This window comes from Diabrotica virgifera, chromosome 6 (assembly GCF_917563875.1).
Source record: "Diabrotica virgifera virgifera chromosome 6, PGI_DIABVI_V3a".
Classification (NCBI taxonomy): Eukaryota; Metazoa; Arthropoda; class Insecta; order Coleoptera; family Chrysomelidae; genus Diabrotica; species Diabrotica virgifera.
The window spans coordinates 150,657,839-150,729,927 of record NC_065448.1 but is presented as its reverse complement, the minus strand read 5'-3'; the positions used below and the strand labels follow the sequence as shown (position 1 = coordinate 150,729,927).

The 72,089-nt window shown below is 34.3% G+C and overlaps 1 protein-coding gene across 1 annotated transcript; it reads left to right on the top strand.

The window, feature by feature from the left end:
* The first annotated feature begins 37,811 nt into the window (after nt 1-37,811).
* Nucleotides 37,812-39,749, top strand: LOC126886216 (uncharacterized). Its single transcript, XM_050653079.1, has one exon. It carries the CDS (start codon nt 37,812-37,814, stop codon nt 39,747-39,749), a length of 1,938 nt encoding a protein of 645 aa, XP_050509036.1.
* Nucleotides 39,750-72,089: the final 32,340 nt, after the last annotated feature.

Sequence of the window (72,089 nt, the reverse complement as noted above, 5' to 3'; positions counted from 1 at the left end):
TCCCTCATATATTTTTATTTTTTTTTTTAAGTGAAAACTTCTTTAGGGACTTTGTACGATTTTTGGATAAGGGAAAAAGCATTGAATTCGCGACCGTCATCGCGACCGTCATTGCGACCGTCATCGCTTATGACCCGTTATCATCGGCGCTTATGGCCGCTTATTTCCCGCACGGCGTGCGTGAAAGTAAATTTTTCCGCACGGCGTGCGGGAAAGTAAAATACCTTGTAATATGGCATTATAATATATTATAACACATGCAATAAACTAATATTTAGATATTATTTACTAATTTATTTCAAATTTATCTTATTGTCTTCATGTTTTAATGAAATTAGCGCGATTATTTCATTCATAGGAGATTCTGACCAATAGAAAGCTACAGAAATAAAAATAGTATAGTAAGATATTTGATCACGTGTTTAATTCTGTCCAATCAGATTAAAATTATACTGAGAATTATCTACTGTAGAAAATTACCCATAGAATTTTTTTAAGTAGATTGTTTCTGTTTAATGGCAACCAGTTTCCTAGTTTTGACAACTGTCACATTTAAGAAAATATCCATAATATACGTATTAAAAAATAATCTTACGAATACGACAGTAAGAATAAATAAGAAAATAATGCTTTATTTTTACTCAAATTTGTTGTCATTGGGCAATAGCCACTCGAGCCCTGCGGGCTCTCGTGTCTATTGCCAGACAACAAATTTTCGAAAAACTGTCGCATTATTTTCAATTTATTCTCACTCTCTTGTGATATTATACCCGATTATTTTTTGATGATTTTAACTTCCAATCGTATAGTAAGACATTTGATCACATGTTTAATTCTGTCCAATCAGATTAAAATTATACAGAGAATTATCTACTGTAGAAAATTACCGATAGAATTATTTTAAGTAATAGATTGTTTCTGTTTAATGACAACCTAGTCCATGTGATGAGACCGCTCCCGTCTGGAAAAATTTCTGATTCGGTTTCTTTGTGGATTCCTATTTAAAAATGTCCCCTTTAAACAAATCTGAAGGGTGCCGGCCGGAATTTTTGGGCAGAAATTGTTTAAACAATTTTTTTAAACAAATACAAATTCTCACGTTTTTTGCTCCGGAACATATATTTTTAAGTTTTGTGGGTCATTCTAAACAAGACAGGTATCTTGTAAATTTTCTCAAAAATTGATAGTTTTCGAGTTATAGGCGATTTAAAATCTGAAAAATGCGAAAATACGGATGTTCGAGGCTTAAAAACTCATATTTAAATTAATATTTTTGAGGTTGCCAGATACCTAAATTGAAGATTAAACATTCAGCTTCAAGATTCTGAATAGTGATCGCGTCTAACCTTAATTTAAACCGTTGTTTTGTAATTGTTAAATTATGCATGTTCATCCGATTTTTTTAAGGGTGCTGTGATTGTGTATGTGATTTTTGAAATAGAGCGTGTCGCACCGGCAAAAAATCGGATAAACACGCATATTTAACAATTAAAAAACAACGGTATAATTATTTTAACAATTAAAAATTTATTTTTAATTGTTCACGCGTATTTAATACACACGTTTAATACACGCGTATTTAACAATTAAAAAACAACGGTATAAGTTAAGCTTCGACGCGATCACTCTTCAGAATCTTGAAGTTGAATGTTTAATCTTCAATTTAAGTATCTGGCACCCTCAAAAATACTAATTCAAATATGAGTTTTTAAGCCTCGAAAATACGTATTTTCGCATTTTTCAGATTTTAAATCACCTATAACTCGAAAACTGTCAATTTTTGAGAAAAATTACAAGATACCTTTCGTGTTTAGAATGATCCATAAAATCTAAAAATATATGTTTCAGACCAAAAAACGTGATCTTTTGTATTTGTTTAAAAAAAATTTAAAACAATTTCTGCCCAAAAATTCCGCCCGGCACCCTTCGGATTTGTTTAAAGGGGACATTTTTGAATAGAAATCCACAAAGAAACCGAATCAGAAATTTTTTCATACGGGAGCGGTCTCACCACATGGACTAACCAGTTTCCTAGTTTTGACAACTGTCACATTTAAGAAAATATCAATAATATATGTATCAAAAAATAATCTTACGAATATCACACGACAGTAAGAACAAATACGAAAAGAATGCTTCATTTTTACTCAAATTTGTTGTCATTGGGCAATAGCCACTCGAGCCCTGCGGGCTCTCGTGTTTATTGCCAGACAACAAATTTTCGAAAAACTGTCATATTATTTTCAATTTATTCTCATTCTTTTGTGATATTATACCCGATAATGTTTGATAATTTCCCGTCGTCAAGTATATTACGTCAGATGCCCATCGGTGCTATGAAAAAATACATTCAGTGACATTAATGACAATTAATGTTTTAAAATCTATAAAAGTGATGACTTTCAACCGTCAAATATTTATAACAACTGTATGTTTAATTGTACTAATTTGTACTTACATAAATAAATTACAATAAAATTTCGGTTTTGAACAGTATCATTCATGAAATAATCGCAACAAGTTGCACTCGATCTCTAAAATTAATATAGAATTTTAGAGCTCTTGTGCAATTATTACTGATAATTCGATAAAATAAAATTATTTTGACATATTAAAAGTCAGATCAGTAGAAAATTACAATGGTTTTGAATCGTCGTCATGGAAACCAATATCGTCGTCGTGGTAACCCATTATATTGAAATTTTTGTTTTGACAACCTTGTCAAAAATTAATTTGTGTATTTTCACTTCTAAATAAAAATTGATATAACTCTATGTTTTGTGGCTTTTTCCAAGCGTACGGCCCTAGAAAAAATATTGTTCCTAACTCATGCGGAAAGTGTCTTCCCCGCACTCGACTGCTTGCCCGAACTCCGCTATCGCGTCGCGGTCGTTCGGGTCAACGGCAGTCTCGTGCGTGAAAGTATCACTTTCCGCACTAGTTAGGAAAATAACTATTCCGATCCGTTTTCTTTTATCAATTCATTTGATATTCCGCTGGGGCGTTCTGATTTTTTATTCTTTAGAGTTTTGATCATTCTCTTTACCTTAGGCTTAATTCCATTTCATTGTATATAGATTTATTTCCGATTCTTTGAATTGCGAGCGGTTTTCGGTTAGCAATGTTTTATAGTATCTTGTCATTCGTCTTCTTTTATTTGACCGATCTTGATTTTCTCTGTCTTATTTCTTTAAAGCGACTTAAGATACGCCATGACTCTGAATTTCTCGTTCCTCCTATTAGTATAGTATATAGTTGATCCAAAAGATGGCATAACCCAGACATCCAAAGTGAAAGTTATCCTTCAACACCAAATTGTTCTATATGGTCCACACAATGTCCAGAAAAAAGTCACACCATTTTGAGCGTCGGGTTTGGGGGGAGAGGGGGGAGAAATCGGTAAATTTGTAGTTTTTTAAGTTTTTCGCCAATATTTATAAAACTATGCGGTTTAGCATGAACAATCCTCTATACAAAATTGTTCTACATTAAATTTGAAATAAAAAAAGGCCCTATGCATAATCTTTCTAAAATGAATGGTTCCAAAGTTACGGAGGTAGTATAGTATAACTGGTCCAAAAAAAGGCCTAACCCAAACATCCAAAGTAAAAGTTTTCCTCCAACACCAAAATGTTCTATATGGTCCACATATTGTTCAGTAAAAAGTTACACCATTTTGAGCGTCCGGTTTGGGAGGGAGATGGGAGAGAAGCCGGTAAATTAGTAGTATTTTTACGTTTTTCGTCAATATTTCTAAAGCTATGCTTTAGCGTTAACAATGTTACATACAAAAATGTTCTACATGAAATTTAAAACAAAAAATGTTCTACACATAATTGTTATAAAATCAACGGTTCCAGAGTTACGAAGGGGAAAATTCGAGGTTTTCGATACTTTTTATATTTTTTGGGCAATATTTAAAATACATATAACTATACCAAAAACCCAGACATCCAAAGTGAAAGTTATCCTCCAACACCAAATTGTTCTTTATGGTCCATATAATGTTCAGAAAAAGTCACACCATTTTGAGCGTCGGGTTTGGGGGGGGGGATAGAGGGGCGGGAAATCGGTAAATATATAAAGTATCAAAAACCTCCACTTTTCACCCTCTGTAACTCTGGAACCGTTGACTTTATAACAATTATGTATAGAACCTTTTTTGTTTTAAATTTTATGTAGAACATTCTTCTATAGAACGTTCCTTACGCTAAAGCATATTTTTAGAAATATTGACGAAAAACTTAAAAAAACTACTAATTTACCGACTTCTCCCCCATTTCCCCCCCAAATCAGACGCTCAAAATGGTGTAACTTTTTACTGAACAATATGTGGACCATATAGAACAATTTGGTGTTGAAGGAAAACTTTTACTTTGGATATCTGGGTTAGGCCTTTTTTGGACCAATTATACTATACTACCTCCGTAACTTTGGAACCGTTCATTTTAGAAGGGTTATGCATGGGCCTTTTTTATTTCAAATTTAATGTAGAACAATTTTGTGTAGAGGGTTGTTCATGCTAAACCGCTTAGTTTTAGAAATATTGACGAGAAACCTTAAAAACTACGAATTTGCAGATTTCTCCCCCTCTCTTCCCCAAACCCGACGCTCAAAATGGTGTGACTTTTTTCTGAACATTATGTGGACCATATAGAACAATTTGGTGTTGGAGGATAACTTTCACTTTGGATGTCTTGGTTTGGGTCTAACTATACCATACTATATGTGCTGTTCTATCGCTGTGCATGTTTTTTCCACATCTTTAATTTTTCTTCATTTGCCACTTTTCTTTTGACTTCTTTATTTTTTCCATGTATAGTTCCAAGTCCTCATAGATTTTTGTATTCAGGTATTTTATATGGAGTTATTTGTTCTCTTTATGCATTTCAGTGTGTCCTCGTTTAATTTCGTATTTTGGTGGAAGTATTTTTGGTCCTATTTTCTAAGATCTTCTAGGGCTCCTCTTCTCATCATGCAGATTTTTATTTGTTCGCCCGTTTGATCTAGTATCACCATCCTTAGCTTTCGTTCGACAGCTCATTTGTCATTCTATTGGTATTAATAACGGAGGAGTTATATTCGCGGACGAACAGCAGACAGTCATGAAACCGGAAGTATATTTGTTCTCGTCTTGCTAAGACGCGTCAAATAATATATCGCTTGTACTATTTCGGTGCCTTTAAAACACTACTTTCGGTTGCATTTCTAAAACCGGAAGACCTAGGTGAAATCTCTCACTTTTAGTACCATCCTTGGGTAATAAGCTTTCATTCGACACCTCATTTGTCATTCTACCTGGTATAATGACGGCGAAGTTTACGGACAGACGGACGGACGAACGTGGATAATTATACGTTTTCACATTTTTTTAAACTTGGTAAAAACAAAATTAATCCTAGAACTTTCCGATACGTAGAAGTAAAGAATACATACATTTATTCAGAGTTGTTTTGTAACTTACTTCCTGCATCTAAGTTTTAATTGAATTCGTGATCGCTTGAGATATGATAATGTACGCCAACATTATGCTGATCAAAGAATTTTGCTAAATAGCACCGAATAAATGAGATGATCGGACCAGAAGCCTCTAAAACATTTAAGTTTTTGTATCCTACTATTGAAGGGTTCTTGTTTGATCCTTTGTATTTTTTATTAAGGTATGCATGACTGTTATAAATAAGAGAGAACTTAGTCCATATCCTTGTTTAATTCCCTTATCCCATTTAAATTTGCCTGATTATTCCCCATTAATTTGTACTTGGCCTTCTACTTCCATATAATATACAGATTTTATGACGTTTATCATCTTTATCTAAGACTGATACATAATATATGTATTATACTTGTGGTGTTTGCAATATAATGCCATATAATAATCCCTTAGGGATTAATAATGCGAGATTAACAGCTAATAATCCCTCTGGCACAACAATCACAAAATTCACCACGGAAACAAAATAATCAACCTCAAAAAGTGTCACTGTCAAACGAATAGTATATTTGACAGTTTGTGTTGAGATGGACGAAAATGAAGAATCTTTTAATTGTACACCACCAGAAATTGTAGAACTAGCTACAGCAACAGCATCTACCTTAATACCTGAAACATCGAAATCCATTTATAATAAAACGTACGCAACCTTCAACGAATGGCGTGTTCGAAACAACGCGAAATCATTTTCCGAAAATGTTCTGCTGGCCTATTTCGCTGAATTAAGTGCAAAATATAAACCGTCTTCATTATGGTCATTCTATTCAATGATTAAATCTATGTTGAGAGTAAACCATGACGTTGATCTGGACTACAGCAGATACTATCGCTAAAGAGATAAACAGTAATGTACCATTTTCTTGTTCTACAGCAATCGAGATCCCAAATATTTGTATTAAAAACTCTACTAAAGTTAATGATGATTCTCAACCAATTCAGTTTATTAATTGTACTATTACTAATTTTAATGTTTTTAACAAATAAAGTTGTTCATTAAAAATCTTAAATTAATTAATTTGTCGTAGATAAAGTAGAGTATACTACTCGCAATAATGGCTCTCATTCCCTCGGAATGTTACTCCCTCGCCGCTAACGCGGCTCGGTTCGTAAATAATCCTCGGGAATATTAGCCATCATTATTGACTCGTGGTATAATCTACTATTTTGGTATATTCTCAGATTCACAGTCTCCTCACCTATATACATCTTCTATTTAATACTGTAACAAACAGTATTATTATTTTATCTTAGCTAAATGGAAAAGCGCTGGAAGAGGTGTTTAAGAAGTTGAAATGAAAAAAAAAACAGGAATTAACGTCAATGGACAATTCTTGAATCACCTTCATTACGATGACATTGTCCTGATAGCTGAAGACAAAACTGAGCTCAAGAAAATGCTCAAAGAGCTAGATAGAAGAGCGAGAAATATACGGTTAATAACGAACTTTCAGAGAAAACAAAAACAATGACTAATACTAATGAAAACTGTACACTGTAACTATTCAAAATGAAGAAATCCAACAAGTGCAAGAGTATATTATACAGAGAGGATCTAAATTATGGATTAAATTCATTTTCTCTAAAATGGACGACTTTGGAGAAAAATCCTGAAACAGGTCGATTTTTATTTTTAAATTACAATTGTTTGGCATATATTTCATGCTAGTGACGTCATCCATCTGAGCGTGATGACATATTAAATGATTTTTTTAAATCGGAATAGGGGTGGTGTGGCACCTTATTTGAAAGGGTTTTCAATTCTCTATTCAGTAGTATAAACGATAATATCATTTTGGGTGACCAAAAAAATAATTTTTGAAATAAATTAATTGACGCAATCGTGGCTGCGCAACCTGAGAGAGTGGTACGGATGTACATCAAATGAACTTTTTAGAGCAGCCGTCTCTAAAATACGAATAGCTATGATGATTGCCGACATCCGCCGCGGAGATGGCACTTAAAGAAGAAGAATTGACGCAAAAAGAAGGATGTATTTAATTTATTTAACTCAAAATACATTGTACCTACGGCTGTCAGTAAATAGAAAAAAATGTTTATTTCACAAATAAACATTTCTTTTCGCTTAAATTAAATCACAAACAGCCTCCCACCTACCTCTTGGCAGTTTGAACATTTAATTAAAGCGAAAAGGAATGTTTATTTGCCAAATAAACATTTTTTGTTCTAATTTATGACGGCGATAGAATGTATTTTGAGTTAAATAAATTGCACATACAATTCTTTTTGAAAAAAAGAAGAATACATTATTCTTTTTTCGTCAATTAATTTAATTAAAAAATTATTATTTTGGTCACCTCGTATAAATAATGCTATTAAGGTTTATAATACTGTATAGATAATTGAACACCCTTTCAAGTGAGGTGCCACACGATCCCTATTCCCATTAAAAAAAATCGTCGATTGCGTCACCACGCTTATGTGGATGACGTCACTAGTATGAAATATATGCCAAAAAATTGTAATTTGAAAATAAAAATCGACCTGTTTCGGAATTTTTCTCTAAAGTAGTCCATTTTAGAGAAAATTAATTTATTCCATAATTTAGATCCTCTCTGTATATCTGGCTCAAGTGTTTAGGCCTAACAAGGAGAACCAAACATCGGAGGTGATCAAAAGAATCAGATTGGTATGGGTAGCGTTTGGAAAGCTCAGCTGAATTTAAAAAAAAAACCCGCAATACCTAAAAACAAAAGTCTACCACCAATGTGTAGTCCCTGTATTGACATATGGAGAGCAAACATGGACACTGACAAGAAATAACATGGATAAAGTATTAAGGTCACAAAGGGCCATGGAAAGAAAAATGCTACAAGTAAATCTGAAGGATAAGAAAAGAAACGAATCGATAAGAAAAATCACTAAAGTCAAAGACGTAAATGAAAAAATACCAGATCTGAAATGGAAATTCGCTGGGCACAATGCAAGGTAAAAGAACGACCGATGGAATAACCAAATACTACACTGGAGACCCTGAGAATACCGAAGAGGAAGAGGAGGACATCAAATGAGATGGATCGACGACATCAAAAAACACGCTGGTTCCAAATGGATGAGTATAGCCCACAAAAGAGAATCCTGGAGAGAAAAGGGCAGGCCTATATTTAAGAATGGACGAAATAGGCTATAGATAGATAGAAATGGAAAAGCAAGAAGAAATAATAATATATTAGTTTTATTATATTAAAAGAAATAATCCTAGACCTTTCCGATATATAGAACTAAACAATACATTCATTTATTCCGTGTTGTTTTGTAACTTACTTCCTGCATCTAATTTTTAATTGAATTCGTGATCGCTTAAGATATGATAATGTACGCCAACATTATGCCGATCAAAGAATTTTGCTAAATAGCACCGAATAAATGAGATGATCGGACTAGAATCGTCTAATTAAAAACCTAAAAAGTAGGTCTCTGTATAAATAAATAAAACGCGCCGACCAAAATAACAGCCCATTCAGCGTTTAACTACGGCCACTCTTACTTTTTCCATCCACAGTCGTGCATTTCGGTATTGTTAAACTTTGCACGGTAGAGTGGAGACCCATGCTCTACTTACCACGTTATGTAAAAGCGGTAATTGAGAGAATTTAGCGTTTAACATCACTGTGACTAGATGATTATGCAACTCCTAGACAGCAAAAAATCACCGCGGTTTGTTTGGATTGGTCAGGCACACATTTTGGTAAACGTAATGGTCTTATTAGATTTTTGACCGAACGAAATCGATTAAGTCTGGAAAAGAATTTGCTTATTTCTTTGCCGATTTGGGTCACCACCACAATGTTTTATTTAATAATGTAACTTGTAGTTACTTTTTTGGACTATTTGTCTTAACGGAATGTCTATATTTGCTTAAGATTATTATTATACAGTATATTATTTTTAATTTTTTTTTTCAAAATTGTCATAACCATACAGCCCATACAAAAAATTATACCTCAGTTTGCTCGAAATAACGTTAACAAACAGATGCAGAACGATGTTTCTTCTTCATATTGTTATGTACTTCCAGAACTGTAAGTAGTGCCAACAGTTCCTCTTCTTTATCACTACGTTAACGATGAACAATATCTACGTAAACTGCATTTTGAAATCATAGTTCAACTCAAAGTATTCTGTGACTCAAAAGTTTGTCTTATTTCAACATATTTTCCTTTGTTTTCTAAAATAGTATATCCCAATATCGCAATGATGTTCTTTGGACTCGAAAGTTGAAAATCAGTCTAAAAAGATTGAATGGCTGTAAATTTGGTTTTGTCTACTGTGAACACGTTCTCATTTTTGAATATTATTTGATTTTTATATAAATATTCAAACATAACTATTCTTACGACAGTTCCGCAATTTATTACATGTCGAAATATATACTTCAAGAAAAAGAAGAAGTATTAAAAATTTAGAATGTTCGAGATGTCATCGAAATAACGCGAAATGTCTCGTTAGGTTTAGAACGTCAGAAAATGCATAAAAAACAGGAAATTGCCCCTTCAAGTAGCAGTAGTAATTACTACTAATACATATTATCGGCATTGTTTATATAGTAATAGTTGGTCAGCCCAATAGGTAAATTTGTTTGATTCGAATTGAGACAGAATCGTTATGGGAGATTTTAACACAAAAATCGGAAAGAAAATGAAAGATTCAGAAAACAAAATAGGAAACTACAGACTTGGATCAAGGAATATTAGGGGTGAAAGACTTCTAGAATATTTGGAACAACAAAACCTTCATGCAATAAATACATACTTTAATAAGAAGCCAAACCGAAAATGGACATGGGTCCAAATGGGATGACAAAAAATTAAATACACTACTTCCTCCGCCAAAATAAACAAATCTTCGAAGACGTAACTGCACTTAATAAATTCTCAACTGGCAGCGACCACCATATACTACGAGCCAAAATAGAAATAAGCAAACTAGAGACGCAGAAAGCTAGAAGAAAACCAACGGCTATTGACCATAGCAGAATAAGATAAAACTCAGAAGAATATAGACATACTTTAAGGGAAAACTATAAACAACAAGTAGCAAAGGAAGAGTCAGAAATTAATAAGATTAATGAAGAAATGAAAGAAAAACTCTTGGAAGCGGGAATGAAAACTGCCAAAAAACAAAGAACAAAAGAAAATAGATTAAGTAGCGGGACAGTTAAATTAATGGAAAGTAGATGAAAACTAATAAGCGAAAACAAAAGAAACAAAGTAGAATATGTAGAACTAAACAAACTTATTAGGAGAAAAACCAGAGAAGATCTAAGAAAACACACTGAAAATGAAATCGAGAAAGTAATTGAGAAAAAGAAGGGCCTAAAATGCTTACGACCAAAGGACCCCGCAGAAGCCTTATGGGAAATGGCTCTCTGTCAAATGCTCTGAAATTTTGGGTTCTGGTAGTTCTTGATGTGTAGAACAAAAGACTCAATGGGCACGTAGCTCCAAAAAATCATAGTTTTAAGATATAAGCCTCTGAAGTTATAGGCAAACTGAGGACGTTTGAGTTGGAATAAATTAATTTTTTGACAATGGGCGACTCTGGAGATAAATTACAAATCAGGTCGGTTTTTGATTTTTAAATTATAATTTTTTGGCATATTCATATTAGTGAAGTCATCCATCTGGGCGTGGTGACGTCATCCATCATAGGAATCGTGCCATAGCTCATTTGAAAGGTTATTCACTTCTCTATTCAATAATATAAACATTAACATAATTATTTATACAGGGTGCCCAAAAAATTTTTTTAATTAAATTAATTGAGACAAAAAGAAGAATGTATATAATTTATTTAATTCGAAATACATTTTACTGTTGTTCGAAAACAGGAAAAAATGTTTATTTGATAAATAAATATTGTTTTTCGCTTAAATTCAATATTAAAGCTGCCACCCACCTGCCTCTTAGCAGTTCGAACATTTAATTTAAGCGAAAAACAATGTTTATTTTTCAAATTAAAATTTTTTTCCGTTTTCTGACAGCAGTAAAATGTATTTCGAATTAAATCAATTATATACATTCTTCTTTTTGTGTTAATTAATTTAACAAAAAAAAATTTTTGATCACCCTGTATAAATAAATATGTTAATGTTTATATTAGTAAATAGAGAATTGAACAACCTTTCAAATGAGCTACCACACGACCCTTATTCTTATTTAAAAAAATCATCGATTGCGTCATCACGCCCATACGGATGACGTCACTAGTATGATATATATATATATATATATATATATATATATATATATATATATATATATATATATATATATATATATATATATATATACCAAAAAATTATAATTTAAAAATAAAAATCGACCTGATTCGTAATTTATCTCCAGACTCGCCCGTTATCGAGAAAATAAATTTATTCCAACTCAAACGTCCTCACTGTACCTATAACTTCAGAGGCTTGTACCTTAAAACCATGATTTTTTGGAGATACGCGCCCATTGACTCTTTTGTTCTACACATCAAGGCCTACCAGAACCCAAAGTTTCAGAGCATTTGACAGAGAGCCATTTCTTGTAAGGTTTCTGCGGGGCCTTTAGGGAAACCAATACTCATTTCAATTAAGGATGAAACAGAACGGGAAGAGAGGAGAAAAGATAAGATATCAGAAATAGAAAGGTTTTATAAAGAACTATACACCTCAAAGAAAGACGCAAACCTCAAAACACAGGAATATATTAAGAAAACAATCACGAATGTAAACTCAGAAACATTACCAAAAATAGAAAATTATGAAATAGAAGCAGCACTATCACAATTAAAGAACAACAAAGCAACGGGACCAGATGGAACCCTTGCTGAAATGTTGAAAGAATGGAAAGAAGAAATCTTACAAACATTAAGGAATCTATCTAATCAGTGTCTATATAAAGGAGACATACCCGTCGAATGGAATGAAAGCCTTACAATCCTGCTATTTAAAAATGGCGACAGAAAGGACATAAAAAATTACAGACCCATCTCACTGCTGTCGCAAACGTATAAACTATTCATGAGGATTATCAACAACAGGCTAATACACAATTGGACTCATATCAACCAGTAGAGCAGGCAGAATTCCGAAAGGGATATAGCACCACTGACCATCTTCTAACAATTAGGACACTAATAGAGAAAGCTAACGAATACCATATAGATCTGCACTTAGCATTCGTTGACTACGAAAAATCATTTGACAGCGTAGAAATGTGGGCAATAGAAAAAGCTATAAACAACTGTAGAATAGATTCCAGATACAGAATTCCAACACATAATATATATATATATATATATATATAAGAAAGCAACAATGACAGTACAATTGGAAGAAACCATAAAACCCATACCAATTAACAGAGGAGTACGACAGGGAGATGTTATTTCTCCTAAATTATTTACATTAGCACTGGAAGATGTTTTCAAGACAATGGAATGAACAAACATGGGAATAAATATTAATGGAAAGAAACTAAACCACCTAAGATATGCAGACGATGTAGTAGTAATAGCATCAAGTTTTGAAGAACTACAAACCATGCTAACCGAACTAGCAAATGAATCCGAACAAATAGGTCTAAAAATGAATTTTGCCAAAACAAAAACGATGACAAACACACAAGATAATAAAAACGTAATAAACGACACCACTATAGAAGCAGTTAATGATTATATATATATTTGGGACAGATAATAAAGATAAATCAGGAAAACCAAACAGCGGAGGTAAAAAGAAGGATCAGATTAGCCTGGGCAGGATTTGGGAAATTAAAATGGGTCCTAAAGAATAAAAAAATACAACAATACTTAAAAACAAGAGTGCTTGACCAGTACATACTCCCAATTCTCACATACGCATGCCAGACATGGACCTTGACCAAAGCAAATATGGATGAAATAATGAAGACACAAAGAGCCATGGAGAGAGCAATGTTAGGTGTAAAATTAACAGACAAAATCAAAACAACTAGATAAGAAATAAAACAAAAGTCAAAGACGCAGGACAACATTATAGCCAGGCTAAAATGGAGCTTCGCAGGTCATAACGCTAGACAAACGGACAATAGGTGGGATACCACGATACAACAATGGAAAACATGGATAGGAAAGAGAGCAAGGGAGACCCCAGATGGAGGAACGCACTGGAAACAGAAAGCACTAAACAGAAGCGAATGGAGGAAACTGGGGGAAGCCTATATTCAAAATTGGACGAATTAAAAGGCAAAAGGAGAAGAAGAAGAATTGAGGCAGTCACCACATGTCACCACCATTTCTGTCAGGATCGCAACGTCACGCGTAACTAAGATACATCCAAAATGCATAGACACCAAGTTGGATACGATCATATTCATAACACCCCAACTCGCATACATATTAAGAAATATAAATTTATGGAAGAATATATTTAAAAATTGAATTAATGATATCATGCTACTATTAATTCAATTTCTAAATATATTCTTCCATGTATTTAGTTTTCTGAATATGTATGCGAGTTGGGGTGTTATAAATAGGGTCGTATCCAACTTGGTGTCTATGGATTTTGGATGTATCTTAGTTACGCGTGACGTTGCGACCCTACAGAAATGGTGGTGACATCTGTTGACTGTCTCAATTAGAATTAGTCAAATTTACCTATTGGGCTGACCAACTATTACTATATAAACAATGATATCGGTTTATAACGTTCTCCTCCGTTCTCCGACTTCTAGTCGCCACATCGCGTCGTCCTGTTGTTCCATAGGTCCTTTTCTATGTTTCTTTCCCTCAGCTCTTTGTCTATTCATTTGGTCAAACTTTTTCTCGGTCCACCTCGTTTTCTCAGCAGAGTAAACGAGTTCTGTCATTCAGTTAAAGTTACCAAGTAGGTACTAGTATAGTGTATTGTTTGCGGTTTCAACAAAAGTGATTATAACAAAGTGTAACATTGATGACAGCGCTGGGATAAAAAAGATAATAAGTAATTGATAATGGATAATACAAGATCTACTGAATTTGATAAAGACACGCATGGTTTTTAAAAATAGAAGAGGAAAAGGAGAAGCGGAAAAAAGAAGAGAAAAATGTTAAAAGGCAGCTTTGGCAATGGAAAAAAGAGGTGAAAGAGAAGTATAGGTAAGAAAAGAAATAAAAGTAAAGGGAAGCGTAGAATGGTAGAGATAGAAATCATAAATAGGTTTTACTAGTAGAATAGAAAAATTAGAACAACAACAGAATGAGAAAAAAATAGATCTAAAAATAAAATAGAACTGCAACCAAATGATTTAAAACAACAACAGAATGATTTAAAACAACAACAAAACGATTTAAAATCTAATGTATAAGGGCCAAAAGCTGAGTTGTAAATAAAAATTGGTATGTATCTACGCTTCGCTATCTAAAATTGTTTCCGTAACTAATGTCGAACCGAACAAACAGCATTATCAATTATCATCTTGCATAATAGTTGAAACAGGCACAATTATTAGAACTACTAAAATTTTAAAATCGCCCACATTCTATGGCCAAACAGCATGGGAAACTTATTGTTTTCGATTCAATGCTGTACTTAGAGCAAATGGCTGGATTGAGAAAGAAATGGCAGCTTCCTTGTTAGTGTAGCTTTAAAGACGGGCAGAAACCGTCTTGTAATTTTTTTTTCCAGAATGAATCAGGTATACCTCTCGCTTTCAAGCTTTAGGGACAAGATATTGCCACCAGCATCTAGAGTAGGTTTTTAAAAGTCAGTTGAAAGTTCGATATCAGAAACATAACCAAAGTCTACAAAAAGTTAAAGCCGATATTAAAAGGTTATTACATTTGGTGGATCCTCGTTCAACTAAATATTTTTGGAATAAGTTTATATATATTATGTAGGCATTACAAGATGTTGAAATGCAATAATCTCACCGATTACAACATCACAAAATGTTAAATAGAGCCTTAATCCCAGCCCAGAAGTATAAAGCGCCGAAAAGTGTTTCCCCACCTCACAAAAAATTCACAGAAATAATGAAATACGATTTCGAGACAATCTCGATTTTTTGGGGTACAATAGGTTGTTGGATAGCACAGATAACCAACAACTTATTGTTTTCCAAATGTTAAGCATACTGCAATATCCTTAACAAAAATCTTAAAATGCAAACAGAAGATGTTTTAATTACAGAAGAATAGGGTATTTGTAAAAATCATTGCAGAAGCCGATCCTAGCCGAGGAAAGAAGAATCAAAGAAAGATGTCAGAAGTGTACCTAAATCAACAAGCAAAGTCCCCGTAGAAATGATAGTAGACATATTATTATGTCTCTAAGAAATTAATTTTCCAAAAACATCATTGACCACTGACGACATAAAGTAAAAAGATACTCTGAAATTGCTTATTTGAGCAACTAGCAATTAGTAAATATAAAATAGAAAAACTAAAGTTAAGAGAAACCTATACAGTTCTATGTGAAATACAAATCTAATGTAAGTTGTTGGCGAAGGAGGAAAAAGTGTTAAATGAAGAATCACAAGCATTTCAAGACTTTTGAACGAATTACAAGGTCAAATCTAGTATAAGCTTGAAGAAAAAGATAACGTATTCGAAGAATAAGTCTCCAGATGACCACAGTTAACAAAGAAGAAAATACCAGAGTATCCTGGAAACCCTTATAGCGACACGCTTAATTTACTATTTTTTAGTACTACTTTCAGTAGTTCAAATGCCCAGCATTCAGTTCCGTACATCATAGCCGGTCTTTGGGATGTTATATAGAATTTTCCCTTCAGCTTCATTGGAACTTTTCTGTCACACAATACCACTCACTTCCTTCCACTTCATTTACGTAACCCTAATTATACTGTATGCATCTCTATCTATTTCCTAATTACCCTGTAATGCTGACCCTAGGTACTTAAAACTATTACTTTTACAATCATTTCATCATCCAAAGATGTCATTTTATTTTCAGTAGCTCCATCCTGAAATGAACCTTCCAAATATGTGTTTTTGTCCTACTAAGTTTTAAACCTTTTTCGTCAAGTGCTTGTCTCCACTGTTCCAAGATTTGTTCTTTCACTTATACTAACACTGCATGATCAGTATACTTTAAGCACCAGGAAATGTTACCCTGTACTTTCGCTGTTATCTGATCCTGAACTGAAAAAAAAAAAATAAGGACTAAGAACCGAGCCTTGGTGCAATCCTACTTTCACATGAAATTTATCAGTCTCTCACACACCTGTCCTAACTCTAGCTGTTACTCCCTCATACATATCTCGCACAATATTTACAGATTTACCTGGGACTGCTTTCTTATTGTGTGCCCCCCGCAGGATCTCTCGATTGTCATATGTCATATGCTTATTCAAGATCAATGAATACTATATGAGCGTTTGTTTCTTTATTCCTGTATTTTTCTATCAACTGCCTTATAATGAAAATTGCATCTGTTGTCGATCATCCTTGCATAAAGTCAAACTGAATATAGGATATTTCGGTTTCTTCACGTAGGTTTCTCTCTCTCTCTCTCTCTCTCTCTCTCTCTCTCTCTCTCTCTCATATTTCATGGTTTATCCTACTGTGTGTTTGTGTATCCCCTTATGACTGTTTATTAATAAGCAGTTTATGAAAAAACTTTTTGTTTATTTATTATTTATTCTAAAATTCTGAGGATTTTGCCTATTTTCTCTTATTTTCGGAATTTTGTATAATGTAACCTTTGATGATTTTGTTAAAGCAAATGAAGATATCTCTTATTTACTGCTATACTTTCTTGTTTCTTTATCGATTATGTAAAATACCGTACAGGAAATCAACTTTAACGAGCATATTAACTGAGAATTACTCTTAAACTAACAGTGTCTTCCTTTGGCCAACAATTACCCACATTGTTTCGATTCAAAAAAGTGCGATATTTAATTTCAGCGCTTTTGTATTCAAATGTTGCGTACTAAATAGCGTGCTGTGTGAGAATGTCCATGTTTTCGCTTTCATTGGATGACCTGGTTTCTGTTAGATCTATAGAAAGTGTACATGCAGACTGAATATTCGCGGATTATACAGGGTGTTGCATGCCTTGATAATATATACGAAAAACTCCTGAAAATCTTTAAGAATAAAATTGTGAAAAATATTATCTAAGTATAGAAAAATATATTAATTTAACCTAAGTGGTATATTTACTAATTTCTGGTAACTGTAAAGAGAATTAATAAACCTAATGTATTGTTAAGCCTTCAAAATCATCGTCAAAAGTAATTATTAGTCTTAGGTATCTTGTAGATGATCACCAAGCTTGCGGATCACGTCACCAGGAGCTTTAAAGAGTGCTTCATCTGTTTGAGAAAATCTTAAGCCATGGTAGATTTTTTTTTGCAAAACTGTCCAATATATCCTTCCTCATCATATTCAACAACTTTGACAAGATATAATTGAAATGAATTTTTGCTATTTTCCTTAACTTTGACAATGGCAAAGTTCCCAAGCGAAAACTTTCACAGATGGTTTCCCTTCAAAGTTTTGATTGCAAATAAATCAATTATGCATCCTTATCTGGGAATGAATAATTAGACTCCTCAGAAGTTGATCCATCATGATCTTTAACAAGTCTTTTCTTTTTTAATATGCTGCTCTTTGGGCTTTTTTCTTGTTGCTGTATATTCATCATTATCATTGAAAACTTAAAACTTTCGTTCTATTTTCTCTTGTCTTGGGATTTTCAAATTGTTTCATGACTTAGATATTCTGTTTGAAGCTGGCATCTAAGTCTTCAGCAGCAGTTTCATTGTTAACTTTGAAACTTTTGGAGGAGAAACAGAAGCAATATTAATTTTGTTGGTCGGTTTTATGACAAAGTGGCACCACTTCTTCCTGGGCCTTGTTTAAATTTTAAAAGGATAGACCTCTAGGTCCGTTTAGATGGGTGGAAAAAGCCACGCCAAATGGTTGTGTAAAATGTGTAGAGTTGCTTGGCAAAAAATAAACTTGATGTTATGTTTTTGGTAAATAATGACTTCTACAGGAGGTTACGTTGTAGCCTAACAGCATCTTTACTCCACTGAGTTTTGATGAATGAGGTATTGCTATGGTCTTGACCCAATCATGAGAGCAATAAGAATCAATCAAGCAATTTTGACTTTGTTGGGACTCAAAACATAACTGACACTGAAAGTTTTGTGGAGTTCATTATCCTTTCGGGATACTTACAACCCCCTAAGCAACAACCCGTTTCTAGCATGGGTCTTCGCAATTGGTTTCATCATTAATAATATTGATACTTTACTGTATCTTTTAATTCTATACCAATAGGATCAAAGTATTCATTGATAGTCTTTTCATGTTGATAGCTACTCTACACCGATTTATATTTCAACACATATAAGCCAACAACACTTTCTTGTGTGGTGCTAGATAACTATGGACAAAATAAGATCCAGACATCTAAGCATCAAAATTAACGCACAACCTTAAAAATGGGAGATACAGTCGGAAAAATGAAAGAATACCCATGAACGAACATATAAAACACGCTGTATTTTCCTGTCACCGTGTCACAAAGAAAATTGTCCAGTACAAGTACATGTAACAATAATTATTACATGTACTTGCGCTGGCCAATTTTTGTGTGACACGGTGACAAGAAAATACAGCGTGTTTTATATGTTCGTTCATGGGTATTCTTTCATTTTTCCTACTGTATGTGATGTCTCGTATTTCCTAAACCTGTTGTCCAATTTTAGTGATTTTTTTAGTGTATTATTGATTCTTCAAGAATATCGATATACAGTGGAACCTCGATAACTCGGATTAATCGGGACCGCGGCCGATCCGGGTTATCGAAAATCCGGGTTAGCCGGAGAATATAGTAAAAATTAATAAATAACCTCCATTACAATTACAAAAACATGAAACACATATGCACAGTACACATCTAAATTACGTATAGTTGTATAGAGTGTAGAGTTTTGTTCATTTCTTGGTAAAAAACTCAGTCATACTGTAGAGATGTACCGACACCATAATATGGTAGGTCTGGATCCTGCGTACAAAAAAAAATTGATAAATAGCAAGCTGAAAATTTGTTATTAGCTTAAGGGTGTCTAGTCGGACAAACATTAATATATGGGAACACTGGAACAGGGGAAGTTTTAACTGTGGAACAGGTTAAAAATTTGGAACGGTCAGACCACGAAAACGGCACATGTATTTTTTCCGACAGAACAGACTTAAACTCTCCGAACAGAGATTAAACTCTCATGCAAAAATCAGACTGCTATTTATCACCAAATTGGCGTTTTAATGAGTGGAACATGTAGAATATGTCAAATGACAGGAATTATGACAGGTGATAAATAGCAGTCTGATTTTTGCATGAGAGTTTAATCTCTGTTCGGAGAGTTTATGTCTGTTCTGTCGGACAAAACAAATGTGCCATTTTCGTGTTCTGACCGTTCCAAATTTTTGACCTGTTCCACAATTAAAACTGCCCCTGTTCCAGTGTTCTCATATATCAAAGTTTATCCGACTAGACACCCTTAAGCTATTAATAAATTTTTAGCTTGCTATTAATCAACTTTTTTTTCATACGCGGGATCCAGACCTATGGTAGCATAATATCATATTATGATGCTGCAATAAATTTATTTTAAAGATTCGTCTTTATCAATCCTACCTAATGTTTCTAGTTTCTTTTCCATTGTCACTGCAACATTTTTACGTTTTGTTACCATTACGTAGACAAAGCAAACACAATCTGAAGCACGATTACATTACAGAACGGAAGTGATTAATAGGCTGTACTACACACAATACAAGAATTTTTAAATAGTCACGTCTTTTTTAAACAATGCTAAGACAGTTTGACATAAATAAAGAAAAAGGAATACAGACAGGTGTCTGTTCTTTCCGATAAGCTGAGACGGTCGCTCTGGCTGCCGCCGTGTGCATGAATCATTTTTACTATTGTACTTATGTGTTCAAATTACACAAATACACATTATCTCTGAAATATTATTTGGCCTACATACATTTTTATTTGATAAAATTGTTAAATTGTTTATTTGTTAAATTTTTGTCTGATGAAAATCGGTCCGGGTTAGCCGGACTTCCGGGTTATCGGGGGCCGACTTATCGGGGTTCCACTGTAATAATATTATTGCTAAACAGGCAAATGTCATTGTATACCGGGTGTAACAATGATAGTGTGTTTTTTCCTCAAAGTTTGGAACACCCTGTGAAATATTCTGGCGCATATAAAATATTGAAATTAAAACTCGACTGTAGCCTTATGCTTTCTTAACATTATGCTTTTTGATTCATTAGCTTATGTGGTATAATAAAAAAGTTAGGTACTTTAACAATTAGCCATGTTATTTATCAATACAGGGTGTTTCTAATTAAGTGCGACTAACTTTAAGGGGTAATTCTGCATGAGAAAATAAGGAACGTTTGCTTTATAAACATACGTCTACAAATGCTTCGTTTCTGAGATACGGGATGTTAAATTTTTTTTTACAAACTGACGATTTATTTATTGCTCTAAAACCGGATGAGATATGCAAATGAAATTTGGTAGGTTTGAAGAGGTAGTTATTGCGCATTTTTTAACATACAACTAAGAATTTTATATTCAGCATTGGCGTGCGTACGGGATGTATCTAAAATATTTATATCCGTATGCACGTCAATGGTGAGTATAAAATTTTTAATTGTCTGTTAAAAAATGCACCATAACTACTTGTTAAAACCTACCAAATTTCATTTGCATATCTCAACCAGTTTTAGAGCAATAAATAAATGGTCAGTTTGTAAGAAAAAATTCAACATCCCCTATTTCGGAAACAAAGCATTTGGGGACATATGTTTATAAAGCAAACAGTCAATATTTTTTATGCAGAATTGCCCCTTAAAGTTTGTCGCAATTATTTAGAAACACCCTGTATTGATGAATAACATTGCTAGTTGTTAAAGTACCTAACTTTTTTACTATCTAATATAAGCGAATGAATCAAAAAGCAGAATGTTAAGAAAGCCTAAGGCTACAGTTGAGTTTTAATTTCAATATTTTACATACGCTATAATATTCCACAGGGTGTTCCAAACTTTGAGGAAAAACACACTATCATTATTACACCCGGTATACAATGACACTTACCTGTTTAGCAATAATATTATTATACCGATATTCCTGAAGAATAAAACTATAACATACTAAAAAATCACTCAAATCGGACAACAGGTTTAGGAAATACGAGACATCAAAAATGTCCCGTTTTTAAGGTGGTGCGTTAATTTTAATGCTTAGTGTATTATTTTGAAATTTTGGGATAGTTTTAAATTCGTTAAGTAATTGAGTCAATTGGGTATCCCAACCACATTAAATAATAAATCTACTTATGTACTAAGAGGTTTTCATCAGTTTCGGACAGCAAGTTCTGACCAGATTTTTCTTGGTTAGACTGTATGTATCCTCTATGGGCACACTGTATGAAAAGACCAAAGAGGAAAAATTAGAAATAAATATAAAGGAGAAAATTGGAGAAGACCAGGCAGGATTCACAACGGGAAAAGGATGCTTAAATCACATTTACACGGTGGACCAACTAATACAAAAAGAATGATAAAAATAAATCCGTCCATCTGGATTTTGTAGATCTTAAGAAGGCCTATAACTCGATACCTACGATACCTAGAACCAAGCTATGGGAAGTAATGACAGACATCGAGGTCCCCCGAATATTAATAAAAGCAGTAAAAGCACTCCAAAAAGAATAACAACGTAGTTATCAAAACGGGAAATAGAATATACAGTCCATTTAAGACGACAAAAGGACGGCTACGTGGCTGCTTCACATCTCCTACCCTTTTCAAAACATTCCTGGAAAAATTCTGAAAGGATGGAAAAGAAAGTGCGAAGGATTGGGCTTACCAGTAAGAAACGCATGCCTATACACCCTAAATTTTGCTGACGACCAAAAGAAAACTGAATACCCAACAACGGAGAATACAGAAATAAAAACAACTGGAAATAGACGAAGGTTCTTCTTCTTTTAGTGCCTATTCGTTTCGAATATTGGGGATGATTCTGGCTATAATTATTTTATTAACTGATGCTTTAAATAGATTAGTTGTTGTTGTAAACAAGAATTTACCTTGAAGACGAAGGTAAACAAATTAAATGAACAGACAAGTACAAGTACTTAGGTTTTATAATATGAAATAAAGTAACAACTTAAGAAGATATAAAAAATGGACTAGGAAAAACAAGAGACTCGATCCGAAAATTGAACCCTGTACTGTGGGATAAGAACATCAGAATTAAAACAAAAAGAAGAATGCCTATATCATACCATGACCAGACCATATCCTGACGTATGGTTGTGAAAATTGGATAATAAATAAGAAAACTAAAAACAAAATAAGACAACAGAGATGAAATTCCTCAGCAGAAGCTACAGAGACAAAGAGATAGAACAAATAACAGAGATTAAGAAAAGAATGGGAATGAACTCAGATATAAAAGACTATATAGGACAGAAGAGATTAACCTGGTACGGACATATGTCAGAAGAGCACACAAAAAACGTTGAATAAACAAAATAACAGAATAAAGTCCGATAGGAAAAAGGAAGAGAGGCAGACACGAAGATATTTCAGAGATGAAGTGGACGAAGCAATGCAAAAAAGAATTCTACAGGAAGGGGACTGGCAAAACAGAAAGAGCTGGAGATAGCGATTAAGTGAACGAATACAGTAAAAACTATGAAAGTCCTTAGTATAGTGTCGTATATTTAATTCCTTCTACTACCACTTGGGGGGTGGGGATGAATTCTGGTTGCCTTTTCTGTAATTTTTCTGGAGACAGAAAAATTATCCCTCACACGCTGGTGTGAGGGAAGCATCGATTTTAAGTTTATTTATTTTTTTCCTTTTACACTAATACATTCGTTCTCCTTGGCTACCAGTTATTAATAATATTCTTCTATTCTAATTAATAATATTCTTCTATTCTAATAAAAAGTATAATTCTTTACATGGCCGATGCATTATTTCAACCTTAGATCGTCTGAGGAAACTGGAAACTGGGTGACGCGGTCAATCACCGAGTTCGCTCGTCACAATTCCAAATTATACCTAACATTGTGTGAATTACTATTAGCGGCATTGGAATTAGTGTATTAACTATTACAAAATTATTAATGAATAAGCGTCGTGTAAAAATGGCAGTGCCGGACTACTGCCGATATAATTATACATGTCTATAATAATCGCTTGTTAAACTGTAATCATTGACCTGGACAGTTACTCGTTGTAGTTACTGGAAACATCTATTATTACAAAATTTAATGTACTGCAATTGAAATCGTTTACACGAGTGCTAATAATACTGCTAATTAAGTTATATTGATATGCGAATTTCGGTCGATGCTCTTTTGGGGTGATAGTGACAATAATTTAATTTTTTTTATTAACTCCATTGAGCACAACAATCTGCCCATTGGGCATTAAGCATTTGTTATGGTAAAAAAATACAGACATGTAGAGAGTTACTCCAGTGAGTAACCTCTTTACAATTCTAAAATTAAAATTTTGTCAGTCTAAATACACTTGATTACATTCAGTTAGTCCCGCACATTTAGGGCCGGTTGTTCGAACGCTAATCAAAAATGATCATTATCAAATATTTAATTACTGTCACCAGCTGTCAATGTCAACTTTGTTTGGGTTGCTGAAAACATAATTATGGATTACAATTATGAAATTAGTTAATCAATTATGTTAATAATTTTTATGTTATTTGATTAACTAATCTCATAATTATAATCAATTATGTTTTCAGCAATCCAATCAAAGTTGACATTGACAGTTGGTGACAGTAATTAAATTTTTGATAGTGATCATTGCTGATTAACGTTCGAACAACCGGCCCTTAGTTGTCTGGCAAACGCATTTAGGATGCGCTAGCACTCGTTCACTCGTTCACAGTATTTAACACTAAAACGTTGTATGGTTTCTTTCACGGATTCTAGGGGATATCGTGTTGAATCACCTCGTTGGATACATCATAGTATGGTGCATTAACTATGGCACGCAGCACCTTGTTTTGAAATATCTGTAAGATGTTTGTATTGAAGACGCTAGCAATGCCCCATAGCTGAATCCCCATAAATCCATATGGGCTTGAGAATGGACTTGTAGAGTAAAATTTTGCTATCCAGAGATAGTTTGGAATTGCGTCCAATGAGCCAATACATATTTCTCAATTTAAGTTCAAGCTGTTTTCGTATGGTAAAAATATGTTTTTCCAAGTTAGACGGCGGTTTAACTGCATACCAAGATATTTAGCGTCCTCGGATTGAGGAATTAGATAATTATCAATATATACAGGGGTCATGTTTCTCTACGTAGCGTGAATGTTACATGTAATGATTTAGTTCCTTAGATTTGATGCGCCATACTTTTATCCATTGCTGAATTCTATTTAGGTTTGATTGAAGATTCCTTGATGCTGTTGATAGATCTGTGTGGGATGCCAGGATAGCAGTGTCATCTGCATACGTTGCAACTGTAGTTGTAATAGATGTTTGGAATGTCCGCTGTGTATACAGAGAGGTCCTAAATTATGGAATAAATTCGTTTTCTCTAAAATGGACGACTTTGGAGAAAAATCCTGAAACAGGTCGATTTTTATTTTTAAATTACAATTTTCTGGCATATATTTCATACTAGTGACGTCATCCATCTGAGTCTGATGACGTAATCAATGATTTTTTTAAATGGGAATAGGGGTCGTGTGGCACCTCATTTGAAAGGTTGTTCAATTCTCTATTCAGTAATATAAACGATAATATCATTATTTATACAGGGTGACCAAAAAAATAATTTTTGAATTAAATTAATTGATCCAAAAAGAAGAATGTATGTAATTTATTTAATTCAAAATACATTGTACTGCTGTCAGTAAATAGAAAAAAATGTTTATTTCACAAATAAACATTTCTTTTCGCTTAAATTAAATCACAAACAGCCTTCCACCTACCTCTTGGCAGTTTGAACATTTAATTTAAGCGAAAAGCAATGTTTATTTGCCAAATAAACATTCTTTTTCTATTTTCTGACAGCGGCAGAATGTATTTTGAGTTAAATAAATTGCATACATTCTTCTTTTTTCGTCAATTAATTTAATTCAAAAATTATTATTTTGGCCACAATGTGTAAATAATGATATTAATGTTTATATTACTGTATAGAGAATTAAACGCCCTTTCAAATGAGGTGCCACACTACCCCAATTCCCATTAAAAAAAACCATCGATTACGTCATCACTCTCAGGTGGATGACGTGACTATTATGAAATATATGCCAAAAAATTGTAATTTATAAATAAAAATCGATCTGTTTCGGAATTTTTCTCTAAAGTCGTCCATTTTAGAGAAAATGAATTTATTCCATAATTTAGGACCTCTCTGTATAAGATATAGAATTGGGCCGAGAACGCTGCCTTGTGGGAAACCTGAGTGAATAGGATATATCTTACTGTGCTCGGTACCGTGCTTCACAAGGGAGTTTCTATTTTCTATGTAGGATTTTAAGAGCTGGAAGTGAGGATAGGGTAGCAGCTTCTTTAATTTTATTTGTAGTCCTATGAGCCATATGCCATACCTTGTCAAAAGCCTGAGATATGTCAAGGAAAGCAGCAGGACAGTATCTTTTCGCGTTAAATTCTTTGTTTATTTGTTTAACTAGCCTATGCACTTTTGTTCTATGGTTATGTGTTTGTCTCGGAAACCGAACTGATGTTCTGGAATTATTTTATGTTCGTCTATTATCGTTTTCAACCTTTTTACGTACATTTTTTCAAAGACTTTGCTAATCATAGGCAAAAGTCTTATAGGCAAAAGTCTTATAGGCCGGTACGAAGATGCATTTTCCGGTCTTTTTCCGGGTTTAAGGATCATTAGAATTTGTGCCACTTTCCATATACTAGGGAAGTAGTTTAGGCGCAGAATTGCATTAAATATAAATGTGATTAGTTTTATGCACTTATCCGAAACTTCTTTTAGAGTCTTGCCAGAGATTAGGTCAAATCCAGGGGATTTTAATGTTGATTTCGTTTATTATTGTTTGTTTTACTTGGTCGACTGTAAATTTCGTGTGGGGCAGATCCATTTGAAACGATGCTGTTAGGAATCTGGCTAGTTCTGTTTCTTCCTATGTAGATACTGTAGAAGGGTATGGCGTGAATATTTTTTGAAGATGCTTTCCAAAAAGATCAGCTTTTTCTTTGTCGTTCCTAGCCCAGGTGTTTGCCTAATCTTTAATTGGTGGGTTATGCTGTTGGGGCCGTTTGAGTTTTTTCGTGGCTTTCCAGAGTGAGTAAATAATTTAATGACGATGATAAATCTTCTTCTTCTTCTTAATGTTCCATTTTCTAACGAAGGTTGTCTATCTTCTGTTCTTTTTCAAGTGCCTTTTCCTCCCAGAACATTGGCGCTCAGTCGCACGATCTTTACTTTTTCCACAGCTGACCTACATAGTGTCGTGGTGCTCACTCCATAACACTTGCGGAGATTCCTAAGCCAGGGTGTTTTTCTGCGTTCGGGGCCGCGCTTTCCCTCTATCTTTCCTTGGATAATAATTATATGTAGCATTTTATATTACCGATTTCTCATCACGTGGGCAAAGTATTCTAGTTTTCTTCATTTTATGATACTCAGTACCTCTGTTTCTTTGTTCACCCGCTGAACCGCATAGAACAAAATGCTGAACACATAGCAGCGTAATAAGTTGCTCTCTGTTGGTTAAAATTAAAATAAGTGTAAAAACAACAACCTGTCAATAATATATTTATTTGTGTCGGTAAAATAGCGTGAATATTGCTCGAAACAGGGTTTGTTATTCTTTGCGAGTGTGGTGATATGTCCGCGCCGGGTGGTTGCTGTGACTATACTAAAAAAACACATGTCTGTGGTTTTACGTTGAAAGCTAATTTATCGACATAAAGAGGCTGGTCCTTAATCTGATGTTTTAAAAGCTGAAAACATTTCTGTCAAGAAGCGTCCTCGAATGCATTCAAAAAGTGATTCATTGACATAAGGTCTGATAGGGTTTACTATTTAATGGGGAATTTTTAAACTGAGACTGAACAGGCCATTACCATCTGGTTTTGTATAGAAAGAATTGTGAATTTTAAATGACCCATATTATTTCCGTTTAGAAAAGAAAGTTAATATTTAAAATTAACAATAAAAAAATAATAAATTAACCGTGTCGCTATAGTACCTTTTGCATTTTCCTAAATAATGTTCTCGCTTGCTCTATTCTGCATTATTTGATTTCTTGCTATAAGTCCCATCTTTCATTCACACAGCAGCCTAAGACTTCATTTAATCTAATATCTGCCAAGATATTAGCTATATTTTTGTTTTTGCCGATGACCATCCATTGGGTTTTCTTTATGTTTATTTTCAGACCCATTTGTTGGCTATGGTCCGTCACTGAATGTAGGAGTGCCTGCTAATCATCCCTGTCCGTTGCTAGCAGCACTGTGTTAACAGCATATCTCAAATTGTTTGATGACTATTCCATTGGCAGTTATACCCTCTGTTCTGTCTTCTACTGCTTCTCTGAAAATCTTTTCTTCATACAAATTAAACAAAAGCGGGGAGAGCACGCAACATTGTCTAACTCCTCTCAGAATAGAAATTTCTTCAGATGTCCGGTTGTTAATTCTGATGTCAGCTGTTTGATTCCAGTAAAAATTGGATATTATCCAAATGGCTCGTCCATCCAGGCCTATCTCTTTTCGTATACCCATTAAGTTATCGTTGTCTATCAACATGACAATTCTTATTTCGGATACGTAACCAGGAGGTTTGTCTTCTTCCTACATCTCTTTTAGTTTTTATTTTGCCCTCCATAATCAAACACAACAAGCAGTAGATCAAGTTAAAGGGAAGATGCTAATACTGGGGGATTTTAACGCTCGAATAGGCAACCAAGTAATACGCGGTATTAAGTAAAAAGATAATGTGAATGATAAAAACGAAAATGAAGAACTGATGATAAACTTCTGCACGAATAACGAACTTAAAATAAACAAGACATCTTTGACCACTAAGATCAACACAAGTATACATTCAATAACACCTGTTAACAAAGATATGTGATAGAATATGTTTTTACCAACAGAGAGATATGTACATCCATCAAAAATAATCAACGTAAGATGCCTCAACTAAGCAGATTTAGGTAACGACCCTAGCCTAGTAGGTACTATATAAAATAGGACCAACACAAATGTAAAATAGGCCAAGAGAACAGCACCAACACAAACAAAAATCAGAGTCAAAGGACTAAATACGGAATTCACGGATTCTTATACAAAAAAATATCAGAGAAGATTGCAGAGAATTAAATATTATAAAACGATAACATCAAGGAAAGTTGGCAAAAACTTAGAGATAACATAATGAACGCAGCAACAGAATCACTTGGAGAGAGGAAAGTAATGAATACTAACATTTATCAAAAAAGGAAACCCCATGGTTTAGAGGGGAAGTGAAGATAAATGGTGAAGACAAGAAGAAAGCCTTTTTACAACACAGAACAAAACAAACACAACATACATACAACCACTCCAAAGGAATCAGAAACGAAACGAATACGTTAGTCAAAGACAAATAAAAAGAAAACACTGGCATTGCTTCCCAAAACAGAAGGAACACGACTTCTACATAACACAAAAATAAGTATGGAAAATGACCAGACAACAAAGAAAAGAGATGAACAAATTAATAAAACGGAAACACATTCAGAAGGAAACATGGCCAGACTACTTCCGCTTCCGATCTATATTTGCTAATGGTGACGTTAATGAATACACCAACACCTGAAGTTACGAGAAACGAAGAAATAAACATCGAGGAGGTAGAGGCATGTAGAGGTGAGCAACGCATTATGACAGAAGAAAGGAAGCATTAGGACAGAATATGGAACAAACTCCTAAAGCACTGAGGACAAGATCTGACTAAACAACTAATAAAACTAATAAAAAAAAACAAGAGAACAAAAGAGAATACCACAAGAATGGAGATCAAGCATCCTAATACCCCCCTTCAAATACTCTTTAAAAACGTGTACAAATTACACCCGGTGAATTACAGAGGAATTAATTTACTAAACACAACATTAAAATTAACGGCCAAGGTGATAACAAACAAACTGGATGCAATTATATCATTAGCAGAAGAACAACAAACAAAGTTTTAGGTCGGGAAGATCATGTACCAACGCTACATTTATAATGAGAGAAGTTCAAGAGTATTCATTAAAATACAACAAATCGACATATATATGTTCCGCGGACCTTATGAAGGCATTTGACAGAGTCAAATTAACCGACGTTATCTATTTGTTATACCTACTCAAGAGAGGTAACTCTAGGAAAAATTAAAAAGATCTAAAACTTCTACCAGAACAACACAATAAAAGTAAAGGTAGAGTATAAACTAACTGACCCAATTGAAGCTGGAAAATGGAAGAAAAACTACTTAAAATAATCTGCTATGCAGACAATGTAATACTAATCTCTCAAAGTGAAGATGATTTACAGCATATGCTGCACCAATTTAATATAACACATTAGAAAAGTTAACATGATAATTTCCCATGAAAAGACAAAGTGGATGGTTATAATAGCAAATCCAATAAGATGTAAATGATGGAGATCAAGTGAATAGAGCAAACAGAGCCGCAGGTTGCCAAAATTACACAAAATGGAGAAATAAAAATATCAGAAAAGAAACGAAAGGCAGAATTTACAAAATAGTCATCAGACCAATAATGACATATGCGGCAGAAACACTACCTGGCAGAGAGAGGACAAAAACATTGCTCGAAACAGCGGAAATGAGAACCCTTCGAAAAATCGATGGTAAGAGGGACCACGGGACAGAGCTAGAAGTACAGATATATGAAGGAGATGCAAGGTGGAGAATATTAATAACTGGGTAAGAAATAGAAGAGTAAAATGGAATGACCACATAAGCCGAATGAGAACAAATAGAGTAATAATGACAGCGTGACACGTTTCCGTAATAGGAAGACGATCAGCGGGAAGATCACGAAAACGATGGACAGACAACTTACTGGAGGCACATTGAAGAAACAGACAGACTCATGTCTACAAAAAAGAAGAAGTATAAGGTAATTAAACGCAGCAGACTATAAAGACCTCTTCATATTTGATTTTTAAGTTTCCGCCTTTTTATTTTCTACAGTGTGTCAAAATCTTTAATGGAAGGGTCAATCATGGGAAACCCCACCTTATTTTGAAGGTCATTCGATTACTTTTTCTAAAATACCGCATACCTGATATTTCTGTTTAGTACCTTTGGAAAAATCTTGGACTCAATACTCTAAAAAATTTTGGAGTTCTTAACTCGATACTTAATATCTGTACGGTTTCATTTGATTTTTCCAAAAGTACTGAATGGAAATATAACGTATGTGGTATTTTTAAAAAGATAATCGAACGATCTTTAAAATGAGGTATCACTAAACCCCCCTTTCCATTAAAGATTTTGGGGCTTGTGTCCGCCCCTGGTGTACAAAAAAACTGGTGTACAAAATGTCAAAATAATAATTTTTGAATTAAATTAATTGACGAAAAAAGAAGAATGTATGCAATTTATTTAACTCAAAATACATTCTGCCGCTGTCAGAAAATAGAAAAAGAATGTTTATTTGGCAAATAAACATTGCTTTTCGCTTAAATTAAATGTTCAAATTGCCAAGAGGTAGGTGGAAGGCTGTTTGTGATTTAATTTAAGCGAAAAGAAATGTTTATTTGTGAAATAAACATTTTTTTCTATTTACTGACAGCAGTACAATGTATTTTGAATTAAATAAATTACATACATTCTTCTTTTTGGATCAATTAATTTAATTCAAAAATTATTTTTTTGGTCACCCTGTATAAATAATGATATTAAATACAAGTAAACTTGACGTGTTTTTGTACATTTTTAGATTTTCTATAGGGACCAAATTATAGGGGGTGGCAACTTTTCAAATTGACACCCTATATATTATAATTTCTTCGTTAAAACCCTCTCAATATTCCTAATTTTGTCTACCGATGATATTCGTAACATTCTTCGATAACACCAACCCTCAAAAGCTCAACTAAGTAAAACCTATCAGGGCATGTAGGTATTGTGTATGTACATTATACACGGGGTTTTTAGGGTAACAAACTCTTAGTAAACTTAACTATTAGGAAGTAGACTCATAAAACGGATATATTTATGTACATTATGTACATTATGTACATTATGTACATATATTTATGTACATTATTTCTTGAAGGCACCGCTGCTGCTTAGTCGTTGTAAGTGAACGGGAAGTAGACCGGGCTGTATCGTCGCCCCAGCTAGGAAATTATTCCGATTCGATTTTTTTACACAAACTTACTCAAAAAGAGGTTCTCATGACATATCCACAGGGTGCCGGGCGGTGCCGTGGTCGAAAAATTGTTTAAACAGTTCTATTCAAACAAATTCACAAAAATAATTTTTTATTTCGAACAATTTTTTTTGGTTATTTTGGGTCATTCTGAGAAAAAAAGGTCTCTTGTCATTTTTTTTATAAAATTGATTGTTGTCGAGTTATATGCGATTAAAAAGTTGAAAAATGCGAAAATGGCCATTTTCAAGGCTTAATTAACAACTTGCTTCAAAATTATTATTATGAAATCAAAAAAGTGCCCAAATCAAGTTTCAAACCCCTTCTTCAAGGTCCTGAAGAAATTTTTGTCATTATTTTATTACAACGCTGTAATTTTTAATTATTAACAATTAGCGCTATACTCCAGGATGTATCGTCGCCCCCGTTAGTGAAATTATTCCGATTCGATTTTTTTGCACAAACTTACTCAAAAAGAGGTACTTATAACATATCTACAGGGTGCCGGGCGGTGCCGTGGTCGAAAAATAGTTTAAAAAATTTTTTTTAAACAAATTCACAAAAATAATTTTTTTACTTCGAACAAATTTTTTTTAGATAATTTGGGACATTCTGAGCAAAAAAGGTCTCTTGTGATTTTTCTCTACAATTAATTATTGTCGAGTTATACGCGATTAAAAATTTGAAAAATGCGAAAATTGCCATAACTCGACAACAATCAATTTTATTATATAGAAAAATCACAAGAGACCTTTTTTGCTCATAATAACCCAAATTATCTAAAAAAATCGTTTAAAATGCAAAAAAAAAATTTTTTAATTAGTTTAAAAAAAATTGTTTAAACAATTTTTCGACCACGACACCGCCTGGCACCCTGTGGATGTGTTATAAGGACCTCTTTTTGAGTAAGTTTGTGCAAAAAATCTAATTGAAATAGTTTCGCTAACGGGGACGACAATATAGTTGGACTATAGCGCTAATTAAAAATAGCAGCTTTGTAATAAAATAATGACAAAAATCTCTTCAGAACCTTGTGAAGGGGTTTGAAAGTAGATAGACAACCTGCGTTCTGGCACATCCCCTAAATCGCAACCCTTAAATATTAATAAATGCCAAACGGCTTAACGTAGGATGACGTGTGACGTATCGTTGGAAAGGGGATGAAAAAGGGGGTTGAACGCAGTATGTGGCGTGCGCATCGGAATATGCCAAAAGGGCATTACGTCATATCTTCGTTTCTATTGGTCCGATTTTGACGTAAGAGGGCTCGTCGGAACGGGGAGGGGGTAACGAATAAGTTGAGACAAAAAAACAAAGATGGCGCCAGTGCCAAAAGGGCATTACGTCATATATTCTTTTCTATTGGTCCAATTTTGATGTAAGAGGGCTCGTCGGAACGGGGAGGGGTAACGAATAAGTTGAGACAAAAAACAAAGATGGCGGCAGTGCCAAAACTGCATTACAGCATATCTTTGTTGCTATTGGTCCGATTTTGACGTATGGAGTGTCAAATGAAAGCGGCGGCGACACAGAAGCCAACTGTCAATTCTTCTTCTGTCAACGTTCAATATTAACTGTCAATTCTTCTTCTTTTCCGTATAGTGCCTAACAGAACGTGACATTTGACGTATGACGTGACAAACGAAATAAAGAAGAAGAATTGACAGCATCATGACAAACTAAAAGAAGAGGAAGAATTGACATCAACATGACAAACTGAAAAGAAGAAGTTGACATGACAAACGAGAAGAAGAAGAAGAATTGACAGCAACATGACAACTAACAGAAGAAGTGACAATGGCTTAACAAAATGAAGAAGAATTGACAAACCGGAAAGAAGAAGAAGAATTGACGGCTGCGGAAAAGAAGAAGTTGACATGACAAACGAAAAGAAGAAGAAGAATTGACAGCAACATGACAACTAACAGAAGAAGTGACAATGGCTTAACAAAATGAAGAAGAATTGACAAACCGGAAAGAAGAAGAAGAATTGACAGCTGCGGAAAAGAAGAAGAGTTGACATGACAAACGAAAAGAAGAAGAAGAATTGCCAGCAACATGACAACTAACAGAAGAAGTGACAATGTCTTAACAAAATGAAGAAGAATTGACAAACCGGAAAGAAGAAGAATTGACGGCTGCGGAAAAGAAGAAGAAGAAGAAGGTGACGTGACAAACGAAAAGAAGAAGTGACGATGGCTCGACCCAAAGTAGAATTAACAAACCGAAAAGAAGAAGAATTGACAGCATGACAAAAGAAAAAAAGAAGAAGTGACAAACGAAAAGAAGAAGAAGTAACAATGGCACAACACAATGAAGAATTGACAAACCGGAAAAAAGAAGAAGAATTGACACACCGAAAAGAAGAAGAATTGACAGATGGCTTGACACAAAGAAGAAGAAATTAAATACGAGTTCATTATTCATAAAATGTACATCTAATACTAAGTATTAAATAGAATTTCATTAGTCACACAAAACGAATGTGTCAGCGGAAGCAATATCATATTACACCTGTAACATGATATTGCAAAATAGTAAGAATGTAGGGCAATGACCGCAAAAAAAGCAACGATTATATTTTTTGCAATATCAGGTTAAAATGCAATATTAGACATGTGAATATTATTTCTAGAAGTTGCAGTTTTAATTTCCGTTTTAACGAGTCGTGTAAAACTTGCAAGGTGTTTCTGGCAATGACCGTAAAAAAAAAGCATCAATTATATTTTTTAGTATACGATTTCATTATTATTATGACACAGCACATTCTACACGACGCATTAATAACGGAAATCAAAACCGCAAACTCTAGCAATAATATGCACATGTCGTTTCAAACAATCCTGCAAGTACATACATGTAAATTTTAATGCGTCATCAGATTAACCTACTATATAAATAGAAATCGGGGGATAGCCAGTTCATTGAGTTTCCGACAGGCATAAAGTACACCAATTGTGTCCGAGCCACAGTTTCCGAACGTGTCGCTAGTTAGTTCGCAGTGCAGTGATAAATATTGAATCAAGGTAAGCTATCTTTGTTGTTCATATTAAATATTTTTTATGTGTATGTAGTGTGTACTTGTGTGTCATGTTTTAAATATTTTTTTAAGTAAGTTCTTGTGTTAGTATTATGTACTTGTGGTTCTTTTATCAATGTTTAAAATAATTACGTGCAAAAAAATTCACGTCTACTCTGCTTTAATAATTGTGGACTATTTCTATTTCTCTCTCCCCAATTTTCTTTTGCCGGCCTTCTATATACTTGTGTTTCTTTTATCTATGTAGTTTTAAAATAATTACGTGCAAAGAATTTCCCTTCTCCTCTTCTTTAATAATTTGTGGATTACTGCTTTCTATTTCTCTGTGTTCCCAATTTTTTGTCGGTCTTCACAATTCATAATTTCCTATTTTTACACGATCACATAATTTTGTTAATGTAAATTATCGATTTTTTGTTTTTTAATGTCTCTTTTTTGTTACGTACTTCTGTGGATTTTGTTTTCTCTAAACTATTATTTATAGGAAAATAGTAAGATTTGTGCACGTTTTCTAGCAATTGTTTCTTATTGTTTTAGATGGATTTAACAAAAATAAATGCCGTTTCCTTGGTTGCAGATCGTAAACCAATAATTAAATTAAACGAACTAACAATAAACGAGCCACAAAAAGTAATAGACGCCAAACTGGTGAAAAATAAATTTGGCCAAGTAGTTTTGCTGGAACTGGAGGAGAACGTTGTGTTCCTGCCAAATAGAGTCACAAACGTATATACTCCATTCATCTCTGACTTCGCAACTAAGAAGTATTCCATTATATTTCGAGGACTAATCGATACCGGATACCACCACCCATCGGCCAAATTTGAGATAATAGGCAACTAGCTATTAGAATAAAGGAAAAAAGGGTAAGTGATCTTGTTCTTTCTTGTATCTTTTGTGTTTAAGTAGCCATGCAACATAAACAAGTGATTAAACAGTCTGATGATTTGCTTCACATTATTAAAAAGCTTCGTAAAATAATTTTTGACAAATTCACTGATAGGGACCGTAAAGTGTGGACAAGACGTTTAAATAGCCAAATTTGGAGATGCAATAAAGTAATTAAAAACAATAAGCTGCCCATTGGAACAGTTAGAAAATTGCAAACTAGCATAGGTCATTTTAAGCATTTTAGACAAATTATTTTAAATTTCAATAATAAACATGTTGGGATGGGGTTTAGTTCAAAATTACGCAATAGAGTTAAATGGGAAAATGTTATGTCGTGTTTTGCCAGTCGAATTAAAACCGGTGTAATAGTAAATTTAACTCATAAGGACATTGGCCAATTTTTAGAGGATGCTTATACTGTTTTTAGCAACAAAATTAAAATTATTTTGAAAACACATAGAATACTTAAAGTCAATACTGCATTTTGCGGGGAGTTCATTAAAAAATCAAGTGATAGTGAAAGTGTAGATTTAAAATATTTTAATACGAAAAATGCTATTATAGATACATCGACCGATTTACATCTTTGGTTTCGTGAAAATGTTAAAGATAAAAGTTATACAAAGCTGTCCGAATTTGCAGAAAAAGATTCAGGAGCCGCGCTGTCTAAAGTAATTTCATTAGAGGTTAATATTAATAGAGTGGACATAGGAAACGGTTCGTCCTTCATTGACTTGCCACAAGAGATTAGTAATAAAAAGGCTTGTATCAATGTTCGTAATTTTGATCAAGCATGCTTTTATTGGTCAGTAGTTAGTGCTTTGTATCCTGTTACTACAAATCCACAAAGAATATCCAAATATCCACATTATTCTACTATTTTTCAAACGGACAAATTAGAAAGCCCAATGCCATTAAATCAAATTTCAAAATTCGAAAAACTAAACGCCATATCAGTCAATGTTTTCGTATTAGAATTAAATATAGTTAAGGACAAACAATTTTACGAAGTAGTACCTGCCAGACTGACACCAACAAAGTTGGAAAAGCATGTTAATTTGCTTCTTGTGCAAGATAAATATTTTCCAAAATTAAATGATTACGATGCTCCTCCAGAAGATGACGATCAGACGGAAATACGTTTTCATTATTGTTGGATTAAAGATTTAGGGAAATTAGTAAAGTCACAATTAACCAAGGAACACCGGAAAACACATATTTGCGATCGTTGTTTAAACTATTTTAACAGTGTATGCAAACTAGCAGAACATGAAGAAATGTGTTCGGATATGAATAAATGCAAAATGACTGTTCCTAAATATGATCATGTGGCTTTTCGAAATTTTACGTACAAACAAACAACTCCGTTTATAGTGTATGCCGATTTTGAATGCCAATTACATAGTTTTACGGATGTCAAATTGAGTAAAACAGCAAAATATCAGAAACATGTACCTTTTAGTGCAGGTTATTATTTTAAATGTGCTTACGATGACAGTTTATCTTATTTTAAGAGCTATAGAGGTGAAAATTGCATGGAGTGGTTTGCAAAAGAAATGGCTGAAATTTCCAAATTTGTAAATTCCAAGTTGAAAACAATTATACCTATAGCCGAAAAGCCTAATACAAATGGAGCAACTGTTTGTCATATTTGTGAGAAACGCTTTTTGGCTACAGATACAATTGTAGTAGACCACGACCATTTTACCGGACAGGTACGTGGAGTTGCGCACCAAGCATGTAATTTAAACTTTAAAAAATTGTTTGTTGTTCCCGTGGTTTTTCACAATTTTAGTGGTTACGATTCGCATTTTATGATTATTGATTTATGCAAACATGGACACTTGAGCTTACTTCCCATTAATAAAGAAAAATATATTTCATTTACATTACACTCTGACGAACACCAAATTAAATTACGATTTATTGATTCACTAAGATTTATGGGAGTTTCATTCGACGAATTAGCATCAATTTTAGACACATCGGAAAAGAAGATTTTAAAACGAGAATTTAGTCATTTAGATGATGATACATTCAATTTGTTAACTTGTAAAGGAGTATTTTGTTACGATTATATCGATAGTGTGGAAAAATTAGATGAAACTTCTTTACCCAACATTAGGTATTTTTATAATAAGCTAAATAATGAATATATTAGTGAAGAGAAGTATGCTCATGCGCAGAGTGTTTGGAATAAATTTAATTGTAAAAATTTGGGTGAATACAGCGATTTGTATTTGAAAACAGATATTCTGCTGCTGGCTGATGTGTTTGAGCAGTTTCGACAAAAATGTCGAGACACGTATAAACTAGATCCTGCTTGGTATTATACCATGCCAGGATACACGTGGGATTGTATGCTGAGATACACAAAATGTAAATTAGAATTGCTAAAAGATGTGGATATGATTTTGTTCATGGAAAAAGCCATAAGAGGCGGAATATCTGTTTGCAGCAACAGGTATTCGGAGGCCAACAACAAATACATGTCGACGTATGACCCCACACAACCCTCTAAATACATCATGTATTTAGACGTGAATAATGTGTATGGCTGGGCCATGAGTGAGGCTTTACCAATAGGAGGATTCAAATGGATTGAAGATGGTACCAAATTTGGTGTTGCATCAAAATCCACTAATCTTCCCGAAGGTCATATTGATATTATGTCAATACCAAATGATGCGAAAGAGGGCTATTTTTTCCAAGTTGACTTGGAGTATCCACGCGAATTGCATGATAAACACAAAGATTTTCCATTTGCTGCCGAACACCGCATTCCGCCCGGTTCAAAATTGCCAAAGTTAATACCGACCTTATATCACAAAACAAAATATATTATTCATTATAGAAATCTTAAACAGGCATTAGAGAACGGTTTAATTTTAACAAAGATACACAGAGTGTTGAAATTTAAACAATCTGCGTGGCTGCGACCATATATTGAGTTAAACACCAACTTACGAACAGCAGCCACAAGTAGCTTCGAAAAAAATCTCTTTAAATTAATGAATAATGCTGTGTTCGGTAAGACAATGGAGAACATAAGACTTCATCGTATCGTAAAATTATGTAAAAAATGGCATGGAAGGTACGGAGCCAAAAATTTGATTGCAAGTAGTCGATTTCATAGTCGAACGATCTTTCATGAGAATTTGGTGGCTATCGAACTGAAAAAATCAGAAGTATGCTTTAATAAACCCCTGTATATAGGCGCAGCAATCCTTGATATATCCAAATTATGTATGTACGATTTTCATTATAACTTTATGCTTCCAACGATGGGAGAAGAAAACTGTTCATTGCTGTACATGGACACAGACAGCTTTATTTATGAACTGCAATGTTCAGATGCATATAGAGAGGTTTTAAAAGTACATTCAAGCAAATTCGATACCTCCGACTACGCCGAAAATAACCCATATGACATAGTACGATTAAATAAAAAAATCCCTGGATTAATGAAGGATGAGGCAAATGGGAAAATAATTACACATTTTATTGGGCTAAGATCAAAAATGTACACATTTAAAATGCAAATAACAGACGTGGAGAGGGAAAAAGAAAGACAGCGCCTGGAACGAAAACAACTAAACAAAGAGAGAATTGAAAGCGACGTAAGCAATTTGGGAATAACAAAAAAGGCAAAAGGAGTGAAATATAATGTCGTTCGAAATAAAATTACGTACGAAGACTATGAAAAATGTCTTAAAGAATTCAAAATTCAAAACGCAAGCCAAAGATGTATTCGGTCGTATCAACATTCAGTATTTAGCATCGAACAGTCCAAAACGGCTCTAAGTCCTTATGACGACAAGCGGTACTTAATACCAAAATCATTTAATACGCTTCCGTGGGGGCATTCTAATATTTCGTAATTTTTTTTGTTATTATGAAAATGCTTAATGGCTACTTAAAACAGAAAAAAGAAAAGGTCACTTATCGCTAAGTTTTTGTAAATTGTATATAAAAAAAATATATTATCCATTGTATAATGTAATTTTTTATTAATAAACTTGTCTAATATTGATTTTTGTTCGTTTTATTTATGTTAGATAAAAATAAAAGACATCATATTTATTAATATTATTTATTCACAATTATCCAAATCATTTACAACTTTAATTTTATAATACCATACATATTCATTTAAAGCTTGACTTAACAAAGTATCTGGAGAAATTTCACAAAACGCAGTTAAAAGTTCAAGCGGACCATATAAACTAGTACTAGCTTTACAATTGTTTTGAATAAAACGTACAACATTTCTATAATACGAAAAAAACTGTAAATTATCCAATAACGACACTCGTTGAGACACTAAATCAATGTTTGCTCTCAGGATCTGGCTTACATCATCTTCACATAAATAATATTCGATTCCATGTTTCTCGATAGTCAGGAACTTTACATTTTCCATTACCAATTGTCTTAGTTTGCAGAAATCACCACACTCAAATTCGATTGGATCATACTCATCGGCATAGGTCGGCAAAGGTGGTATGAAAAATTCTTCCATAATTTGTATAAACATCTCAATTAGGGTAGTCCACTCGAATGTGTTTAAACTGATTCTTGTACATTTACCATGTTGGTACAGAATAATGGATGGAGAAAACTGTCGAGCTGGAGATAGGCCAATTTTTATGTGAAAACATCCTATTGGATAGGTAGTTTCCAATAAATAATATGGTTCATCTTTGGCAGCTTCTTCATATTTTTCCAGTACTCGATCTAATTCAGCGTCGTAGATAATTGTCTCTTCACTTTCGTATCCGCTATCTTGAGAAGCCATATTACTGCTGTTGCAACTGAATACACAAGTCGGTTGGAGAAACTCAAACTGAATGTGACGGATGGTTGCTGAGAGAATTTATACTTTTTCAATCCCCCACTCTTTGCGTGTAATTGTCAGCATTTTCTAAAAAATGTATGTCTACGCGGCGTATCGAAATATAGATCCTTAAACTACATCTGAACTAGTAATCCAGCTGTTGTGTTTGCTATCCAATCCTAACCATTTAACATACATCTTATTGCCTTTTCGTCTAAGTACTTTTTCAACCAAGTAAGTGTCGGGATTTTTTGTTTTCTGTAATTCTTCTTCGTAAAACGTGCTGTACGTGCCATGACATGTTACAATCAGTAAGATTCCCATTATATGGTTATGGCAGGTTAGAATTACACCGTAATGATCCCAGAGGGTACCAGAGACATACAGACGTCATCAGAGACACGCTAACAGAAGGCACAGAAGGGTACAGACGTCATCAGAGACACGCTGACAGAAGGCACAGACGATCACAGAGGGGTACAGACGTCATCAGAGACACGCTAACAGAAGACACAGACGGTACCTGAGACGTACAGACGTCATCAGAGACACGCTAACAGAAGGCACAGACGATCACAGAGACGTACAGACGTCATATTCTAAACCGCTTTTAATGTAACAGCAAAGGGTAGCAGAGGGTAACAGAGGGTAGCAGAGGGTAACAGAGGGTAGCAGAGGGTCACAGAGGGTAGCAGAGGGTCACAGAGGGTACCAGAGACGTACAGACGTCATCAGAGACACGCTAACAGAAGGCACAGACGATCACAGAGCGGTATAAGGGGTCAGCAGAGTGTAGCAGAGCGAAGCAGAAGGTAATAGAGATTAGCAGACGGTAGCAGAAGATAGCAAGTCGAATGTCACGTCATTCACGTCACGTCAATCACGTAACGTCATTCACGTCACGTCATTTACGTCCTACGTCGAATTTCACGTCATTCAGGTCACGTCATTCACGTCACGTCATTCACGTCACTCATTCACGTTCAAATGTCACGTTCTGCGTCGAATTTCACGTCATTCACGTCACGTCATTTACGTCCTACGTCACATGTCACGTCATTCACGTTCAAATGTCACGTTCTGCTTCGAATGTCGGACGGAAAACTGAACAATGTCACATATCTACGTCAAATGTCACGTTCTGCGTCGAATTTCACGTCATTCACGTCCTACGTCGAATGTCACATATCTACGTCAAATGTCACGTTCTGCGTCGAATTTCACGTCATTCACGTCCTACGTCGAATGTCACATATCTACGTCAAATGTCACGTTCTGCGTCGAATTTCACGTCATTCACGTCCTACGCCAAATGCCACGTTCTGCGTCAAATGTCGGACGGAAAACTGAACAATGTCATATAAATGTCACGTCATACGTCAAATGTCACGTTCTGTTAGGCACTATACGGAAAAGAAGAAGAATTGACAGTTAATATTGAACGTTAACAGAAGAAGAATGGACAGTTGGCTTCTGTGTCGTTACCGCTTTCATTTGACACCCCATACGTCAAAATCGGACCAATGACAACAAAGATGTCGAATGTCACGTTCTGTTAGGCACTATACGGAAAAGAAGAAGAATTGACAAACGAAAAGAAGAAGAAGAATTGACAGTTGGCTTCTGTGTCGTCACCGCTTTTATTTGACACCCCATACGTCAAAATCGGACCAATAGCAACAAAGATATGCTGTAATGCCGTTTTGGCACTGCCGCCATCTTTGTTTTTTGTCTCAACTTATTCGTTACCCCCTCCACGTTCCAACGAGCCCTCTTACGTCAAAATCGGACCAATAGAAAAGAAGATATGACGTAATGCCCTTTTGGCACTGCCGCCATCTTTGTTTTTTGTCTCAACTTATTCGTTACCCCCTCCCCGTTCCGACGAGCCCTCTTACGTCAAAATCGGACCAATAGAAACGAAGATATGACGTAATGCCCTTTTGGCATATTCCGATGCGCACGCCACATACTGCGTTCAACCCCCTTTTTCATCCCCTTTCCAATGATACGTCACACGTCATCCTACGTTAAGCCGTTTGGCATTTATTAATATTTAAGGGTTGCGATTTAGGGGATGTGCCAGAACGCAGGTTGTCTATCTACTTTTGAAAGTTGATTTGGTCGCTTTTTGAATTTTATAATAATAATTTTTATTCGAGTTATTAAGCCTTGAAAATGACCATTTTCGCATTTTTCAAATTTTTAATCGCATATGTATAACTCGACAACAATCAATTTTACAGAAAAATGACAAGAGACCTTTTTTGCCCAGAATGACCCAAATTATCTAAAAAAATATTGTTCGAAATAAAAAAATTATTTTTGTGAATTTGTTAAAAAAATTGTTTAAACAATTTTTCGACCACGGCATCGCCCGGCAACCTGTTGATATGTTATAAGGACCTCTTTTTGAGTAAGTTTGTGCAAAAAAAAATCGAATCGGAATAATTTCGCTAGCGGGGGCGACGATACAGCCCGGTCTAAAGGGGCATTTAGAAAAGTAAGAAACACGAAAGGTATAAATAAAAAATGGGATACACTGTTTTTAAATATTTAAATCTCAAAAATAAAGAAATGGGGATCATAATAAAAAAAGGAGGAAATAATGAAAGAACCGATACAACTGTAAAAGGGACATGAAAATAAAGCCTCAGCCTTTTCAAGCTTTCTTCACCATTCTACTCTGTACTCTTGCTTGGATTTTCCAATTGGCAACACCGATCTTCTCAGCATCCTGTGTTACCCCGTCTATCCACCTCGGCTTTGATCTGAGAGACCAAAGATTTTCACTGGATTCAAAATAACTTCGTCCTCAACAAAAATGACCTTTTTCTTCTTTACAGATGTCCTTCTCGGTAAAACTACAATCTTCTAGTTTTCGAGAAAACATCAAAAGGTTACAAGATATTCAATTTGCTCAAGGGCCTCTTATGTATTCACATTTTTTCCAATTTTTTAATTGCCACTTAATTTTCTTTAAAAACTTCATTTGCTTTAACCACTTCACATAAATTATATTTATTAAATTAGAAATTAAAGGCCTTGTAAAACAACTTTCCGCACAAAGTATATTTTATGCCTATTATGTATTTAATAAAGTTAATGTCATATTCACAGCTTCATTTAATTTCTTTGTTAAGTTCTTATATCCAGAGACGGAATTAGATTTATTTTGTGAAATTTATCTCAAATTAAAGTAAAAAAAATAAAGCTGATGCGGAGTGCCTGCCATGCATACTTGGAGAGGACTAGATGATATATTTTTATAAAGGTTACAACAGCATTCTTAACAGCAATAAGAATACAGAACCAAATGTTAATACCCTTAATGGCATTATAATAGAAGCTATAGAAGAAATCCAGAAGATACACTGCCAAAACAAATCACATAACAAAAAAATAAGTCCCCAAACACAGGCATTAATGGAAGAGACGAGAAAGCACGCAAAGAAATGCAAAGTAATAGAAACAAATAACACCATGAACTTAGAGAGATAAGGAAAGGAATAAAAAATCTATTAGAACGGACAACCGAAATCATAAAAGTGAACAAATCCAACAAACGCTTGAAGATAGCAAGAGCCTGAAAGTTCTAACTAGAAAATTAACAATGAATCAGAATTGATTCCTGATATATCAACAGACGAAATAAGGAGCACATTGAAGAAAATGAAAAGAAATACAGCTCCGGGACAAGATTGGAGGAGACCAACTTTTAGAGAACATAAAAGAACTGTTCAACTTATGTCTGCACCAAAGTGAAACACCTACAAGATTGCACAGTGTTTTTAACAATTTATTACACAAAGAGAGTGATCCAACATACTTCGAGAATTACCGACCCATAAACTTGCTAAACCACATCTACAAGTTATTGATTTGGCATGATGAAAAACATTAGATGTTTACTAACCTCGAGAACAGGCAGGTTTTACGAAAAACTTTGGCACTAACGACCACCACCACTGCATGAAAGGGATTAAAATATGAAAAGAAAGAAAGAAAGAAGATTATTTTGCATTCTTCTTTTTTGTTTCATGATATATTAGCTTTTCTTTAGCAGCATACGAGAAAGGATATTTTCTACCACATTCTCCTCGGAAGTCGTCTGTATCCAAAGACCAAATTCAAACGCCAGCGAGCTTACGACTCACAGCAAAGTCCACTTTATATTGTATCGATCTCTGGTCATCGTATCTAGCCCATTGATCCTCCCATAGTCCCATACCCTATGAGGCACCTTTTGTTCGTCATCCCAGTAGTAAGTTGAGTCGGAACCAGAATAGAATTCGCAGATCTGTAAATATATTGTAGGATGATTAGATCCAGAATAGAGCAGGCCAGAGCCGTTTTAGAAGGATGACCAAGTAGGCGAGCGGCAGCAACCCCTAAAATTACGTTATACCGACCACGAAAATTAACTTTAAGGTGAATGACCAATTTTCGTGGTTCTTTATGTTTTCGAGGTCGCTGAATCTGAATATGAAATTTATTTTTACCTAGAATTGGTGGAAGATGTTCAAAAATCAAATTTTATGCAAAAATGCGAAAAATCAATTTTGATGATTTTTCAACTTTACCCCGCTTTATCTGTGGTTGCTGTAAATATTTCCTCTTAAAAATTTTACTGTGTCATTTTTGAAGTATTTAGATAGCAATTAGCTTTTTACAAAATGTTTATACAAATTAAAAGATGAGTTGTTAAGTTTTAAATATTTTGTCGTCAGATTTCGTTAGTTTCATGTTTACTTAAAAAAGTTAAGTGACAAACTGAAATATGATAGAAAAATCCATCGAATACAGCCGCCCATTGGTCTTGGCTTTCGTAGACTTTCGCAAAGCATTTGATGCGATAGAAATTAACATCGTCATGGGAGCGCTGTAGGAAAGACATATAGATTATTGGTACTCCAAACTGATGGTGAACATTTACAATAATGCAGCCATGAGCATAGGACTACACAAAGATACCTAATCTGTAAAAATTAAACGAAGAATTAGACAAGGAGACACATTATCTCCATCTTCTTTAAAGTACTGGAACATGCTTTCAAGCAATTGGAGTGGGGCGCCAAAGGAATCAGTGTCAACAAAGGAGTCAGTGCCGACCACGAAAGGCTCGCCCACTAATGAATCTAGGGTGACAGCGTTCTTACAAATAACTTAAAAGACATTAGAACTATGCTTACTGAGTTAGATGCCGCCTGTAAGGTTAAGGCCACACGGGCAATAATTTACGGCGCCGTAAGAGCAGAAAACCCATTGGTTGACTAACTCCTCCACCAATTGTAGATGAAATAGGAGTTAGTCAACCAATGCCTCGTCAGGTTTACTGCTCTTACTGCGCCTTAAATTATCGCCCGTGTGGCCTTAGCCTAAGAAAGTTAGTTTGAACATAAATTTTGGAAAGACAAAATATATGACAAACCTGGTACCAATAGTCCAGAAAGCCACTGCGCATTCGCTAGGAAAAATATTCCGTTTCGGATTTTTTGCACAATATTACTCAAAAAGGACACCTTTTAACAAATTTGCATGTTGCCGGGACCAAAAGTGGGTCAAAAATTTTTTAAACGTCTTTTTTTTGGTTTTTTCCTAAAATTATTTTTTTTGTATGGAACGAAGTTTTTTTTAGGTTTTTTGGATCATTCCAAACAAAAAAGGTCTTTAGTGACTTTTCTCTAAAGTTGATAGTTTTTGACATATAAGCGACTAAAAATTGAAAAATTGCGAAATCGGCCATTTTTAACCTTCAAAAACTATGTGAAAAACTTAAAATTTGAATGTTGCCAAGGTAAGTACATATTCTTTAAACATCGATTGATGAAATCCCGAAGAGTTTTTTGCAATACAGTATTCAAAACTCCTTTGTTTTTTAATTTCTAATCACGCGTGCGCGACACTATTTTCCTCCGTTGCATGTGTATACAGTATGGTGCAAATGAAAGGAATAAATTCGTTATTTCATAAACCGGCGACTTTAAGGAAAAATATATGGTATACTAGTGACGTCATCCGTCTGGGCGTGATGACGTAAAGTAATGTAAACATTTACATAATTATTTATACAGGGTGTCCAAAAAATTTTTATTAAATTAAATTATTTTAAACAAAAAGAAATAGAAGGACACGCTGTATAAATAATTATATAAATGTTTATATTACTCAATAGAGAATTGAAGAACCTTTCAAATGAGCTAGCACACGACCCCTATTCTCATTTAAAAAAATCATCAATTACGTCATCACGTCCAGATGGATGACGTCACTAGCATACCATAAATGCCACAATATCATAACTTAAAAATAAAAATCGACTTGTTTCGGGATTTTTCCTTAAAGTCGCCGGTTTACGAAATAACGAATTTATTCCTTTCATTTGCACCATACTGTCGGTGGAAAATGGTGTCGCGCACGCTTGATTAGCAATTAAAAAACAAAGGAGTTTTGAATATTATATTGCGAAAAACTCTTCGGGATTTCATCAACCGATGTTTAAAGAATATCTACCTACCTTAACAACATTCAAATTTTCAGTTTTTTACAGAGTTTTTGAGGGTTAAAAATGGCCGATTTCGCAATTTTTCAATTTTTAATCGCTTATATGTCAAAAACTATCAACTTAAGAGAAATATCACGAAAGACCTTTTTTATTTGGAATGGTCCAAAAACCTAAGAAAACTTTGTTCCATGCGGAAAAAAATAATTTTAGGAAAAAAACAAAAAAAAACGTTTAAAAAATTTTTGACCCACTTTTGGTACTGGCAACATGCAAATTTGTTAAAAGGGGTCATTTTTGAGTAAGATTTTGCCAAAATCCGAATCGGAATATTTTTCCTAGCGGATGCGCAGTGGCTTTCTGGACTACAAGCGAAAATTCAAAAGTTGACTGCAACAAAATAGCATTGGTTCATAAATAATACTAATACTTAGGTCTTGAAATCCAAATTGCCAAGGACAATCAAACTGCGACTACAAAGAAGAATCACCTTAATATTGGCCGCATATGGATCTCTATCAGACATCTTCAAGACCAATATGTCAAATTATCTGAAACAGAAGACTTTCGACCAATGTGTGACACAGGTCACAGCAACCAAACTGATAGTGACCCAAAGAAGAATGAAAGGGTAACTAGTTGGACTGACTCTCAGAGACAGGGTTAGAAACGAGAAAATCAGAAGGACAGGCGTCACGGATGTTATAGAGCAAATAACATGGTTAGCATGGTACACAGGCAGATTACAATAAGTTCAATTTGTTGAGGTTCAACAACATAATGGAATGTAAGCGTAAACAACCATATGCCTACATATGTATGAATCAAAATAATTGTGTATCTCATAGACAATCAGGATACAATTAGTGTCTGTCAAAAATTCGTTTTATCAGCCTTAGACGGACAGCAACACGGACTATTGTGGAATAATAAAATAACAAAAGAAAATAAAAGAAGAATGTATAAAACAATAATAGAAAGTATTGGGTTGTACGGCGCCGAACTCTGGGAAATAAGCCAAAGGAACAAATTAAAAATTAAGGCCATGGAAATGAACTATTGGAGAAATTGATCTAGATATAACAGATACAATCGAAGCCAAAAGACTCAACTGCTATGGAAACCTTCAGAGAATGCCTGAAAATAGATGGCCGAAAAAAATAGAAAAATGGACTCCACCCACTAGAAGAAAACGAGGTATACCAAGACTATCCTGGAGAGAAGACGTCGAAGATGCAATGACCGCCAGATACCTAAAAACTGAAGATTGCTTTGAGAGAAAACGCTGAAAATTAACATGCGAGAAGCGGCGACAGCTGTAGAAGACTCGCTTATTACATATATACAACCTTAGACAAGATAGAATTTGAATTATCGATTCCGAAAATGGTATACAGAGTTTTGGGCTTAAGCCCTTAATTTAAACTTGTACGAATTCTACGACAATGAGGAAAGACCAACTTTTGCACGTCTTGCGACAGATGGGGTTTTTCAAAGGTAAATTTTAGACGTTTTGTCGAAATAAATAGTTATTCCTAACACCGTCCAACATCTTCCAGTAAGATCGGAGTCTCCTTTTTTGATTAGAGGTCGCTAGTAGCGTACTTGAACTCGTGCATGTTATGTTATAGCCATAGTCGGTTCGCTAAACTCAGACACAACTGGCTAGTGATTTTAGTAGGTAATTTTGTTGTGTTTGGCCAATTTTGCCAAAATTGGCAAAATTACTAACTAGTTAGTAATTATTAACTATTTAGTAAGTAATTATTTTTTTTTGCCAATTTTACTAAATTGGCAAAATAACTTACTAAAATAACGCCAATTGTGTCTTAGTTTAGCGAACCGACTATATTATAACGGCCATATAGATAAGTGTTCCTGATGGGAGATGAATACTTCGACACATGCGTAGAACAATGGTGGAGCTATAATTGAAAAAAAAAATGCAATTGGAATACGTTAGACTGAATAAATGACAGCCAATTTGACAGCTTTAATAATGTGGCCACTATCAACTGTCAAAGTTTGAAATTCCCTATTTTTAAGACAATTATTTTACTTTGTCATGTCCGGACATTAGTCCATGTGGTGAGACCGCTCCCGTCTGAAAAAAATTTCTGATTCGGTTTCTTTGTGGATTCCTATTCAAAAATGTCCCCTTTAAACAAATCCGAAAGGTTCCGGGCGGAATTTTTGGGCAAAAATTGTTTAAACAATTTTTTTAAACAAATACAAAAGATCATGTTTTTTGCTCTGAAACATATATTATTAGATTTTTTGGGTTAATCTAAACAAGAAAGGTATCTTGTAATTTTTCTCAGAAACTTACAGTTTTGGAGTTATAGGCGATTTAAAATCTGAAAAATGCGAAAATACACATTTTCGGGGCTTAAAAACTCATATTTAAATTAGTATTTTTGAGGTTACCAGATACTCAGATTTAAGACTGAACATTCAACTTCAAGATTCTGAAGAGTGATTGCGTCTAACTTTAATTTATACCGTTGTTTTTTAATTGTTAAATATGCGTGTTTATCCGATTTTTTTGCCGGTGCGGCGCGCTCCATTTCAAAAATCTCCTATTTTCATCCGAAAAATATTTTTTCTAGATTCTTTGGGACATTCTAAATAAAATAAGTTTCTTTACATTTTTCTCAAAAGTTAATAATTTTTAAGTTATAAGCGATTGAAAATCCGAAAAATGACAAAAAACGCATTTTTGGATTTTAAATCGCTTATAACTTTAAAACTATTAACTTTTGAGAAAAATGTCAAGAAACTTATTTTATTTAGAATGTCCCAAAGAATCATATTTTTCGGAGGAAAATAGGATATTTTTAAAACAGAGCACCGGCAAAAAATCGGTTAAACACGCATATTTAACAATTAAAAAACAACGGTATAAATTAAAGTTAGACGCGATCACTCTTCAGAATCTGGAAGCTGAATATTTAGTTTTCAATTTAAGTATCTGGCAACCTCAAAGATACTAATTTGAATATGAGTTTTTAAGTCTCAAAAATGCGTATTTTCCCATTTTTCAGATTTTAAATCGCCTATAACTCGAAAACTCTCAATTTTTGAGAAAATTTACAAGATACCTTTCTTGTTCAGAATCACCGACAAAACTCAAAAATATATGTTTCGGAGCCAAAAAACGTGATCTTTTTTATTTGTTTAAAAAAATTGTTTTAACAATTTCTGCCCAAAAATTCCGCCCGGCACCCTTCAAATTTGTTTAAAGGGGACATTTTTGAATAGGAATCCACAAAGAAACCGAATCAGAAATTTTTCCAGACGGGAGCGGTCTCACCACATGGACTACATGTCATTCACTTAATTTCAGACCAGTATCGGACTACGTCGGTTCCATCTTTGTTGGCAAACCACAAATCTTCGAGGGTTACAACGCTGAGGACAGTTTCTGTATATTAGAAGATGATCTATGTTCTGTATTTCTTCACAGTCATAGTTCACATCATCTTGGTCTATTTTCCCCCATTTTACCATGTTTATTTACCATTATTCATAGTTATCCACATCTTAACGTCCAGAGATTTGCCGGTTTATAGAACCTGGGGAAGAGTAAAACAATCAGGTGGTTCGTCCTGCACTGTTCCAAGAAATATTTTCCTGGATTTCAGTCGCTTTTGTGGTATAGGGCATGCCGTTCGTCCACGATCTGTTTAATTTTCTCTATGTGCTCTGCAACACCTCTGCGTGTTGATAGATCTGCAAAACCCGCTGCTTTATATAGATTTGAGAGTGGCATCGGTTTCAGGTATCCCGCTACTATTCTGCATTTAGAGCAGTATCAACTTGTTTGGCATGGGCAGATCTGCACCAAATGGAGCCTGCATATTCAGCAGTTGACAAACACAGTTCCTGTGTTTGTCAACAGGACGTTGTTCTTAAAGACGCCAGGAGATCCACTGTATTTGCTTCCCGTTAGCTTTCTGCTTATTCTGTTCCAAGTTGTTACTTTTCGTCTAGTTTTGTTGTCTATAGGTAAGGGAGCACTCCAGAGTTATTTCAAGATATATAGGCTGATTTGTGTGTTCTAATGAATTACCATTCCACGCAATTTGGAGTTTTCGTTTGGCTTCCTTTACCCAAAGGTAGAAATCGCAGATTTGGATTTTGGAATAATTGGATCCCAGAGAATTGACAGGTAATACGTCGTCATTGTTTTTAAGGCAGTTTCGAGTTTCTCTCCACCTCTTCAAAACTTATTACTTGAGCACGTATTGCGAGATCGTCAGCATAGAGAACGTGCTTGGTTTCAGTTGGCATGGAATGGTATGTATATATATATATATATATATATATATATATATATATATATATATATATATATATATATATATATATATATATATATATATTCAAAAGCATTGGCACTGAAACTCTTCCCTGTGAAAGGCCGTTCTATTGAACTGTTTACCTTTGGAAGGCACTAATTTTATTATCTACAATTATATAAATGTTAGCTTGTTTTAAGCGCCTGCTAAAAAATAACGAAAGTCTCAGAAAGCGTAATACATACATATTTATAATTGTTTTTAGTAGAACATTAAATTAAACTATTTCATAAATCCGCTACTGTAAGTAGTCTGTCATTGTATAAAACAGAAAAGGAGAGAAGGGACACTTTATGAAGTCTAGATGATTCCTCAACCGTAAACAGAGTTTCTGCTAATACCTACAAGTTAACCTGATGAATCACTTCACTAACGATAAAATCGAAGCTGTGAATACTCATTGTTGTTGTTATTGATTGCAAAAAACGATTAAATATTGTTAAGGGAACGGCGTACATGGTAATGCTTAGGTAAAAATCTTGTATTGGCAGTTTATTGTACTGTATGAGAAATAGCTGTGAATTGTATGAGAACCTTATAATATCGTTACGCAATGTTTAGGTTTTACTTTCAATACATTTTAAATAAATTAATTAAAAAGATAAACGCATCATACTCGTGACTAAGTCAAGATTGAAAGTATAAATATACGACGCATTTGGGATAATCTTCATCATCATCATAACCATTCAGCATATACTTGTCCACTGCTGAACGTAGGCCTCCCATAGTTCAGCCTACAAATCCCTGCCCTGAGCCACTTAAATCCAATTTTGGTATATCCGCTTCAGATCATCTGTCCATCTTGGTAGTGGTCTAGCTTTATTTCGAAAGGCATCTTGTCGGGGTCTCCACAAGAGAATATGTTTTGTTCATCTACCGTAGTGTTGCCCAAATGCAAGACCAAGACGAGACTTAAGACAGTCTTGGTCTTGGTCTTGCGCCAGTACACTTAGTCTTGGTCTTGGTCTTGGTATTGCGCTCCCGGTCTTGGTCTTGGTCTTGCAGCAAGAGTCTTGTAAGTCTCGCAGTTGCCCATTAGCCTATTGCATATCTTTGAACAACGTAACAGAGAGGTACATTTTAAGCTTGAATATCATAGCCGTAGTAAAGACAAGCCAAATTAATTAATATATAGACAAGCGGTTCTCAATCTGTGGTACATGTACCACTGGTGGTACATATCATTATTTGCGGTGGTACACAAAACGCAAAAACAGCCAAAATCAGCACCACAATTATAAATTAATTAGATTATTCACCTAGATAGCTATTTCAGATCCAATCATATCATGTGTGAAATTTCATCTCGTTTGGTTGGACAGTCGAGTATGGGATTCGAATTTGATGGCACGTCAGCTGCTTCACAATCAGAGTGAAACTTACTCTTCAATATCTCACTTCCTTTACTTGATGAAAAACATGAAAAAAAGTACCTACCTGTATTTTTTATTATCCAATATAAGCGAATGAATAAAAAAACATAATTTAACAAAATATGGGGTTATAGTTTAAATTTCAGTATTTTATAAATGCTAAAATATTCCACAAAGTGATGATCTGAGAAAAAACACAGTGTGATACGCCCAGTATATAATGACAATAATTGACCTGTCTAGCAACAATATTATTACAGCGATATTTATAAAGAATAAGACACCAATATGAAAAAATCACTTAAATCGGACAACAGGTTTAGGAAATTCGAGACATAAACAATGACCCGTTTTTAAGGTGGTGCGTAAATTTTTTAGAGAAGTGTAGATTGTTATTAAATAATATTTCGTATATGTATATGGGTAATTTGGAATTTGGAAATAATGGACCAGGGAGAAAAATATATTGATTTCAAAATCTAAAAAAGTGGTTCAATACCATTCAGTACCATACAGCTGGACTATTCTGAATAGCTGCTAGCAAAGATATAACCTTCTTCTTCTTAAAGTGTCCTCTCATCAATGGAGGTTGGCTACTACAATTGCAAACATAAAATAGTCATGCTGATCGCCAACATCCGGAATGGATATGCACCATAAGAATAAGAAGAAGAAGAAGAAGAAGAAGAAGAAGAAGAGATAATACCAAGGAATAGAAGGGGTATTACCAAGCACCATACGGCGAGGGGATTACGAGTATAGTCATCTAAAAGCGGACATTTGGAAATCTAAAGTTCAAATAAATTTCTGATAATTCTTGTTTTTTTTATTTTATTTTTCTTATTGAGGTACTTATTACTAAATCTAATCTTGTATCAAAAAAAGTTTATTTACTAGATTTAAACTTGTAGACTAAATAATATGATTTCATTCCTGATAACAAATATTGCATCGTGGATGCTAAAATATGCAATGATAAGGCACCTAACAATTTATTTATTTATGAGTTTTATTTATTTACTTACATAGTACCGCCATACTACACGTGTAATTAAATAATCATATTAATAATTAATACGAGAGTAGCAAAAAAGCAGCCACTAGCACATTTATTATGGTAACTCAAAGGATTCTCAGTCTATAGATAAAAATGTAGCCATCTCAGAAGCTTTTTCATAGCAAATAAGGTATACATTCAAATTTCTGTAGTATAAGACTATATAAATTATTAAAAAAAGAATTTTAATGGTCTTTTAGGCTTTTCTAAACAATGCTACGACAGTTTCAAATAAATAAAGGATACTACAGGTGCCTGTTGTTTTCGATAACACGACAATGAATGTGGTGTGCCATGAGTCATTTTTACTATGGTATATGTAGTTCAAATTACACAAATACCCATTATCTCTCAAATATTATATTACATACATTTTTATTGTCGAAATGTTTGTCTGATAAAAATCGGTCCGGGTTAGCCGGAGTTCCGGGTTATCGGGGGCCGAGTTATCGGGGTTCCACTGTACTGATATGGTACAGATATGATATGAATAATATGGTCTTTCAGATAGATGGGCTTTTGTCATTTTACGGAACTTAGGGAAAGATTAAGTTGTAGAGGGATTTGATTGTATAGATTTTTTGCAGAGTATAATATAGATTCCTTTACTAACTCATTGCACTGGATTGGTAAACAGACGTCTTCTTCTTCTTCTTCTTCTTCTTCTTCTTCTTCTTCTTCTTCTTCTTCTTTTTATATAGACATTACTCTGTCTGTTTTTCAATGTGCCTCCAGTAAGTTGTCATTCCATCGTTTTCGTGGTCTTCCCACTGATCGTCTTCCTATTGGGGAACTGTCTTTCGCCGTCCTTACTACTCTATTTGTTGTCATTCGGCTTATGTGGTCGCTCCATTCTACTCTTCTGCTTTTCACCCAGTTATTAATGTTGTCCACCTTGCATCTCCTTCGTATATCTGCACTTCTAGCTCTATCCCACAGCGTCTTACCATCGATTTTTCGCAATGTTTTATCTCTGCTGTTTCTAGAATTCTTTTTGTCCTTTCTTTATCAGGTCGTATTTCTGCCGCGTATGTCATTATTGGTCTGATGACTGTTTTGTAAATTCTGCCTTTCACTTCTTTTCCGATGTTTTTATTTCTCCATATTGTTTCATTCAGGCAACCTGCGGCCCTGTTTGCTTTATTCATCTGATCTTCCACTTCTGTTTCGAGCTTTCCGTAACTGCATAGTGTGATGCCTAGATATTTAAACTCTATGACTTGTTCTATTATTTGACCCTCTAGCTCTAATTTACACCTTATTAGATCTGCTGTTATAACCATGCATTTAGTCTTTTTTGGGAAAGTTAACATGTTAAATTTTCTAGCGGTTATATTAAATTCGTGCAGCATACGTTGTAAATCATCTTCACTTTGAGAGATTAGTATTGCGTCGTCTGCATAGCAGATTATTTTAAGTTGTTTTTCTCACATTTGTTATCCTTTTTTTGTTCTTACGTTTTTTATTATTTCGTTCGTGATCAGGTTGAACAACAAAGGACTTAGGGGATCTCCCTGTCTTATCCCATTACCAGCTTCAATTGGGTCAGTTAGTTCTTCATCTACTTTTACGTTTATTGTGTTGTTCTGGTAGATATTTTCGATCGTTTTAATTATTCCTAGAGGTACCTCTCTTGCGTACAATAAATGGATAACGTCCTTTAATTTTATCCTGTCAAATGCCTTCTTAAGGTCCACGAAACATAAGTATGCCGGTTTGTTGTATTCTAACGATTTTTCTTGAATCTGTTTGTTTGTTATCACTTTGGTCGTTAATTTTAGTGTTGTGTTTAATAAATTAATTCCTCTGTAATTCTCCGGGTCCGATTTCTCTCCCTTTTTGAAGAGAGGTATTAGGATGCTTGATCTCCATTCTTATGGTATTCTGTTTTGTTCTATTATTTTTTGGATTAGTTTTAATAATTGTTTGGTCAGGTCTTGTCCTCCATACTTTAGGAGTTCATTCGATATTCGGTCCTCTCCTGGTGATTTTCTATTTTTAATTCTTTTAATGCTTCCGTTACCTCTGCTTCTTCAATATTTATTTCTTCGTTTGTTGTCACTTCAGGTGTTGGTGGTTCATTATCATAATGTGTTTCGTTTTTATTAGTTCGTTCATCTCTTTTCTTTGTCCTCTGATCATTATTCATATTTCCTTTTGTGTTCCGTAGAAGTCGTGTTTCATCTGTTTTGAGAAACTCTCCCAGTGTTCTCTTTTTATTTGTCTGACTAAAGTGTTTGTTTCGTTTCTAATTCTTTTATAGTGGTTGTATGCCTGTTGTATTTTTGTGTTCTGTATTGTAAAAAGGCTTTCTTCTTTTCTTCACATTTTATCTTCACTTCGTCTCGAAACCATGGAGTTTTCTTTTTTGATATATTGGTATTCGTTACTTTCCTCTATCCAAGTGATTCTGTTGCTGCGTTAATTATGTTACTTTTGAGTTTTTCCCAGCTTTCCTCGATGTTATCGTTTTCTAATATTTCATTATCAGCAATCTTCTCTGATATTATTTTTCTATATAAGTACTCCGTGGATTCCGTACTTAGTCCTTCGACTTTGATTTTTGTTTGTGTTGGTGCCACTCTCTTAGGTGTGAAGCATTTCATGGTGATTCTAATTTTACATAATACTAGGCTGTGGTCACTCCGTACATCTGCTGAGTTGAGGCATCTTACGTCAATTATTTTTGATGGATGTGTATCTCTGTTAGTTACAACATAATATATCATAGATCTTTGTCCACGGGTATTATTGAATGTACAGTAGATACGATGTGAATTGAACCAGAGGACGTTTTGGGGTCCAGTCAATAATTCTACGGCGAGCATAGAAATAAACATAAACCATTCATAAATATTTGCAATTGATCATTCCTTGTAGTAGTCCACATGGACACGGGTGTGGATTATTACTTTCTAACGTATCTTATTGGGCAATACTGAAGTGTAATTGGTCAAATTGTTTGGAAATGCTTACACTTAAATCGTATCGTTATCTTGCCAAAATTCCTTCTCATGTTTCAAAGGCGGCAAGCAATATAAACTCAATATAAACAGTGTCGTCGTCATAGCCTTACAATTATTTATTTTATTTGTATAATAAAATTGTTGTCTCATTTCTTTAGTCCTTAAATTAATAAGCACATTAAATTTCATTTGTATTATATACTTTTAATCATCAATTTTAAATTTTAATAACTGTAATATATGTTTATACAGGATGTCCCATATATTTTACAAGATTTGATGACGCGAAATTGCGCAGATTGGATATTGTAATTAATGGAATTTTGTTAGACGCTATATATATATATATATGTTACACGCTATTTTGATATGTTTAGGGCCGATTGTTCGAACGCTAATCAACAATGATCACTATCAAATATTTAATTACTGTCAAAACTGTCAATGTCAACTTTGGTTGGGTTGCTAAAAACATAATTGGTTACAATTCTGAGACTATAATCAATTAATATAACAATAATTATTAACATAATTGATAATAAATCTCATAATTTTAATTAATTATGTTTTCAGCAACCCAAACAAAGTTGACATTGACAGTTTGGTGACAGTAATTAAATATTTGATAATGATAACTGTTGATTAGCGTTCGAACAACCGGCCCTTAGTGTTTGTTTGATAGAAAAATATTTGTTATTAAAGGGAAGGGAAGCAGAACTATTCAGATGTTTCAAACTTAATAATTGTAATAAATCAATGTATGTATATAAAAGTATATTTTCAGGTTAGCAAAATAAATATCTATTTAGTTGACATGACATGTACAAAATATTGTTAAAATAATTTTTATACGCAAGGTAATTATTATAATCGCAAAATAAATATCTATTTAGTTGACATGACATGTACAACATATTGTTAAAATAATTTTTATACGCAAGTTAATTATTATAATCAACTATTCTAAATGGGAAATAAGCCACAATTTAACTAAAAAATTATTTTATTAACGTTTTGACGTCCTATCCGATGTCGTTGTCAAAATACAAATATTAGTCAGATTAAATAATTTATTAAAAGAAATTTTTTACTAAGCAAGAACATTATAATTTAATTTATTAAAATTTTGTATTTTGACAACGACGTCCAATTTGGACGCCAAAACGTTAATAAAATATTTTTTTAGTTAAATTGTGGCTTATTTCCCATTTAGAATAGTTGATTTCAAAAATGTCACAAGGAAATAGCTTCAGAACAAGTTAATTATTATTGTGAAAGCTTTAGGTCTTCCTTTTATTTTAATTTTGGACGGTAATACTATTTCACTTATGACTAAAAAAATATATATTAATTTATAGTCTCTTATCTTTTTTATACTGTTTTAAAATTTTGTTAAACTCATTAACAGAACTAAATAATTTTCCACACTCCATAGTTAATTTAAAAACAAACACTAAACAAATAAAACATAAGAAATCTCTTTACTAAGCAATATTAAAGTGTAAACACAACGCGATTAAACACATTCTAACACTTACTGATACTCGCGGTATATTCTTACCACAGCATACACGCGGCTCAAGTTAGCGTGTACGTAAAAAACCATTAACAGTGCACGCTAAATAGTGACGTAATGACTTGATGGCGTTTCGCGTGTACGTAACTTTTTTATTTGCGTACACGTTAGCATGTACCTGAGTACCACTCTGACTCTGAGATTATGTAAAAAATTCTATCTAATGTTGATCCCAAACCCCTTTTTTCAGTGAGTAATAGATTATCGAATTCTCCCTAATGCATTACGGTTGGAAGTGACAGAAAAAACAACGTTCCTAGGTGATTATTATGCATTGAACTTGGACAATTATGTATTCGTTGACGGGTATTTGCATATTAAAAAATAACTTATAGATGTAAAATTTGTTGGCGATTACAGTACTCTAAATAGATAGCTAATCAATGATACGAATAAAGATAATTTGACAAAAAAGTAATGGATCGTGACAGTATTTTCGCAACATAGGCTCATTTGTGTAGGCTCATTTCTTTAGTTCTTAAATTAATACGAATGGTAAGTTGCATTTGTATTATGTATTTTTAATCATTTTTGGTGTCAATTGCATAAAGAAATGTGAATAATTAACAATATTATTACTGTTTAACAAATTTTAGACCATAATTTAAAATAAAAGTTTACTTATTAATTTCTATTGCGCCGCCTATGTTTTACAAAAGATGCCGACACTCGGTGTCGAATTTTGTTTTTATACTTGTCCAACTGACATCGTATAAACTGTATATTTGTGTTGGTCTTTGTGGTCAAAAAAGGTGTTGTTTATTCGAAGTTCATTATTCTTGCAGAAGTTTATCATCAGTTTTCCATTTTCGTTTTTGACCTTCTGATTATGTTTTTGTTTAATTCCAGGTATTACTTGGTTGCCTATTCGAGCGTTAAAATCCCCCAGTATTATCAACTTTCCTCTAACTTGATCTACTACTTGTTGCAATTGATCATAGAATATTTCCCTTGTTGTTTGGGCTTACTATTTTCTGGGCAGTATACTCCGATGATGTTCAGGTCTTTTTTCTCCATTCTAATTTTTGCTGCGACAATCCTTTCTGATACATATTGACACTCTTTGATGTTATTTTGGTATCATTGGTATATTAGTAAGGCTACACCCTCTTTGGCCCGGTTTTCTTGTGCTACTCCACTGTATATTAGTATATATTCGCCTAATTTTGACTGGCCTTTTCCTTTCTTTTTGGTCTCCTGTAGAGCGCATATATCTATTTCTTCTCTTTTAGCTCTTGGGTTATTTTTTGATCTCTAGTGTTGAGCGAACTTATGTTCCAAGTGGTTATTCTCATCTGGGTTTTCTGGGTCTTCATATTATCAATCCGGTTCTGAGGCTTCACATTGTTTCTTTGAGTAGTATTCGTTTTTACGATTGGTAGGTTGCTAACCTTGCCAATCACCCTCCACATTTTATCCGGGCTTGGGACCGGCTGTGGTAACCGCAGAGCTACTTGATCCACCCCGCAATTACCCCAGGCAGTGTTGTAAACAGACGGTAGAAATTAAATTTCTGATGGAATAGTCATGATTAGATCTTGGTGGAAAGACGTGTACGAATTAATCAAATAGTTTCTACAATATATTAAAGAAAGGAAGTGTTAAAATTCCGAGAGTATTGAAGTAGGTTCTGCAACGAGTTGTTCCTCTGAGGTCAAAAGATAATAATTATATCATTGCTGTTTTTTGTAATTTAAAAATAATATCGGATGGAGCAGCTGTACCAGAACCCCAAAAAGGAAAACCCTATCGAACATGCGACTCAAACAAAGAAAAATATGTTATTTTGGAAGATGCTAAATTGAGTTCATTCGATACAGATCTTATTGCATAGAAAGCTGAGGCGAGTTTCTTACTTAACAAATCGAAATGATGGGAGCAATTAAGGTTAATGTCTCGAAAAATACCAAGGAATTTTACAGAATCAACAGTACTGATCGGCTGTTATTAAGAGGTAAGGATTGAAGACCTCCTTTGTAGAATTTTTATTGTAAGTAGATTAGAAGTTATAGTAGCATAAAAAGTTGCAATATTTGAGTTGCTTCAAGTAACACTGGTATCATCAGCAAAAAGAAAATTTGGCCACCGATTTTTAAATTGGTGATGTCCTTAATAAAGATAGGAAAAAGTAGAGGACACAATACTGGATCCTGAGGTACCACACATTCAATGTTTTTGAGATTAGAGTTTGTATCATTTGCTAAGATCATAGATCTAAATACTTTGTAAAAAATTAAAATAATAAAATTTAAAATAAAAGGCAATACAATATTGGTGACAACAAATTTACAAAACTTTCTGGATAAGTCATATAAAATATGGAATAAACACACATAATATAATCAAACACATCACAGAAAATATGATAGGCGAGAAACAGATGTGCTTCCGAAAGGACAGATCAAACGTTGATAGATTATTTCCTCCTCTCGAATTTAACTATAGCCCAAATCGGAACCTGATCTCCCACAATATTGTCCATCAAGCATTTCTTTCTTCGACCGCTCTGCTTTAGTTATCTACGTTTAACGTCAGCCTATCATCGGTGCTCACTTGATTCAATCACCTCTTCCTCGTGATTTTCACTTGCGAACGCTATATCATAGTTCCACTTTGCTACAGTAGGTTATTTCTAATATTGTTATGGATAAATATTATTCTTCACGCACCACGCTAATGGGTCCCGACACTATTCTCAATATACTTTACCGCGCTGAGCAGATGGGACGTGAATTATAAATTTTAAAATTCCCTCATCTTCCTTAGTCTCAGCATCCGTTATGGCTTGCAAATTGTAGAAGCATCGGAGGTGTTACCAGAGAAGGTTCCCATTGTTTTCAATCTGGTAGGATGTAGAGTAACATTTTTGGATGTTGTTTTATGTGCTATTAGGCACATGAAAGAAACATGAAACGTAAATTACGTTTCATGGAAATAAAACACTACTAAAGAAATATACGTCCGGCCATTTATGAAACTCTCCGAAAATAAAAATGTGTCATGAGCATGAATCACACTCGTTTCATTGGTAGGCGGACTTTGAGATTTGTTTAGCAGTGTTTTATTTTCATAAAACATGTTTCACGTTTCATGTTTAATGTTTTTCGTTTCATGTTTCTTTGGTATGCGGCTTGCCTTAGATTGAAAACTTTGTTTTTTTTTTATTCTTAATATGTTTCTTTCGAAGGTTTATTGTTATTTTCTGCCATTATCCCTGTTTCTGCGCAGTCTGTGGCTATTGGCATGATTAGTGTGACCAACTAGCCCGAAAAATCCGGGACATGGCCCGAATTACGAAGTCGTGTCCCGGCGTCTCGGACAAGGCTTCCGGGCCATCCGAATTTTCAACGTTTTGGTAAAATTATATTTTGAAATTTTTAATACGTTATTCTTGTAATTCACATCAAACTGAATTGGTGGGACGAAAAAAAGTCGACAATTTCTAGAGTTTAATTCTAATACAACATCCAAAACGCATGCATTTTATATCGGTGGACGGTGGACCTTTTTTCATTTCTGTATTTTAATTATCGTCATCTGAAAACAAAAATGGCCCGATTTTTATTGAAAAGTCCCGGATTTCCGGTATTTTTTTCAGCCTTGTCCCGGATTCGACTGAATTGGAGTTGGTCACACTAGGCATGATCGTTTTTCGTATTTAATCCAGTTTCCTTACTTATTTTAGGTCGGTGCCGCCCAAAATCCCGACAGCCAAAATCCCGACAGCCAAAATCCCGACAGCCAAAATCCCGACGGCCAAAACACCGACACGCCAGAATCCCGACAGGCCAAAATCCCGACATGCAACAATCCTCGCATAAGTAAAAATTCCGACTTCTGTTTAATACTTTTAATACAAAATACTTTTGTTTAGTAACAAAAAATAAAAAACAGATGGCCATAAACAAAAAACAAGAAATAAATGTAATTATATGTTAGAAATAAACTTATCAAATCTGTCGGGATTCTGGCCTGTCGGAATTTTGGCCTGTCGGGATTCTGGCGTGTCGGGATTTTGGCCGTCGGGATTGGGGCTGTCGGGATTTTGGCTGTCGGGACTTTGGGGTAGACCCATTTTAGGTACGCCCAAGTATGTGAACTATTTTACGACTTCAATGTTTGCATCATTTATTATCAAATTTTGCATGGTTCCTTGTTTTCTTGTTTCTAAGAGGGCTTTAGTTTTATCTTATTAGTTTCATCTTATTAGTTTAATCTTATTAGATTAGCTCCACATAAAGTTCTATGATATCCTATACGGTTCGACACATCAAGTTACATCGTCTAAATTTCCCAGCCTAAGAATGTACAAGATTTGACAGGCTTGGGCTCAAACTATTGGTGGAGAAAGACCAAAAAAGGCGAATTACCCGGCTGAGAATGACGCCGTTCTAGGAGCTATGAGGACTTTCCACGCACTACATGGAATGGGGTTCCTCTGACAGAAAAAAGAGGAAAACAAAGCTCAATGTATGGGACCAAAAAAAGGTGAAATATAGAAAAGGGTAAGTGAGTCGCCTTGCTGATAGTTTGGAATACATAAAGGTAGTACTCCGGAAGTGCTGCTCGGCTATCTCGCTTCCGGAGCGCTGGATGACATAAGAGGGTATGCTTTAGCAGGTAGGTATTTGGCGTAGCCTCAGCGATGAGATGGCGTTTTGAAGTACCTTGAGAACTCAGTCATGGGGCTTCCTGGACTGAGATATCTTTTGAAGATATCAGACCCGCTTCTAGATAGGCGTAAAATAAGTTTAATAATATACAAGATTGGATGGTGTTTTGATGAAACGATTTGTTGAGGAATACTTTTTTTTTATTACTCCAATTTATTTAACAATCTGTTCCATCAGGAACAATCAGTTAAAGTTATGACTTTCTTAGGCTATGACATGTAGGTAAGAATTCCAATGAAAACTTTCCTTTCTAAATTATCAACAAATGTATAGATGGTACTACTAGTAAAATAAAGTAAAACTTAAAATAGTTCTAATTTATCTAAAATCTATTTGGTAAGTCAGTTGGTTTATAACGCTTAAGTCTGCCAACTTCACCCTCCGTGTTTAATAATTCACTCGCGAAATCATTTGGATGCGCACTAAGTCTTTCTTCATACTTTCCACTGTATTTGCTGATTTCTTCTTTGATGCTGGGAACTTTCAGGTCTCTCTCTATTATTGGGTTGGGGACGTACCATGGAGCATTTACTATGGTTCTTAATGCCTTATTTTGAAAACGTTTTATGATTTCCAAGTTAGAGTTGATGGCTGAGCCTCATAGCTGTATGCCATAGGTCCATATGGGTTTAATTATGGCTTTGTATACCACTAATTTATTTTCAATTGACAGTCTTGAATGTCTACCCAGAATTCATTATATTTGTTGAACTTTGAGTCCAAGTTGCTTTCTTTTGGTGAAGATGTGTTTTCTCCATGTTAGTCTTTTATCTAGATGTATGCCCAGGTATTTGGTTGTATCTACTTGTAATAATTGTTTGTTGTTTATGTATACTGGTGGACAGCTCTCTCTTCGCATGGTAAATGTCATGTGGGTCGATTTTGTTTCACTAGCTTTCAGTTTCCATTTTTTTAACCATTTTTCTATTTTATTTAAGTGGGCTTGTAAGTTATGCGATGCTCTTTAGGGGTCGGTGTGAGATGCGATAATACTTGTGTCATCTGCGAATGTTGCGACTGTTGTCAATCTAGTTGTAGGTAGGTCAGCAGTAAATAACAGGTATAGTAAGGGACCAAGTACACTACCTTGTGGGACACCGGATTTTATTTTAAATAGTTCTGAGCGAGCATCCTGCTGTTTTACTAATGAAAAGCGATCTGTCAGATACGATTTTATAATTAAATAATATTGATACGGAAGATTTTTCTTCAGCTTATGGAGGAGTCCTGTATGCCACACTTTGTCGAATGCTTGGCTGATATCTAGAAAAGCTGCACTACAGTACCTCTTGTTTTCTAGATCATTGCTGATTTGTTTGACTATACGATGTGTTTGCTCTATTGTTCCATGTTTGCTACGAAAACCAAATTGGTGTTTTGGAATTAATCTTGTTTCTTCTATTATTGGTTCTAATCGACGTAGAAACATTTTCTTAAATAGCTTAGATAATGTAGGTAAGAGACTAATGGGTCTATATGAGTTCAGTTCTTTGGGGTCTTTTCCTGGTTTTTTTAACATTATGATCTCTGCTACTTTCCACTGATTGGGAAAATGTGCATACGTAAGTGTTGCATTAAATATATGTGTTATTGCCATGATTGTTTTCTTAGTTACGTTTTGCAGGATTTTTCCAGTGATGAGGTCATATCCAGGAGCCTTTTTTGGATTGATTTCATCCATGATTACCATTCGGATTTCTTTAGGTTTAAATTTTTTGATTGGGAGATCCATTTGAAAAGGTATATCAAGAAAATTTAAGATTTCATTATTATCTTCGTCGTTTTGGTCCATGTTGTAAGGTTTAAAGACGTTGCTTAGGTGTTCAGCAAAGACCTTTGCCTTTTCATTATTACTTCTGGCCCATGTTCCCGCAGAGTCTCTAAGCGGAGGTATTTGTTGTATTGGTCTTTTCATTTTCCGTGTAGCACGCCATAGAGAATAATCTGTTGCTTCCGTAAGTGTTAGTTTTTCGAGGTACTCTTGTACGTTCTGATTCCCTATTGTGTGTAGTAGTCTTTTTAATTCAGATGATGCTCTGATATTATAATTCCTTTTATTGATTTCAGTCTATTGTTTTGCCACTTTTTACGAAGTCTTCGTTTCTCTATGATTTTTTCGAGGAATACTTAAAACCGAAAAAATAGGATAAAATTGCTAGATATCTTTTTTCTAAAAAATAGTTCTTGAGAAAATATATATTTAAAAACAAATAACCAATATTATAACAGTAGTAACCCTGACCTATTTCTGATAATCGACTCGTATGAAGTTTTCCTCTAATGAAATCCAAGCTAAGGTTTCACTTTTCATAATAAAATCTAATTAATAGATTGTTCAACAACGCACGTCTTCTGCTTCATCAAAAATGCAGTCTGTTGATGAAAATCGACACTACGCCATGTATTTTTATTATCATTAATAATACGTCTAACCGAAAGGGAAAGTGAAAAAGCAAATACAAATGAGCAGTCATAAGTAGAACGAGTTTGGTAAAAATTGAAAGCAGGCTTAATTTACCAAAATCTATACATGAGGATAATTATAAGAGATTATTATTTATATCTAAAAATCATACAAGAGTAGGATTTTAAAATAAACTTACTATTCGCTTCTATCAAGTTAGAAATAAACATAGGCGTAGCTACCGCCGTATCATGCGTATCAATTATACGGGGCCCCCGACATTCAGGGGCCCCAACGCGGCATGTCGAAACAAAATTATATTCAAACAATTGAACAAAATATTCTGCAATTATTTCACTATTAAAACGCTTTGAAACAGTGTACATATATTGTTGGGATATTGACATTTTCGTGTAATGGATTCTTTATTATAAACTATATTAATGTACTGTACAGGTACCTATCTATTTTCTGCCTCTTGCCGTTCTATAACAACAGAGGTTTTTTGTCTCCAAGCTACTTCTTATTGTCTATTCACCGTTGGATGTGCGAGACATTGTATAATGTATAATGCGAAATTGCAATATTTGTAATCGATTAACCTTTGATAAGTTGAAACATTGAAACACTGTGTATTGTTTGCGTATATTTTCGTGTAATCTGTTCTTTATCTAATTGTATTTAGGTATGTATATCTATTTGCCGGTCGCTCGCCGTGAAAGAACAGAGCTTCTTTGTTTTCGTTCCTTTTTAATATCTATTCACCCTTGGCTTGAACAAACTGAATCTGTTTTAAAACAATGAGTCTCAATTAAAATCCGTTTTTCAACTTTGGATTATTAGAGTTTATTAGATTTATTATTATTATCTATATTTGAGTGTTATACGCTGAACTTATTAGTTCCTAAGGATGTATTATTCAATTTGCAATTTATTTAAATTTTACAATATACAGGATGTTTCATTAATAATTGGAAATAATTTAACTGTGGATTCCTGGGCTCAAAATATGTATTAAGATTTAACCCAAATCACCTAGTCTGAAAATGCTACTTATAGAAGCTAGAGCTTGTTGAAAAAGGCGTCTTGTAATTAGTTTTTTTTATATACCTCCAGAACGCTTCTATTTAGAGAAACCAAAACTGGTACGTCTATTTATCTTCTTTTTTATCTTTAACTTTTAAGCATTTTTGACACTGGATTATTAAATTGTGAGGCATTCTAGTAATAAAAGGTACTCTTGCTTTAAGTCGGTAGTATACACCGTTTTCTAGAAATGTCGATTTGAAAATTTTGTGTTTTTTAATGTGAGAAAAATTTTCAAAACAACTATGAAAACAAAAAACGAAAACTGGTATGTTTAATCCAGACATGAATCGATTTCATAAATTGCGAATTTCTAGTACCGGTCATATACGTCCGTTTCTAGTAGGTCAACGGTTATTTTATTGCATTATTTTTTGTGTCTTTAATTTTGAAACATTTTTGACACTAGATTATTAAATTATGGTAAAAGTTACTCTTCTTTGGGTCGGTTAAATACACCGTTTTTTTTTTTGAAATTTTTTAAAATTTTGATCAAATTCAAAAAACGAAAAAATTTCAAATCGATTTTTCTGGAAAACGGTGTATCCTACCGATTTAAAGTAAGAGTAACTTTTAGTACTACAATACCACACAACTTAATAATCTAGTGTAAAAAATGCTTAAAAGTTAAAGACAAAAAAGGTATGCGATAAAATAACCGTTGCCCTACCCAAAGAGGACGCATATGACCGGTACTAGAAATTCGCAATTTATGAAATAGATTCATCTCTGGAAGATAAATAGCCGTATCAGTTTTAGTTTTTCTAAATAGATGTGTTCTAGAGGTATTTCAAAAAAACTAATTAAAAGGCACCATCTTCAAAGAGCTCCAGCTCCCTTAGGAAGCCTTTTCGGAGGTGATTTGTGTTAAACCGTAATATTTTAAACCCAGGAATCTACAGCTATAATATTTCCAACTATTAATGAAGCACCCTGTATTGTTTTGTGTTATTTCATTATCTTTTATTTTGTAATAATAATGACGATTTGTTTAATTTCAGTAAACTGTATTTGTTGTTGTTTTCTTTCCTACTCTTTGTACCTACGCTTTGTCTATAAAATTGTAAAATTTTCAGTGGCAATAAAGCATAGGTCTATTCTATTCTATACACGCCCTTTTGCTGCTTTTGTTGAACATTTTTTAAGCACTATCCCATATCAGTCGTGGAAAAAGGCCCCGCGACAAACTCTGATAGGGGGCCCCTGTGGGGCTAGCTACGCCACTGGAAATAAATTATTTTATTAGTGGAGTCAAGGCAGTGTTTACGTCGGAAAAAATCTAACAAGATTCATAGTTTCATTAAGAAATGTATACTAAACATACACAAAAGTTCTCCCCAAAAGTGGGTGCTTAATTTTTTATTAAACAAATAACTGCAAAATTTGTTGTTTTTTTTTTAATTAATATGAGAATATTAATTTTGGACACGACCATTCAAAAATTCAGAAAAATTTCTATAAAAATACCATACATATGTAGACTTTTCTAAAATTAAATCTACAGGTTCTATCATTTTTTTTATAACGTGCAAGTTCCTCGCAGGTATTGGCGCACTATACGGCAGAGCTCGGCCGAGAGCACGTTTGACCAAATTTAACATAACTTGTTAATGAATTAATTAAATTAAATTTTACAAATTAAGAAGTAAAAGATCATGTAACGATGCAGTTTTTGTGATAAGGCAAATAGCACAGAAATCATTAGAATATAACAAACCAGCTGTAAATTTACTGATAGCAGGTATCGGACGAGACAATTAATAAAATCAAAAACAAATAATTTAATAATAATTTAAGAAGGCATTTGACAGGGTCAAATTAAAGGACGTTATCCATTTACTGTACGCAAGAGAGGTACCTCTAGGAATAATTAAAACGATAAAAAATATCTACCAGAACAACACAATAAAAGTAAAAGTAGGTGAAGAACTAACTGACCCAATTGAAGCTGGCAATGGGATAAGACAAGGAGATTCCCTGAGTCCTCTGTTGTTCAACCTGATCATGGACGAAATAATAAAAAAAGTAAGAACAAAAAAGGGTAAGAAATGGGAGAAAAATAACTTAAAATAATCTGCTATGAAGACGACGCAATACTAATCTCTCAAAGTGAAGATGATTTACAACGTATGCTGCACGAATTTAATATAACCGCTAGAAAATTTAACATGTTAATTTCCCCAACAAAGACTAAGTGCAGGGTTATAACAGCAGATATAATAAGGTGTAAATAAAAGCAGGAGGGTCAAATAATAGAACAAGTCATGGAGTTTAAATCTCTAGGCATCACACTATGAAGCTGCGGAAAGCTCGAAACAGAAGTGGAAGATCAAGTGAATAAAGCAAACAGAGCCGCAAGTTGCCTAAATGAAACAATATGGAGAAATAAAAACATCGGAAAAGAAGTGAAAGGCAGAATTTACAAAACAGTCATCAGACCAATAATGACATACGCGGCAGAAACACGACCTGATACAGACAGGACAAAAAGAATGCTAGAAACAGCAGAGATGAAAACATTTCGAAAAATCGATGGTAAGACGCTGTGGGATAGAGCTAGAAGTGCAGATATTCCAAGGAGATGCAAGGTGGACAACATTAATAACTGGGTGAAAAGTGGAGGAGTAGAATGGAACGACCACATAAGCCGAATGACAGCAAATAGAGTCGTAAAAGGACGGCGAGAGACGGTTCCCCAATAAGTAGACGATCAGTGGGAAGACCACGAAAAAGATGAAATGACAACTTACTGGAGGCACATTGAAAAACAGACAGAGTAATGTCTATATAAAAAGAAGAAGAAAAACAAATAATAATTACAATACCTACTAAACAAATATACCCTTCAATAGCTTGCTGTGGAGAGATGAGTGATAGTTTTCCAGAAGCGCACTTCATCATTCTCTTTGCCTTATCCCTATGCGGGGTCGGCTTCCCTAATTGCATTTCTCCACACAATTCTATCCTGGGTCATATCAATATTAATCCCCTTTACCGACATGTCCTGCCTAATCGTCTCCCTCCACGTCTTCTTTGGTCTTCCTCTCCTACTCCTTCCAGGAATCTGCACTTCAGCTACTCCTCGTATTGGATGATTAACGTCTCGACGTTAAACATGACCAAACCATCTCAACCTGTGCTCTCTCATTTTGGCATCAATTTTGGCTCTCTCATTTTTAATTTTATCCTATCTGGTCATCCATCTAAGCATTCTCATCTCCGCCACATGCATTAGTTGTTCCTCTTTCTTTTTCACTGCCCAACATTCAGTTTCGTACATCATAGCCGGTCTTATGGCTGTTTTATAGAATTTTCCTTTCAGCTTCATTGGAACTTTTCTATCACACAAGACACCACTCGCTTTTTTCCACTTCATCCATCCAGCCCTAATTCTACTGCATGCATCTCCATCTATTTATCCATTGGTCTGTAATACCGATCCCAGGTACTTAAAACTATTGCTTTTTACAATCAGTTCACCATACAAAGGTACCATTTTATTTGTAGCAACTCCATCTTTAAATGAACATTCCAAATACTCTGTCTTTGACCTACTAAGCTTTAAACCTTTTTCCTCCAGAGCTCGTGTCCACTGTTCCAGTTTTGTTCTAAGTCTCTTTCACTATTTCCTACTAACACGACATCATCAGCATACATTAAGCACCATGGAATGTTACCCTGTAATTTCGCTGTTATCTGGTCCAAAATTAATGAAAATAAATACAGACTAAGCAATCAGCCTTGGTGCAATCCTACTTCCACATAAAATTTATCAGTCTCTCCCACACCTGTCCTAACACTAGTCGTTACTCCCTCATACATATCCCTCACAATCTTTACATATGCAGCAGGGACTCCTTTCTTATTGAGTGCCCACAAGAGAATCTCTCGAGGAACTCTATCATATGCTTTCTCAGGATCAATGAATACCATATGAGCGTTTGTTTCTTTACTCCTGTATTTTTCCATCAACTGCCTTATAATAAAAATTGTGTCTGTTGTTGATCTGCCCTGCATAAAGCCAAATTGATTCTCGGATATTTCGGTCTCTTCACGTATCCGTCTATCAATTACTCTCTCCCATATTTTCATGGTGTGGCTAAGCAGTTTTATAGCCCTGTAGTTTGTACACTGCTGTATATCTCCCTTGTTTTTGTATCTCTCTCTTCAATCCTGACCCCCCGGAGGGAGTGTAGTGGTCGACGTGATGTCGTGTATTTTCCGTCTCCAAAGATTTCTGTCTCTGGTCATTTCTTTTAACTCATGCATAGGTCTTTTGCATATTCCTGTAATCTGATTGATCCATCTTGTTGGGGATCTTCCTCGTGATTTTCGGCCTTCCACCTTTCCTTGTATAATGAGTCTTTCCATGTTTTCTGTGTTGGCTCTCATAACATGTCCAAAGTATTTTAATTGTTGGAGATGGACTTTGCTGGAGAGCCGTTGGCTAACTTTTAGCTCTCTTAAAATCGAATTACTTGTTCTATGGTCGGTCCAAGGAATTCGTAGCATTCATCTCCAACAGAACATTTCAGTGGCGTCTATCTTTCTTTTTTCCGAATTTCTCAGGGTCCAAGATTCACATCCGTAAGTCAGTATTGGGAATGTTTTGTATACAGGTACTAGTATACTGCTTCTCCATTCGTCTGGCATTTGTCTAACTTCCATAATTCTATTAAATAAACCTGCTAGCCACCTTGTTACTGAGTCTCCCAATGCTTTCCATACTTCCCCAGGAATATCATCTAGTCCTACGGCTTTTCCTTTCTTTATTTTTTGAAGCGCTTGAGCCACTTCCTCGTTTGTTATTTTGGTGACCATTGCTGCTACTGTCTCCGTTGGCTCCACAGGCTGTCTGTCAAATTCTTCATTTAATAAGCTGTCAAAGTACTTTCTCCATCTCTTTTTGATATCCTTTTCGTGAACTAGTATTTTATTATTTTCATCTCGGATACATCTAATCTGATTAAAATCTTTTGCTTTCTTTGCTCTCTGTTTGGCTATTTTATATATCTTCGTTTTGCCTTCCCTGGTATCAAGTTGATCGTATAGGTTTGAGTACGCTTCTGCTTTAGCTTTAGAAGCGCACTACATACACAAATCAAAATTGGTTGCTCAACAATTCAAAAACTAATAAAAAGGATAATATATAGGTGCTTAAATTTAGGTTAACCTTACCCAGTTTGGCTGGAGACACAACGATGGAAAAAGAAACGAATTCGCTAACTGCGCGGGTGTACTACACTTCAAAGTCTAGAATTCATCTCGTGCGCCTTGTAGTGATGTTGAAAAAGTAACTATTCGTTACAAAGTACTCGTTACTTACGAATACCGAAAGTAACGATTACTATACAGAGAGGCATATCGTTACTTTGATTACTCT

Excerpts from the sequence above, each read along its gene's own strand:
- LOC126886216 (XM_050653079.1), top strand. The coding sequence starts at position 37,812 with ATGGGAGTTTCATTCGACGAATTAGCATCAATTTTAGACACATCGGAA.